Below are 72,089 nucleotides of genomic sequence, written 5' to 3' on the forward strand. Positions count from 1 at the left end.
GAATGGTATACGCGCTATGAAAAAGCCATTAAGCTCATCCATATTGGAAAGTTTTGTGGTTTCCCGCTTGCACGAAAGCCAGATGTTCGCAATACCTTTCCTAAATTAAGACACGAAGGAACGTCAAGGAACAAATGTTTTCGTCATGAGCTCTCCGGTCCTTCAATTATTATGAGCATTTTATTGAATTTGGGGGACGGTTTTGGCAGGTGTCCGATTGCGGGCTAGCCTACGTGGCCTCGCTAGACTGGAGAAGGGTGGCTTCATGTTTAATATAGGCCAACCCACAAATTTATTTGTACATTTGCCTTTAGGGCTGAAGGAATTCCAGATGCAAGTGGGATAAAAAATACAATTTTAACGCAGGAATAGACTCGGCAGCCTAAGCGCGAAATTGTGTATTGTTTTGAACAACGCTTTCATGTTTTGGTATCCTTTGCATGCTTATATTCAGTCTGGCGGTATATTATAATGTTTTTAATTACATATTTTAATTTGTTCTTGAAATAAAAAAGGCTTGTTTGATTTCAATCACAGTAACGCGAAACAATATTTATATATCACATTTGTGAATGTTTATTAAACATGACTGGTTCATTAATAAAATCAGACAACTATTGAAAGATGTGCAAAATTAAGTTTTGATGTAAATTGAAATTTTAGAGCACAGTGTGTCGATTTCTGCTGATGTAAATACCGCCATATCACACCAAAAGCAGTTGATTTTTTGCCATTGAAAAAGCATTGTTTGCAATTTCCTTCACATTCTGAGTTATTTTGAATAGCCCCTTAATTTTTTGTTTTTTTCTTTTCAGTTGAAGGTTGATTTTTATTGCAAGTCGAAGGTAGAAAAAAACTACGCTCTGATCTGCACAGAAAAGCCCCACTTTTTCCTCATTATCAGTATCCAATATGTCTTTCTCAATTGATAATTCTTTGACATAAATAGAAAACAAACAGATGTAACACATTAAATGAAAAACAAATCGTAAATAAACACTGTTCTGGGGATTATTTTTGCGGGGAAGGTTTGACTTAGATCATTTTAGTGAACGAGGTGTAGTTTAAATCCCGGTTAAATTTATCTTTGATATTTATTCTCCACATTGCTTAAATTTCATTATTTATGTAACAATAATAACCGTGCTCCGCTGGCAGGGTTATGTAGTAGCTTAGAATTTGCTCTTTTTATTGTATGTTGGAATAAGTGCCGAAAGCTTGAGGAAGACAAAGTGTGACTGAAGCACTGTGCTAAAGGGCTGGAGCGAGACTTCCACTGTGGCAATCAACAATACACTTCTACATAATCACCATATTCCAGTGATACGGCCTGTAAAAGCTGTGGTAACGCTTCTGGTTTGCGGTACAAATGTCGCCCCTGTGCGTGTGCCACGTCATTCGAAATGGCCGATTCATCCTCAGTGTGTAAGTTCAGAAGGCGATATGCATTTCTCAAAACATAACGCACAATAGAAAGAAACGTGTAAGGTTTAATATTTTCAGAGATATGCCACTATTCATTCAAAGTTTCTAGACATGTAATGCACGCGAATCGCGTGAATGAATAGATAAATGACGCATGTGGTTCTGTACTTACGTTTCGTTAGTAATGAATACACTCAGAGATTTTCAATATTTATTAAAAAAGCGCTTTGCATAGGATGTTGAAGTGTCGTAAGACAGTTCTACATTATCACGCCGAAATGGCATTTTAACACCATTAGAAAATCCACCAGACCGGGTCTGGAGTGTGTCCGACGTTTACACCAAAGGGGAAATTCCAACACGTGTCGGGTGTGTTCTGGTGTATTGGCGTGTTCTGGTGTCTTGGCATGAACCTACCAAGTGTGTTCTGATGTGACCCGGTCGGTTCAAAGGCTTGGTTGTTCATCCTGTCATGACACAAAACTGCAAAGACAAGCAGAATGAAACTTACCATTTTATTTTCTTCCCAGCATGCACCAGTCGCGCACATTTGCTTGCACACATGGCTGTCCATGGCTCTTTTCTTCCATGCCATTATTGTCAGCACACCCGGATAGCTAAGATGACCGCTCGGGCCAGCTGGTATTGCATGATAAAACCTACAGCGCATAAAAAAAATCAAATACATAAACAGCTATTCATAAAAAAGCCTTAAATAATAAAATCACAACTACAACAGCAAGCAAGGAAGTTATCTCGTGTCCAGCCTGTTAATCAGAGTCAATTTATTCTTTGGCCGCCTACCCGTGTTCAATCTGCTTTCTCCGACCTGTAGGCAAATAATACAGACAAATGCGATTATACCGAAATCGCAAAAAGCGGCTACCATTTTGATATAGCGGGTAATTCTATATAAATGTTTTAATAAATCAGACAACGGACAAGCACACCACATTTGTAAAAATAGCTTACTATCGAAGGGGTGTCTGTACGTCATGAGGGACACTCACCGCAGCTGTTCATTGGCTGCTTCATCGTTTTTTAGGGTCTCACCGGCTCATCATCTTCCCTCTCCTTCCGCAAAAAAAAAATAAATTGGCGGTTGACGCGGTTGTTTGCAAGCTGGCTTTCCCCTAGTGGTTTCTGCAAGTAGAGGGAAAGCTAGCTTGCAGAGCCACACTCTGCTCTTTGCAGATCGATCTATCGGGGACGCTGCTATTTTCGTTCTTTGTAACCGCACCTTTCGCTATGCATTTTTATTGCAGCCACTAGTCCGTTCACAAATAGTTCGAATTTACCGGGTTCCATATTATCGGGGTTGAATGTGGATCGAATCTCGTGGCCTCGCTTCCAGTGTTCAGAGGAAGCGCTGCACCCCACGCCGATTTTCTCCTGGTCTGCACGCATTCACCTTGTTTCACTTCAGAGTGCCTCTGACTCTACATGTGTGCTGCCATTGCAAAATCGACAATAGGTTCATACAAGTATCTCAAATCGTGATAACTTATAACTCACACTACACTTCTTATGCGCAGAGCTAAGCACAGCACAGCCACAAGAGATCTTGTGCCCTTCCAGATTAATCAGAAATACCCACCTGACAGGGCGTCAATTTTTTCGTGTGTTAGGGGCTTCTTCCCCACTGCACCCTCCTAGAGGAGACGCCGGCAGGCTTGCCCTGGCATACTCCTATCGAAGAGTATGCCAGGCTCCCATAGTGATATACTCCTATAGTGGCATACTCCTATCGAAGAGTATGCCAGGCTCCCATAGTGATCGGCTAGCGATTCTGAGAAAGCGGCCAAGGGTGGCAGCATTTTCCACGGCGTGTGTAAATGCTGCCTCTCGCATGTTTATGCCATGTCCAAGATAAATCTGCAGTGAGTAACATTGTTAGGCAAGTGCATAAAAGTAGAGAAATACAGGCAACACAAATGGGCTCTCCACATTCGTCTGCAATCATATTCCTCGTTTGTTTTAATCAAATGCTGAATTGTACTTATATAAAAATAAAAATATTGATAAGTTAAAGGGGCACTTCGTAGTATTGCAAATAGCCTATTTATGATCATCACTCAACCTACGTGCTCTAAGCACCCCAAAGCTCTAAAGCTTACAATAATGTGCGGCTTATTTCACTACGTAAATGTAATCAAAGATAGCGAATATGGTTGAACCGAATCAAGGCTAATAGGGTGGAACGCCAAAAAACACTCGTCAGTGAATTGCGAGTGAGTGCTTCCCGTGCAGACGAGCGGGACTGGTCGGCTGCTTGTCCGCACGTGAAGCTATCCCACGTTATTGTCTGATGAGCCCCGTTCGGCAGCCGAGCGATGCGAAAAACAAAAACAAAAAACCCTTTGGATACACTCCTTGAGAAGACGTGAAAAAGAAAACACGAATGAGCGTGTCATCACGAAAGCTCACTACCTTCATTTTTGTGTTCAGAATAGGCATCATTATGTCTCACGCCTACCTTCTTTGCTAGTCTATACAAGCGAAGCGGGCTAGCAGACTAACCCCTCGATATGCATTATTGGCACTGTTAAACTGTAGTTTGTGGAACATGGCTATCAGAAAGCATTGTTGTCACTCCCATCCGCATGTTCACTTTTTCGAAGATAGTTCAGCTTCTTGTCCTATTTCAGGACGAGAAGGTGAACTATCTTTATTTATATTGCTTTCTATTTTTAGTAGGGAAATAGGTGTCGCACGAGCATAATTGTTTTAATATTTAGTATGCTTAGAGCCGGGCTATTGTGTTATTGCCAAGAAAGGACGGTCTCACAAACGTCTTTAGTTCACCTTGAAGCCAGTACTTGTGTTTGTCTCGTTGTGTGCCTTCCCTATTGAAAATCGCTCTGAGGGGACTTCAGGAATTCTTTAAGGGGTGTGAAGGGGACTTCAGGAATTCTTTTGATGTTTGAAAGGTGCACCGATATTTCCTGGTGGGTTCGTTGGCCCCGTCAGAGGCTCTCCTGAAATGTCTGAAGTCCCCTTTACAATGCCTTGAAATGTCTGAAAGCCTGGCAAGAACTATTCTAATGGGGTCCGGAAAACCTTCAGGCTTCTTGAGATGTCTGTGGGGCCACGGCCTAGGCGGAGAAAATACATGTCGCAGAATTAGAACATAGCTACGTATTGTTCACAAAGGGAAAACAAATAATTATTTGGAGGATGTCGATCGTATGTGCGTACGGTCAGTTTTTTTATAACTGCTCTTCTATCAAACACAACTGGGCTCCTCGACCCGTCTGTCACTGGCCGGGTGTTCGGTCGCCAACGGGGCTTCGGGTTCGATCGCCCCATGTGGAGAATTGACAAGGGCGGGCCGAGTGTTGTTGGGCGAGCGGCGTTTTGAGGGGAACAAGCTTTAATTGTTGCACTAATAATAATAAAAAAGGGCAAGCTGAGAGCAGCGCGTTGCCCAAATTCAGGGACGCTGGGGAGGTTCCGAGGGAGAAGCGGCAGCGACTCGTGCCGGGAACTGGTTTCCCCGCGGGGGACGGTCCCCAAAAAGGAAAAAGAAAAAATAAACAAAACCATTTTGCTTTTCACCAGAGTCGGAAGTCCTCTTTTTTTCGTCGTCGCCAAAAACACGAACAGGACATTTGAAATCCCCCCCCCCCTTTTTACAATGCCTACACACACACACACTGTGCTTCTCTCCACCCGGCAATGGGGAGAGGGTGCAATACCGCCAGTTCCGGACAGCACGCGTCTCCAATGGTCGGCGGGAGAGAGTGGTGTGAGGAAGCCGAAGAAGTCAGGAGGCCGCTATAGCTATTTTCTTTCCGCTCGTGGGCGGTTTGTTTCTCACCGCCATGGAGATCTGGAACGGACCGGTTTCCTACATCCAGAAAGGTAAACACTGCTTCGAGGACTCGCCCCTTGGTCTGTTTTAATCCGTGCCGTTTCTCCCTTGGTTCCGCAGGTGAACCCAGTTCGGCGTTGGCCGCCTTCAGCACCGCTCGAGCGCCATCGTGTTCAGCGCATTCAGGGACATGGTGGCCGGCGTCGGCCTACTCGCAGCAAGCCTGGCAGTCGGGATCAGCGTCAAACCGCATGTAGTGCCTGCGCACCGGGATCATAGCACTGTGGGTCCTGGGACGGTGGATGACGGCCGCTGTCCTGCATTGTTCCTTGCGCCTCTTCGTCCGACCAACCTCAGAAGCATCCAGCGAGCGAAAAATACGCCGAAGACGTAGCCCCGACGACATCGTGCACGAAACCGTGACTGTGCTCGGAATTTCTGAACGGTGACGGGATCTGCTTGCGAGTTCGTGGTTTTCGCTAAACGGTGCCTACTGAGACTGTGTATGTGTACGTGAGGTGCACCTGCTCCGTTTTATTAGCTGAACTACTGCGTACATCAGGAATTTACCCCACGGCATTGTGAGTATTTGAAAGATATTTTTCGTTGTGATAAAGAAGTCAGTTGTTCCTATTTGATATGATTTCTTTCGACGACAGCTGCTTGCGCCCGGGTTTGAACAAGCGTTGGTTTTTATTGTCTTTTTTCAGTTTTAATACGCATGTAAAACTCAAGGTCCGCAATAAATTTTCAATAACCTTTTGAAGTGAATTTTTGTCTATGGTTCACAGTCATTTGGGCGTCTAAAGGGTTGATGGGCTAAGGGGTTTAGGTTGAAGGGCTGTGGGGCTGGAGGGTGTTTTCTGAGGGGTATACCTGAAGGGTATTTTTGAAGGGTTTTGAAGGCCTGTGAGGTCCCATAATTCTTCAAGGCTGATGGGCCCTTTAGAATTATTTTCAATAGGGTTCCTGTTTGTGTTCTTGATTTGTGCCGTTAGTCTGTTATCTAGAATAAACCAATGAAGCGAAAACAATAGAGCAAATGCCTTGTAGGCCCAGTTACGTACCTCACCATCCCTGACAGCAAAGATGGCTGGCCAAGAGGAGGCCTCAGCCTCTCCAGGTGGAGCAGCCGCAGCAACACCTAGCAGAGCAAATTCAAGGTTAGAGAGACGAGTAACGTCTAGATCTTGATCTGCTTATGCCTTTAGGACATAGTGTAGTTTTAATAAAGAAAAAGTTAGCCACACCACATAATACAAAACGACGTGCAATGCAGAATAAATAAAGCACAATACTCTTTAACAACATAACTCTAGCGCTATGCTAAGGTGCTATGTTGGTCAAATAATTCAACCCCCTTTCTTTGTTGTAAACGTAGGAAGCATGCATATGCCCAAACAAAAGTTACGGTACAGTTGCTAATAGGGTGAGATTTAAGTAATTCATGTCCTCAAAAAGTTTCGCATTCTCACCCCACCAGCAAATTGCTTGTAATTGTTTGAGGATTTTCACACCATCAGCCAATTGCTTTCACTTGTTTTATGTTTTGTGACGACGCAAAATTGTGGAGGTAGTGTCAGTTAGTGGAGGAGGTAGTGTCGAACGGAAGGGTAAAAAACACTTACCCGGGAGTAGGATCAAATAAATTTTCAAATGTCGCCATATTCTGATGCCGATTATAAGCCGTCAGCGTCCATCATACCCCCCCCCCCCCCCAGTGTAATTCGCGCTGGGATTCACAAAGCAGAGTGCACGTGCCGAGATCCGCATATTGTTTGGATTCGGGAATTTCCGTCATTGAAGCGATTGAACGCGAATCATTACCCGAATGTCCGCCGAAGCTTTGATTGTCACAAATATAAATCAAGTGCTCACGCAGTTTTCGGGTACGATTTGTGGGAGCATTTTGTTATTGGCATAATTTCAAATTCACCACATGGTTATCAACAATGTGACCCCCATGTATGCACGCAAAAGGTAACCTTGCAGGGGCTTATACAGGAGATGATCCCAAGGAAAAAATATTAATTGTAATAGTAATGTTTATATTGGTTCTTTTTAATTATTGGTCTTTTGGCAGTTAGGAGAATTCTGGGCGGTCTTGGACCCCTGCCAATATTGAAGGGTGGTTTGAGACGCCCCTATACGAAGCTCTGGTGTTTGTGAAAACACTATCATAAGTGATCCATCTTGTAATCAGAAATGTTGGGATTTCTCCGATTCAAGATTTCTCGAGTTTTTAACTTCAGCGATAATAAAACTATATTGTGAGTAGCCATGTCGATTTCGTGGGGAATAAAGTAGCGGAAATTTCAGAAACACTATTAAGTGTTGACGAGAATAATATTCGAAATCTAAATCGTTGGTCGCTTTTTTTACTCGAGAAACATGCCGGGTTTCGGACATATTTTAATTGAGTCACTTTCGTATGTCTCTAATGTGCCCCCCCCCCCTTTCCCGTGTATTCTTTCCACAGTTTGTAAGACTCCTCGTAACTTACGGGACACTTTAGGCGCCGTATATTCGTATCCCGTACGATATTACGACATACGCAGTTTTTCGACCGGAATTAATGATTTACAGCGTTTCACGGAGAGCAAGCGAGGGAGGGTGCAGAGCGATCATGGACAAGGAAGCTGGGGATGTTTAATACTTTTTCGCTCCACAGTTCACAATCATTCGTTTGGAAACAAATAAAAAATATATATATAAAAAAAAATACAAAACTGTTCTGAACAATGCTGGCCATCTTTCATATACCTTTGGCAACTTATAAAGTTTTGCTGATTATCTCTCAGAATATTTTAATATATATATATATATATATATATATATATATATATATATATATATATATATATATATATATATATATATATATATATAAAAATTGTGCGTGTAAAAAATATCCGTTTGAATACATTTGGCCTTTTTCCAGTACGTCTTTTGATCGATTTTTTTTTAATTTTTACGCTGAATGCTGGTCTCAATATTAGTATATCAACATTAAATAAAATAATATGTAAAGAACATAATGTTTACATACTGTTGCCAAAATGAGTACTTCTTTTGGTAGTTCTTTCTAGTTCTGTTGATTATCACTCGCCATAATATTTCACCAGGAACAAACAAAATATGTGTAAAAATAATCCTGCTAATACTATGGGACATATTTCAGTACCTCGTGTAGCGCCGTTAGTATTTTTTGTTGAGTATCGCTCGTTATAGCACAATAAAAAAATATATGTAAAAGGCAAACTTCTTAGTACTGCTGGCCATCTTTCGGTGTGCCTTTTGAAGCCGCTTGTAACTCTTCGTTTGTCCTCGCTCGCAATAATATTACATCAACAACGTATAAAAATGGGCATAACAATGTTAAGTTTTTGAGTACTCAGGGCCATCTATCAGTACGTCTTTCGGTAGCTTTGACCATTTTTGCTGATTATCGCTGGCAATATTATTACCAATACATAAAATAACAAAATATATTAGTAAAAATAACCATCTGAATGCATTTCGAAATTTTTCAGTGCGTCTTTTGTTAGCTTTGACCATTTTTTGAAATTATAAGTCGTAATATGTTACATCAAGAACGAATAAAAATTGTTGTGTAAAAAATAATCTCAATACGGTTTCACATCTTTGCTTATGCATTTCGGCAGCTTCGATAATGTTTCACCAATTTCTCAATAATATTACATCAGTAACGAACAAGGCAAATATATGTACAAAATAGTCTGTGGGTGATGTCGCCCATCTTTCAGTACGTCTTTTGGTTGCTTTGATTATTTTTATCTGATTATCACTCGTAATAAAATTACATTACCGATGAAAAGAAATATGTGTATAGGCAATAAACTTCTGAACGTAATCGCCATCTTTTCAGGACGTTTTGGTATCTTTCACAATTCGTTGCTTATTATCGCCCAGACTATTATTCCACCAGCAAGGAATAAAACTCGCGTAAAATAAATATAACCTTTTAAGTACTGTTGGCTTCCCTTTCGGTGGCTTTTGGTAGCGTCATTTAAATTTTCACTGATTATCGCTCGCAATGATATTACATGGGCAAAGAATAAGACTGTAAAAAAAATCTAACTTTCGTAGTACTGTTTGCCTTGTTCTCGGAACGTCCTACCTTTAATACTATTTCGCCGATTATCGCTCGCATTGTTATTCATATTGAAAACAAATAACCTTTTCTTCAAAGATCACTCTTCGCAAGAATAAACATTGAAGCTCATAAAAAGCTAAAAAGTTGACATTGATTCTAGTTTACTATCTTATTCGTGATCCATATGTAATTCATTTGTTATTTTCATGGAAAAAACAAAGCCGAGCTTCTAGATAAAGTGAAAGTTAGTGACATCTATTTTCGGCTTTATTTTTAATATTAGCATAATATATTGTTTTTATTTTGCAATGAAAACATTTACAATAATATACATAAAACTTATAAACTAACTTTTTGCATAGATTAGAAAGAGTTCTTGCGAGGAAGGCTTCCTTTGCAAAAGCGTCTTCAAGTGCGCTACCTGGTCTATTCGAAAATTAATTCAATTGAATTCAACCAAAATATAATTTATTTTGGAGGATGTTTCCTTTTTTGATAAGAAGTTAAGTACCTTTACACAAATTTGAAGATAAAGTTATCACTAAAGAATATACAGTAAGGTCGTTTTCCGGATACCGATGACATTAATTTTTATAGGGGCGCGGATGCAGGTGGCATGGATCGTACATTTTGTGCCTGTCACTTGAAAATATAATTGGCCATAAACTAGCATCATTATATACTGAATATCAACGAAATATCAAAAAATATTTAGCGGATGCGACTGACCGTTGCACGATCGTTATACGAATGGCCCTGGTACGACTGACCGCTACACAGCTGACATTTCAGGCAAATATTTCTTTCATAGAGAAATTCGCAGATCGAATATAATAATTCTAACACAAATCTATTTCTCATCGAGATATTATGAAAGAAGAGCACATATAAGTTTCGTTACACACCTGACACATTAAAAAGGTACGCAGTTATATCTATTATATCCATAAGCAAATAATATTTTGGTTTTGAGCCAGTTGAGTGGCCCTTGCAAAACTTTACTAAATGCGCTAACAGTCTGAGTGCTTACCAATTGAATATGGTTACAAGAAGGTCTTAAATAAACTTGTATATCTCGTTTTTTTATGACATTCAGGTCGGTAAGACTTGTTTCTTTTTAAAATTCATAAAATATAAAAAAAAACTCTTCTAATTTGAGATTTTATCGTAAGTTGTAGCTGTCAACTGTGTACGATTTTTGGAATCAAAATTATAAAAGTTTACTGCGCTAAAACAAAGGTTCACGCCATCGAATACTCTAGGGCAATTCGCACATAAAAAAAATGTTGAAATTACAGATATTAAGGAATCGAAGCCATTTTTTCTGAAATAGTCTTTAATTATGAGATATTGCACATCTTTGGTTTTGGGACACCCTAACGCTATGCGATACAAACAATATTTTAGGAACGATGGGAGGAAGGCATTTGAAAGTTTCTTGACACTTATAATAATGTTTAATTTTTTTGTAAAGCGATCCCAAAAACAATGATAACCTTCGAAGTACTGTTAGACATCTTTTTGATATGCCTTTTGGTGTATTTTATATTTTCGCCGGTTATCTCTCGGAAGATTTATAACATAAGAACAAATAAGATATTTTTTGCAAAAAGAATAACCTTCTCAATACTAGTAATTTTTTGGTACGTGATCGAATTGTCAAAAGAGAGGTCGCGACGATCTTTTTGTTTTTCAAACCTTGGATTTGAAAATTGAACTAAAACAGTTGAAAGACACTACATATATTTAAACTTTTTGACTTCCGAGAGAAGCATCCCTATTGTTTTAAAGACGTTTTCCAATAGCGCTTAATAATTCATCGCTAACAGTTCCTTTAAGATCAACAAGACAATACCTATATTTCCAACTTGGCCCTGTGGTTCTAAGGACGAACAGACGAATAATTTCACTGAATTGAATTTGAGTGGTATACGCGCTGTGAAAAAGCGATTAAGCTTGTTTGCATCGGAAAGTTTCGTGGCTCCTCGCTTGCCAGAAATTTAGATGTTAGGAGTTTTAAGACACAGAGCAATATCTAGGAACCATTGTTTTCCGTTGTCAGCATTCCGGTCATTCAATTCTACTGAGTATTTTCATGACATTGGGCAGGGATTTGGCAGGCGTCAGATTGCGGGCTAGCCTATGTGGCGTCGCTGTACTGGAGAAGGGTGGCTTGATGTTTAATTTATGCTAACCCACAAATTTGTTTGAATACTTGCATTTAAGGTCGGAGGAAGTCCAGGTGGAAATGAGGAAAAATTAAAAGTTATGAATAGACTTGACAGCCTAAGAGCAAAATTGTTTACCCTTTTTGAAAAATGGTTTCATGTTTTTTTTATTCTTTACATGCTTACATTCGGGCCGGCAATATATCATATTTTTAATTAAAAACTTCAAATTTGTGTGAATTAAACAAGGCGCGCTTGATTTAAATCACTATAGCTAGGAAAATTTATTCTATATTACACCTATATATGTTCGGTAAACATGGCCGATTTATTAATATATTCGTCCGATTGTTGAAAGCAATGCGACATAAAGTTTTAATGTAAATTAAGCTTTAGCGTACAGTGTATCAATTCTTGATGATATAAATCCCGTTATATCACATCAAAAGCAGCTTGGTAGTGAAAGAATGTAATTTATTTTTCTCTAACGTTGTGATTGGATTCTAAAATCCCTTATTTATATTGTTTTTCTTTAGTTCAAGTTCTCATTTGATTGCAATATGATATTAGGTACCTGACGAATGAAGTCGAAGGTAAAAAGAAAGCTCAACGATCTGATTTGTAGAGAAGACCACCTCCTCTAGTTTGTGATAAGTATTCTATGTATTCCTTATTTGATAAATTTTAATGTAAATACAAAAACAGCAGATGGAAAACATTAAATGAAAAACGAACCGCAAATAGGAACTATTTTGGCGATTATTTTTGTGGGAAAGGTTTGACTTAGATCATTATAGTAAGGTTTGATTTAAATCACAGTTTAAATCACCTTTGATTTTTATTCTCCTCCCTGCTTTTATTTCACTAATTAGGTGAGACTAAAAACCGCGCTCCGCCTCCAGGGTAAACGTAATAGAAACTTGAAATTCGTTTTTTGTTATTGGATTGTTGAGTAGGAGCCGAATTTATGAGGCAGACTGCGTGTAACCAAAAACATGAGAAACAGAGCTCGAGGTAGATTTCCACTGCGGCGGTCAAGACTGCACATCTACATGATCACAATTAACCAACGCTCATACCGCTTGTAGTTATTCTAAAGCTCCTGTTTGCGGGGCAAATGTCGCGTGTGTGCGCGTGTCACGTATTTCGTTATTTCGGAAATAAATGCCGATTTTATCGTCAGCATATTAGTGCGATATGTGACATGTCTTTCTAAAACTTAGCGCAATATAAAACAAATGAGCAAGATTTGATATTTTAAAAGATATGCTTCTACTTATTCCAAGATTCTAGACATGTAATGTTCTTATTTTTTTTAATGAATAGATGAAGGACTCGTGTGGTCCTGTATTTACGTTTCTTCCTTCATTAGTACACACAGATTTTTTTTTAACATTTATTCAAATAGCGCCCTGTTTATACAATTTTGAAGTGTCGTAACTCAGTTTCATATCATAACGTCAAAACGAAATTTAAGATCAGGCTCCTCGTAAACATATGAACCCGGTATAAAAAGGTTAGAAGTATAATATAATAACATGATATAATTACAAAGAATCCCTTCACGCGCTATTGCTTTGATCAGATAGCTTTGTAGTGCGTTTTAATCCTTTATATTCATAGTAGATTTAAATTTGGCATTGCCAACAAGAATATTTCTGCACCTTCGTTATCACTGAGCGTAAGAGATATCAAATTTCGGACACCAGATATCACTAGATTACTGATACCTTGTCGTGACGCCAGTTCTTCTTAAACCTTTATATACAAATCAAATTTATCTTTCCTTCAACAAAGTTCTCCTCTCCTTCTTCGAAAACGTTAAAACTTTTGGGTTGGAGTTTCATATTTTGTGTCATTTTATGTTGTTTCTAAATGAAAGAAGTCCTCTTTCCGTCCCATCCTCAATACTTTAATATTTCGTGTATCCGTAGATAATCGACCCTATGGCTTCTACAAACTTACCTTGAGCATGAATTTGCTGCCCTGCAATTTTTTTTTTCCATTTGATACAGCTCTTACTAATGTAACAGTAGAAACGAATAAAATAACTTACTACGAAGATGAGTTATTATACATAACGGGTTGACTGAACAACTTCATGGTTCAGTTGGTTCCACCCGTCATAAAAAAAAAACGAAATTCTCGTAAACCAAAGACGACCTTCTGAATACTGTCGGCCATCTTTAGGTGTAGGTATTTTGCTAATAGTGATAAATTTGCTAGTTTGTACATCGTTCTTTTTGATAAAAGTACCTCAAGACAAGACGTAAAGTAAGATACACTACAGAAGTGCAACATCTGCAGTGTATCCTACTTTACGTTCTTGAACCGAGTCGGGCTTTTCAATCAGGGATTACACCTCTTAATCTCTTAAATGACCACTTTGGCGATTTTGCATCTGTCACCTCCTTGCATTCTGATGTTGAATGACTCATACAATTCTCTAAAAATCTTGTTTCTTAACTTCCAAAGAATTTTCGTGTTTTTCAAGTTCAGGGGTACATGGGCGTCTATTACATGGAATAGCCGAATTGCCCAAAGGGGAATTCCTTACTGACAGCGATTGCTCTCGTGCCCCGTCATTGACGCACCTGCCCGTTTGACTTGCGTACGCCTAACTGCATGTCATGTGATTTTTATACTCGACCTACGAGGCACAATCTGGAAACTGTTCCGACTGAGCTTTTTCTTCTACATGTCTGCCACATATTTTCTGTTATTTTGCTGCAGAGACCAGATAGCTTCCCTGGTGCCGAAAACACTACACGCATATCAAAATGCGACGCCACTCTTTTTAGGTTGTGTTAAACCTTGCGTATATAAAGTATGACGACGGGTCTCACTTTTTCACTGGACATGCGGGACATCCTGGACATGATGGACAAGGCAGCTGAGGATATTTTATACTTTTTCGCTGCACTGTTCGCAATTATATGACAAAAACAAATAAAAAATATGCAGGAAAGATTACAAAGTAACATTCGGAACACTATTGTCTATCTTTCATATATCTTCGCCTTCTGCGCATAAGAAAGGAAGTAGCGGTGACTTCAGAACGCCGAACCCTGATTCGCTGATCGCGAACCCCTATCTGAGCGTCGTCTGCTCCTTTGCAACGTCGTCTGCTCACAACGTCGGCTGCGTCTGTCGTACCTTTCTTGCGACTTTCGGAAGTGCAGGTTTTTACGAGCGAGCTCGACTTCGCCTTTTAGAGAGGGCAGACGAAATAACTCGAGCGGTACGTTGTTTTTGTCTAACAACTAGCAGACGCGCCTCTAGGAGGGAAGTCAAAGGACTCACTGGCAAGGTGTCCCGAGGCGCCGAGGTTCGTTTGCTCAGAACGGAGAGTGAGCGTCCGCAAGTTCCCTCCCAAATACTTTTTCCCTTCTTTCGTGTGCGGCGAGACTCCTCACTCTTTAACGGCGTCGGCGGTTTGGCGCAGTTAACGTCGTCTGCTTTACGTCTGCTAGTCAAAGTGATGGCTGCTTTACCTTTCCAGCGTCTGTCGGAGACTTACCACTTTTTCACCGGCGAGAGTCACCGCTGCCTCGAATAACATGGAGATGACAAGGGGAAGAAATTGACCTTTTAATCTAAAATTGAGGTCAGCGATCAAAGTATAGTACGGGAAGGGTTCGCAAGGGTAACGCGGGCATATTCCGTTCAACACGCCAGCCGGTCGTGGGCAGACGGTATTGGCCCAGGACCGTCGGAGCACCACTGCGCCGAGTCGGAGAGCCCGCTAGGCCTACCTGCCGAGCTCGCTTGGTCGGGGTCAGTGGAATCGTGGCCGTTGGAGAATTTCTCGGGTGTTTGTGGATCAAGCGTTCTTGTTCGTTGTAATTTATTTCAAGTACTTTTTAATTTTTTTTTGTTGCTTGTAGTCGGAACGCGTGGGAAGAGCACGTACAAAAATAAACGTCCGTTGGTCGTCGGGACCAAGTAACTGAGCGACGCTGTCGGCCATGCTTATTTGATCGTAAGAAGGATGTAAGACAGCTTCGGAGCTGTCGTAGGATTCCGTCGTAACCTGCGCAAAACTTACGATAATTTCATTTCGTGAATACGAATTTGTTCTCATGTTTTGCCGTACGCACATTTTTGGCGTAAGATCGTTTTGTGAATCTGGGCTCTGCACTTTCGCAAGTCGCAGGAAAGGTAAGACAGGTGCAGACGACGTTGCGAGCAGACGATGTTGCAAAGGACGCAGACGACGCTCAGATAGGGGGTCGCTATCAGCCAATCAGGGCTCGGCGTTCTGACGTCACCGCCACTCCCTGCGCAAGAAGCAGACGAACTTGCCCTCCGCATAATGTGTCGCTGATTATCTCCAATATTACTTTACATGTTTATATATATATATATATATATATATATATATATATATATATATATATATAAGTTTTTCATATACAAATATCCGTTTCAGTACTTATGGCCATTCTTCAGTGCGTCTTTTGATATTTTTTTATAATTTTTATGCGTATATCGCTCTCAATAAGAGTGTATCAACACAAATAAAAAATAGGCAATCAAACATTTTTCAAATAATAATGCTCTTTTTTACCAAGTAGCACATTTCCTAGGTCCAGGCTTGAGCAAGATTGGCCCAAGACGAGGAAACTGGCCCAAGTAAGAGCCGGGAAAGGGTGCTGCTAGGATTCAGTATGCATTTTTGTAGTTTTGTTCAGTTTTGTTCATTATCACTAGCTATATATTACATCAGAAACAGTTTAAAACTACGAGTAAAGAATAATCATGTGAATAATATTGGCCATATATAGGAAGTGCCATTTAAACATTTTATATTTCTTGTTTATCATTGCTTTTAAAAATAGTACTTCAACAACGCATAAAAATGTGTAAAACAAAAATCACCTGCCGAGTACGCTTGGCCATGTATCAGTACGTGTTTCGGTAGCTTTGATCATTTTTGCTAATTATCACTCGCAATACTAATATTACATGAAATAACAAGATATATGTAAAATAAAATCACCATCTGAATGTTATTGGAAATCTTTCGGTTCAGCTTTTGGTAGCTTTGACCATTTTTTGCTAATTATCAGTCGTAATAAAGGTACGGTGGCCCATCTTTGTAATAATATCAAGCGAGCGTCGACTTCCGGGACGGCCAGAGCTGTGCCCCGGAGAAATGCGGCCGTCATGGGAGAGATTAGGCGCGTGCGCACAAAGCTCTTTTCCTTGCGAGCGTCGCCTTCTATGCTATTTATTCCGTTGACCGCACACAGCCCCTGTTCATTATCTGCTGGCATAGCTAACGCCTTTAAGCAAAGATCAGAACAGCGCTTACTGTTATTTTCTCTTTTTGTTTCGATACTGCTCAGACGTGACATAAACCGCGCGTCATCTCGTGTTTAAGTTACTTTTTTTATTTCATGTTTGCATTTACTTTTGTAAACGCCGACAAAAATGAAAAATACGGTGCCGCCACAAACTGAATGCAACGATGCATTACACTATATACCGGCATTAAACCAATAAAGTGCTTTCATCCTGCCGCGTGACATGGTGCTTTCACGTGCAGTTGTACCAAACGGGAAGGCCACGTGACACACGTTTAGCGACGGACTGGCCAAGGTGGCTCGTAGCGTCGGCTGCAGTACGATGCAAATTAAAGCAGAGTATTGACAGGGTTTCTGCTTGTTGTTTTTAATTATCAACTACGTTCTTGCTGTCATCATCTAGCCTATGTAGCCGGCAACTTTCTTTAACCAGCGGACGCGCGCAATTTTTATGCCTCGTCAAGTGCCTACAGAAACACGGGAACGTGTTGTGAGAATTTCGATGGGTGGCATGACGCAACAACAGTCGGGGTTAAACTGGCTACCGTCAATAGGATTCTGAACGCATTCCAAGAGGAGGGGCGCATCGGCGATGCACTTCGACACTGCAAGCGCCTTGCCCTCCTTTGCTACGGAGCAGGGGCTCTGTGCGTTCAACGTAATAGCCTAGCAGACGACGCTCCCACCAGAAAGGGCTTTGTGCGCCCGCGCTTAATCTCTCCCGTTTCGCCGCACGCCTCCGCGGCACGGCGCTGGCCGTCCCAGCGGTCGACGCTCGCTTGATATTATTAAAAAAATTGGGCCACGGTACGTCATAAAATAATAAAAAACTGTGTAAAAATAATCATAATGCTCTTTGACATCTTTACTTGCGTCGTTTGGTAGCTTTTAACATTTTTCGCTGATTATCGCTCGCAATAAGATTGCATTAGAGACGAGAAAAAATATGTGCAAAGGCAATGAACTTCTGAATATATTTCACCATCCTTTTGGGACGGTTTGGTAGCTTTTATCATTGTTTGCTTATTATCACTCACAATATTATCCCATCAGCAACAAATCAAATATATGGAAAACCAAGATAATCTTCTGAGCACCGTTGGCATTCTTTTTGGTATTTTCTGGTAGCTTCGTTGCAATTTTCGCCGATTATCGCTCGCAATAATATGATATCGACAAGGAATAAAATAAATGTATAAAAGGCCAGTTTCCCATATATTAAACAGTGAGGTTCATGAAAGGGCAAATTTTCGACATTGACTTTAGTTTACTATCCTATGTGAATCAAAGGGTGATTAATTTGTTATTTTCGCAAAAAACACACCCGAGGTCCCAGATATTTATTTATATTGTTAACATTAATTACTATAGAACGCGTTCCAGATACAGTTAGAAATAGCTATATTACGAATTTATTTTTTGTGCTTATCATAATTACTTTTTTTTCTTTGCACAAAGAATATTTACAGTAACATACATAAAACGTTTACACTCCAGCTTTTGCATAGATGAGGAAGTATTCTTGCGAGGGCTGCTTCGTTTGCAGAAGCTGCTCCAACTGCGGCAGTTTGTCTATTCGAAGAGTAATTAAACTGATTTTAAAGCAAGACATAATTTATTTGGGAGCATGTTCACTTTTTGATAAAGAGCTTCGTATCTTTACACAAATCGAAAAATAAATTTATTACCCAAACTATATACAGTAAAAATGGGTTTCGCATTCCGATAGCATTCTTTCATTCGTTTCTGTTCATTCAAAAGCCTAATTGGCCTTGGAGTACCACGATAATATACTAAATATCAATGAAAGATTACGAGTTTTTTTGTGGATTCCACTGACCCGTTCTGCGACTTATCGCGGCACAATTTATTGTTACGCGCACTGAAAAATACACGGCCGTTATACGAATGACCGTTGTACGACTGTCCGTTACACGACTCACGATTCATGCAAACTAATCCTTTATAAATAAATTCACAAATTTAATATTTCTAACATCAAGATATTCCTCATTGAGATATTATGAAGAAAGAGCATATAAAAGTTTTGTTACAAAACTGATACATAAAAAAGGTATGCAGCTATGTCTGTTAAATTCATAGGCTAATAACATCTTAGGTTTCGTCCTAAGATGAATGGCTCTTGCAAGATTTTTTTTTTGAAAACGTCTTAAACAATTTGCATGCTTACAAATTAAAGATGATTAGCGGAAGGTTTTAAATAAATGTGTACGTCTCATTATTCTTTGGACATTCAGATCGGTAAGACTTGTTTTTTAAATTTGCTCTTTTATTCATTCACGTCTTAATTTAGGAAAGCTACTCCGAACTTCGGGCTTTCTTGCAAGCGAGAAGCCACAAATCTTTCCGATACAGATTAGCTTAATCGCTTTTTCACAGGGCGTATACCACTGGACGCTGAGATCATTTTTAAATTGAAGCTGACGTCGGGGTGCAATTTTTAAAATCGAACCTATCAAAATTTACTTCGCTAAAACAAATGTTCACGCCTTCGAATCTTGTGTGGTAGCTAGCAAATAAAAACCGAATGCTGAAATACACATATGACGCGATCTAAATTAATTCTTTTCTAAAATTTCCATAATCATGAGAACTTGCAGATATCTCATTTTAGGACGTACAATCTATATATATACTACGAATGATGGGAGGAGGCTTTGAAAGTTACTGACACTTATATTAATGTGTAATTATTTGGAAGATTGAATCTAAAACAAAAATAACATTTCTAGTACTAATATACATCTTTTGGGTATGTCGTTTCGTAGATTTTTTGTTTTTGTTTGTTAGCTGATTATCTCTTGCTATAATATAACATAAACAACATGTCAGATATCTATGTACAAAGAATAACCTTCTAAATACTGTTTATTTTCTGTTACGTGTTGAATTTTAAAAACAGAAGTTTGCGATGTTCTTTTTTTTCAAACCTGGGTTTACCAAATTAAACAAGAACAATTGAGAGACACAAAATGTATTCTATGCTTTTCTGTTTCTGAGAGAAGCATCTTTATTGTTTAAACAAAACATTTTCCAATAGCGCTTAATAATTAATCGGTAACGGTTCCTTCCGGATCAATGAGACAATGCCCATGCCTTCAGCTTGGCATTGGGGTTGTAAGGGCCAACGGAAGAACAAGTTCGTGAAATTGAGTTTGAATGGTATACGCGCTATAAAAAAACATTAAGCTCATCCACATAGGAAATTTTCGTGGCTTCTCGTTTGCACGAAAGCCAGATGTTCGCAATACCTTTCCTAAATCTAAACACGAAGGAACGTCTAGGAACCACTGTTTTCGTCATAAGCTTTCTGATCCTTTAATTATTATCAGTATTTTAATGAAATTGGGGGACGGTTTTGGCAGGTGTCCGATTGCGGGCTAGCCTCCGTGGCCTCTCTGGACTGGAGAAGGGTGGCTTCATGTTTCATTTAGGCCAACCCGCAAATTTATTTGTACATTTGGCTTTAAGGCTGAAGGAATTCCAGATGCAATTGAGATAGGAAATAAAATTTCAACGTATGAAGAGACTCGGCAGCCTAAGCGCGAAATGGACCTTTTGTAGAAAGATCGATTCGAGAGTAAATGATTCCAGTACCCTCTCTCTCTTCCTTCTGGCCGAGCAGAGAGGGAAGATGGTTTCGTTGTGTTGACTTCAAGGCGGACGATTACGTGCGATGGGGACAAAGGCGAGTTTTGGGGAGCCGTATCTAGGTCACAACGCCTCAATGGGTGAACAGGATGCAGCTGACGTTTTGGGTGTGGAACGGGTGGGAGAGACCTTGCGCGTGCGTGGCTTTCTCGCCACTTAGCCTCGAACCCGTTCGCGTGTCTAGATAGTAGCACATATTACCCAAGAGGCCCAGTCTGTATTGTTTTGAACAACACTTTCATGTTTTGGTATCCTTTGCATGCTTACATTCGGACTGGCAGTATATCATGTTTTTAATTACTTGTTTAATTTTTTTAATTAAATAAGGGTTGTTTGATTTAAACCACTGTAACTAGAAACAATGATTCTATATCACATTGGTGTATGTTTTTTAAGCATGGCCGATTCATTCATAAAATCGTCCGACTATTGAAAGCAATCCTAAATAAAAGTTTGATGTAAATTGAAACTTTTACAGCACAGTGTATCAATTTCGACTAACGTAAATCCGCCATATCACACCAAAAGCAGCTTGATTTTTTGCCAGTGAAAACGCTTTGTTTGCATATTCTTTCACGTCCTGATTTGTTTTCAATATCCCAGTAAATTTTTGTTTTCTTCTTTTTGTTGAAGTTTGATTTTTATTGCAATCTGACATTAGGTATCTCGTGAATGAAGTCGAAGGCAGAAAAAAGCTCAACGCTCTGAGTTGCACAAAAAAGCACCGCCTTTTTTTCATTATGAGTACCCAATACGTCTTTCTTAATTGTTATTTATTTGATATAAATAGACAACAAACAGATGTAACACATTAAATGAAAAACGAACAGTAAATAAAAACACTTCTGGGGATTATTCTTGCGGGAAAGGTTTGACGTAGATCATTATAGTAAACAGCGCATAATTTAAATCGCGATTTAATTTATCTTTGATATTTATTCTCCGACCTGGTTAGGTTTCATTATTTATGTAACAATAAAAACGTGCTCCACTAACGGGGTGAATGTAATATTTTGGAACTCGCTCTTTTTATTAGATGTTGGAGTAAGTGCCAAAAGCAGGAGGAAGACAAAGAATGACCGAAGGACTATGCTAAAGGGCTGGAGCGAGAATTCCACTGTGGCGGTCAACAATTCACTTCTAATAATCACCGTTTTCCAATGATGAGGACTGTGGTGGCTGTGTTAGCGTTTCTGTTTCGCGGTACAAATGTCGCGCCTGTGCGTGTTCCATGTCATTCGAAATGGCCGATTCATCGTCACTGTGTTTGTTCAGAAGGCGATATGCATTTCTCAAAACATAACGCACAATCGAAAGAGACGTGTAAGAGTTAACATTTTCAAAGATATGCTTCTATTCATTCGAAGTTTCTAGGCATGTAATGCACGCGAGTCGCGTTCTTATTTTTTTAATGAATAGATAAATAACTGATGTGGTTCTGTGCTTACATTTTGTTAGTAATGAGTACACTCAGACATTTTTAATTTTTATTCAAAAGCACTTTGTATACGATGTTGAAGTGCCGTAAGTCAATTTTATATTATTATACAGAAATGACATTTTAACACCATTAGATAATCCACCAGACCGCGTCTGGAGTGTTTCTGACGTTTACACCTGAGGGGAAATTCCAACACGTGTCGGGTGTGTTCTGGTGTCTTGGCATGAATTTACCAAGTGTGTTCTGATGTGACCCGGTTGGTCCAGTGTCTTCTGGGGTGACCTGGTCATACATGCACGGTATAATTTAGATGCAGAAGTGGCTGCTGATGACCACAACTCGCAAGCTCTGCAAAAAGGGCGCCAATTTTTCAAAGGTTTAGTTTAGTTGTTCATTCTGTCATGAAACAAAACTACAAAAACAAGCAGAATTAAACTTACTATTTTATTTTCTTCCCAACGTGCACTACTCGCAGATTTTCTCGCACACAAGGCTGTTCATGGCTCTTTTCTTCCATGCCATTATTGCCAGCGCACCTGGATTCCTAAGGTGATGGCTTGGAAGAGTTGGTCTTGTATAATAAAACCTACAGTGCATAAAATAAAACATATGCATGAGCAGCTATTTATAAAAAACCTTTAAAATAATACATTCACAACTACAACAGCAAGCAAGGAAGTTATCTCGTGTCCAGCCTGATAATCAGACTCAATTTACCCCTCGACCGCCTACCCGTTTTCAATCTGCTTTCCCCTACCTGTGGCAGGTAATACAGAAAAACCCGATTATATCGAACTCGCCAAAACCGTCTACCAGTTCGATATAGCGGGTGATTTTATATAAATATGTTAATGAATCTGACAACGAACAAGCACACCACATTTGGACAAGTAGTTTATTCTCGAGGGGGTTTCTGCACGTCATGAGGGACGCTCACCGCAGCTATTCAACGGCCGCTTCATCGTTTTTAAGGTCTCACCGGCTCACGTTCTTCCCGCTCCCCCCGAATGTTTTTTTTTTTTTTTGCAAAGAAAGCCAGCTTTTTTTTGCAAGCCCACTTTCCCTTTCTGTATTCAGAAATAGGCATCATTATGACTCACATCTGCCTTATTTGCTAGTATACTAGAGAAGCGAGTTAGCTGACTAACCTCTGGATATATATTATTTTCTCTGTTAAACTGTAATTTGTGGAACACGGCTATCGACAGCATTGTTGTCACACTCATCTGCATGTTCACCTTTTCGAATATAGTTCACCTTTTCGTCCTATGCCAGTACTAGAAGGTGAACACACTTTTTTTATTTATATTGTTTTCTATTTCTATTAGGAAAATAGGTGTCGCACGAGCACAGGTCTTGAATATTTGGGATGCTCAGAACCGGGCTAATGCGTTATCGCAAAGAAAAGAGGGTCTCAGAAACCTCGTTAGTTCACCTTGAATTCAGTAAATGTGTTTGTCTCGTTGTGTGCCTGCCTCTTTGTGTTCTTGTTTTTGTGCCGTTAGTCTGTTATCCAGAATAAGCCAATGGAGTGAAAACCATAAAAAAAATGCCTTGTAGGCCCAGGTACGTACCTCAGTATCCCGGACAGCAAAGATGGGTGGCCAAGAGGAGGCCATAGCCTCTCCAGGTGGAGCAGCCACAGCAACACCTAGCAGAGCAAATTCAAGGTTAGAGAGAGGAGTAACGTCTAGATCTTGATCTGCTTATGCCTTTAGGACATAATGTAGTTTTAATAAAGAAAAAGTTAGCCACACCACATAGTCCAAAATGACGTGCAATGCAGTATAAATGAAGCACAATATTCTTTCACAACATAGCGCTATGCTAAGGACCTATGTTAAACAAATCATTCAACCCCCTTTCTTTGTTGTAAATGTAGGAAGCATGCATATGCCGGGGAGAGCGCCTTTAGAGCGCCCGACACTAGACCGCCGACATTAGAGCGCGCGACACGAGAGCGCACCCAATTGAGCGAACTCTGCAAAATGTGGGATGTACAGAGCGCGACACTGTTAGCGCGAACAAGCGATCGCCGGTTTTTCCAGTTTTACTCTTTAAAACCAAGGGATGTCATCCAAGTTATTATTGCAACGGAAAGAGCTCATTTAGTTTTATAATGTAAGCGATAAAATTTCGTGCTCGCTAATATTATTTAGAAGTAAAATGCGAAAATGCGCCGATGTCGTGTTCGCGCTAACAGTGTCGCGATGAGTACCTGTGGCTCCACAGACAGAACCAAATTGTGCGACTCATCGGATCGGAGCATTGATGATTTTTCATTGATTAAATATGCCTTTAATAAAAAATAAAAATAAAACGTGGACGACTCTTTCTAACCAATTTTTTACCGACATCGGAGAGAAAGGGGACAGGGGAGTAGGGTGGGGCATATAGGTACCGGGAATCTCTGCAGTTGGGTGGAGCAACGAATCTAAGGTTTCTTCACGGTGCTGTGGTGCGCCTCTCGGATATACTATAAATTGTTTGCTTTTTGCTATCTATTATTGACAGGCATTTGGGCTCCGATATGTTTGTGGCCATTTAGACGTCCATCACGTGACTTTAAATAGTATTGTAACGTCCATGACCGTAATGTAGGAAGCTTACCGCTAAAAAAAATATCATAAAAAAAACTCATCGAAGCAAAGCTCAGCGCGAATTGGCGGATGCAGAGCTTTCCAGCCTTTTGACGGATACAGAAAAACCTCCCGTGCAAATCTGTAGATATATTTGAGAATTTTTTCCATAATTCTCATTCGTTGACGCGTCAGGTGTGGTGACGACGTCACCTTTTGTTGCTGATAGAACACAACCTAAAGGCAATCCCTTTCTGCATGCCTCAGAAAAGAACCTAAAAAAAAAGACTTGTCCATCGCTTAGTCCGTTCTTTGCATTCTACAAAAGTGTAGCTTCTCCCCCTCTCTTATTAAAAAGTAGTCTAATCTTCTAGGGCCGACCGAGAGGCTTTAAATCAGAAATATACAACTACCAAAGATTTCAGAAATATATGGATATCGAAGAGAAATCCGCAGTACAAGCAGATACAAAAGTTTTTGCAGAAACGTTTTAGACATCAATAGAGACCGAACTCCTACACAAAGATAGTGCCACAGGTGGTAAATTTAAAGGATTGATTGTAGGATTCGTAGGTCAGCTTTTTTCCGACAAAACTTTCAGCTTTTCCGACAGAACCAATGAGTCAAGGCCAGATTCCAAGAGGCGCATGGAAATGGTATCTGGCGCACTGGATGCTCTCGGTCTCGTCCCGGCGCTCTATCCCCCTGCTACGCTGACATCAACGCATATTTCATTTTCATTGTAGGCACATGTTCCCGGATTAAACGTTTAGTGCAATTGTGATTTGTGACAATATGAATTGTTGGCGAATGATACTTGGCACGAGAGCTCCTTTCCCGAAATTGATCTTGAAAACCCCCGAATAAGGTTTAGCATGTTACATGTTGCTTCTTGCCTTTTGAACGTAATAAAAAAATTTAAAATAAAAATTTGTCAGGGCGGTGGTGAACTTTCTTAATTAGAATCAAAAAACTAATGAAGCTAGGTCAGCTGAGATGTCTTTTTTTACTGCGGAAGTGAATGCTAATGATATTATTTTTCGTTTCTGCTGTCAGATTTTGTATTACCTCTTGGCTTGTCACACGCAAACATTTCGCTGACTCATTCGTCATTTCCTTGCTGAATTCCGCGGCATAAATCTCCACCTTTTTCACATAAAGCACGCGATGTCGGAACAAGTGGTCGGTCGGGTCGGGCCACTCGCACTGGACTGGTTGTGAACTCTCGTGGCGGGTGCTTCAATTTCACACGCGCTAATGTCGCTGCGCTCTCGTGTCGCGCGCGCTAACGTCGTGGCGCTCTACTGTCAGCGCTCTAATGTCGGCGCTCTTGTGTCGTCCGCTCTAGTGTTATACAGCCCCGCCGAACATGTCGCTCTTCACGCCTCTTATGAGAAAGCGCAGCTTACTCTCCTCGGTGCGGGGATCGTTACCCCGCACATTCATTATCAATCTAACGAAAGAAGGCGACGAGATGATGAACAGTGAACTAATGAGTAAAGGTTTAATCGGCGAACTTGAGCCATACAAAATAAATAACGAGCGTTGAGACAGCAGGAAAGGCGGGTGGCAATTTGGTGGCGCAACAGCAAGCGAGAGCGAGACTGACTCGGCAAGGTCACCGGCAGTTTCTTATCTAGTGTGCGTCGACATGGCGAAAATTTGGCCCAAAAGATTCGAGCACGGAGCGTTCGGGGTGAGAATGAGCAGCCACTTTCGAGAAAAAGACACGTGGCAAAAATGATAAAAGTTACGCCCCGAGTAAGAAGAAACTCGAGTTCTCTAACATTCATTATCCGAGCGCTGCTCGTTCGGCCCTGAGCATGGAAGTATGATGACGCTTGATGACAACATGCTGATTGCGCCTGATGACGTATTTTTATGGTCATCTTTTTGTCACAATGCCGACGGACGCCGCTTCTTTTTTACGTACTTTGAAAAGTGAGGTCGTCATAGAGGAATAGGACCACTTCTAGAACGACCCTAAGGACGAGGGTCGGCTTTGAGCGTATGATTTAGCACCGCGGGCCACTCAATAGCATCTTTATGAACGTTTACTCCGATTTGTCACCCAATGGGAGAAGCAAGCTTTGACTTTAAAAATATGCGGAACGCAAGACGATTTTCAATGACCGGATTGCCAATAGGAACGCTGGCGGTCACAATTCTTGTGCTTCAAGCAATGAAACAGGTTAGTAAGCAGGTAAGCTTAATTTATACAGATAAAAAACTCATCTGAAAATAATAAAAGAAATGCTGTTAAGAATACAACATTCGCAACCAACAGTCCACTTGTAGTCAGCCGAGTGGACTGTTCGAGTCAGCATATAAGCCGTCGCGTGTCACGGAATCCCTGGGTTTCGGAGCTGGCAGGAACGAGGCCGTGCGATCACACAAACCTTTCATGTTGCAGGTGAGTGATTTTCCATCTGGCCCTTTTCGTTCTGTTGCTAGTTTCCAGTCAGCTGCACCCAATCACCTAGCTTTGATAGCGAGCACTAGGAATAAGGACTTTCATGACATAGTGGGCAATAGACGTAATTGAAACTGCAGGAAAAAATTGCTAATTGTGTTCTTGTTGTTGTTGTTGAGTGGCGACATAAGATATAATCGTGGGCCTGCATCTTAGGAACAAATGGAACCCCTACAATATGTATCCACTGAACTGTAACACGGTCAAAGAAGTATCTTCGCAAAGTTAAATGGTACTGAAAGCAAACAAACGGAATTTCAAAACAGATGTCTTCAACATCTCAGATGTTTAAGATAAGAAACGAAAGCTGGAAGCAAGACTAGACAACATTGAAAATCGGAGCCGCAGTGAAACAGGGTGTTTTTTTGGCATACCGGACGAACCATTGCAAGAGTCATGGGAGGAGTCAGAAACTCTTGTTAGATGCATATGTTAAGGTAATCTACGGATTTGTGTCATAGAGTAATATACACAAGGTAAAGAGCGGACACTGCCATAGGCCCCAGCGGCCCAGATAGAGCAGCGACAACTAGCGCTCTTAGCGGACGGTATGAAACACAATCTGGTTCCGGTTCCGGTCAAGTTAGTTTCGGTTTCGGTTTGGGCATTTTTGTTTCGGTTTTTTGGTACCCTTCTCCTTCTCTTTTTCTCTCTTTCTTTCCTTCTCGCCTCCCTCCTCGCTAGGCTCTCGGGAGCTCCTTGGCTCCGGAGCCGATGATTCTTTTTTTTGTTGTTTTTATGTTATAAGTTTTGCAATATACGATATAAGTTTTGCAAAATGTGTAATGTGTCGAATAAAAGTTCAACTTATTGAACACATTGAAGTACATAATCGCCACATTGACTCCTGGCTGGTGGAGCATTTTGGGAGGTTTTGGGGTCAACAACAGTGAGTGGTTTGAAAACATTTTATTGGACCACATTCATATGTACATTATTTACTTCAGAAGCTCTGTATGTTTTATAAGAAATAGATAATCACAAAAATAAATGAGTATGAAGGAGTTCGGCATATCGTACACTTCGTAATAGATTTTTAGCGGAGTCAAGTTTACAAAAGCTTTCCACAGGGAACATGCTGAATGATCCATTCACCTTCACGCCGACTCGGGCACGGTAAGTAAGTGCAGAAATAAACAAGACATCGCTATCATTACCAGGCGAAGCAGACACCGGATAGTACAAATTCCAAATTACCGGCTAATATAAAACACACGAAATGGCATAGCCTGAAACTCGCTGCGGGTGAGCCATTACAAAAAAAAAACAAAAAAAAACAATGAGAATTCTATTTGGAATCTGACAAGATTCAACTATAGATATTCAACCATGATTCAACGTCCCTAAACATTCCCCGAAATACATTTGTTCAGGACAGGAGTATTACTTCAGAAAAAAAAAAACGTCCAAAAAATATAGACGGGTACAGAAGTGGACACATTTTCTTCCAAACATCTATGCCTCTATAAACTATTTTCTATAGAAATTCTGCAGAAAGTGGATAAATATTTGTGTAAGGGGGCCGTGATACACATTTCCTGGAAATAAAGAAAACACATGTTTGGAGTGCAAGCTACACTGCCCAATTAATAAGCAATTTCTGTTTTTGATTTGGCAACCGCCTCTGTTAATACGCTATTAAGCTATTAACAGTTAAACTTATCAAGTTGCTTACTAGCAACCGAAGAGTGTAACCGAACTTTGTCCAAGTTCCGGTTAAGGAACCGAACATGCCAACACAAGCGTATTCGGCAAAACATTTTTAAAAACCTTTTGTGACACTCCTCTGAGCAAAGGCTGAAACCACCCAGCTCTGAGAGTGTGTGATACAAGGCAGCACACACTCCTCGAACATGCGCTACACTCTCTATTACGGCAAGAAAGTGATTTTCTAAATTCTGAATAAAGTTAAAGGCAGCCTGTGATGGTACTACTAGGTTTCCGAAGAGTTTCCCAGGCACGTGGTATGCTTTAAGCATAAGAAAATACTGGTGAGGCCTGGTCAAGTTGTCAGACTCATCCTTTAGCAGCTTAGAACAGCCACAGCTGGGGGTTGTCTGTTCAAGGAAAAGTTTGATCAAATAGCCTCCAACGTAGTAAGTGCACGAGTCGTCAATTATATTAGACCTGATGTCTGATGCCAGCTCAGAAATATCTTCTAGTGGCGGGAAGTTATCAACTGGAAAACATTCCACATTGTCTGCAATGGAACTTCCATGGTGCGAAAATATTGGCAACTCCTTGAACAGGTCAGCCTTTTCATCCTCTACATTTCCATTGTTAGAGAGTCTGAACAGTTTTTTTATCCCGATGTGTTTCAGTCCCGAGGTGAACTGATTCACATTTGGGTTTGTATTGCAGCCCAGCATTTGTCTTATTGCCCCAAAAATGTTCTCCAGTGGGTCTTGCTGCAGGCGTCGAGTAAGTAAGAATTTAAAGTCATAGCTGTTTGAAAGCTCATCCCAGAGCATGAGGACACTCCTTATTGTAACTTGCCACCCTACGGTGGTTTGTGGCTGCCTCCTACTTTGGAACTTCCATGTTGAAATCCATGCGAGTTGTTGGTGAAGGAAATCGAGTATCTCAGATTCTCCTTTCAAAATTGCATGACGCAACTTCTGCCCCGTCTTCTTGAATTGCGAGCTATTTAAACAATCAAAAAGTCTGTCCATTCTATCACAAAAATAGGCTGTAGCCATGGCTGCCTCAGGAAGCTCCTTGGCATAAACAAGGGATAGAATGGCAAGACAGACTGAGGCACTCAGGACCTGTGTGGCACGCTTTATATTCATGTTACTGAAAGGTTTTTGAAAAATGTGCCTCTCAGTAAGTTTTGGAGCCAATTGCAACCTCATCTCATGAGTAGAACGATAAAGTTCAACAATATGGGACCATTCAATGACCTCATCCCCAATGCAAAGTTTGTGGGCTTGGAGATTGTTTCTTGTTGTTTTGATGAGGTGCGGAACATCAAAGATAAAGTAAACACGTTCGTTGTCGACTTCAAAAAATGGCTTATCAGCAGATACACCAAGTTGGTTGGCTAAGCTTACGTTTGAAGCCCCCTGATCACAGACCACGGCCTTCACAGTGAAGTCAACAGTCTTAAGCTCTCGAATGAGAGAAATCAGGAGGCTCCGGATAACAGAAGACGGTGTTGAAGTGTGCCCAACAGCGTATGCGAGGGGCTGAACCCACCTCCTGGAAATTCCAGAGAGCACAACAACCAGGGCTCTATCTGCAATGGTCGAGGTTCGTTCAACACCGTCATCTGTAAATCCATGGATAATGTCGTGTGCAGGGTCGTATGTCAAGTTCTTCTTCAAAACAATATCATCAAAAATCAAGGTGCAGACACGATCACGTGCATTCCAAGACCGCGTTTGAGATTCGATGGAGGACATGACACCAGGTATAATACCAGGAGTCATTTTTACGTTCGACAGCCACCTACGCAGTGAACGCTGAGTGGGAAGCGTTAAATGTAACGATAGAAAACGGTATGCCTGTGGGCCATGAAAGTTCAGATGCAAAGCAAACTTCTTGAGCCACAGTGGAAACCGTTTTCCTCGTCCCTTGCGCCCTAATTTTACATGTGACGAGATAAGTCCGAAAACCTCGTCTGTCACAAACGGACGCACCATTTCAAGTGCTTCGGCAGCTGTTTGAGGCATTTGCTTCTGTTGCTTGCGCAGTCTTGATATTGTCTTTCTGTAACTGGAAACCTTTGCTTGTAGGCGTTTTATGACGTCCCTGGGCCTCCTTGAGAGCTTGGCGGAAGCAGGTGTTGAACGACCAGAGCCTGCCAAAACAATACCGAAAGCACATAAGTCAGGCTGCACAAAAATGATAAAAGTAGAACCCGACAGAAACGATACCGCCAAATACCGACCACTTACCCATGCTGCAATATGTGCCCCCTTCCCGCCCCCCCCCCCCCCCCCACCACTTTCGAAACGTTTGCGAAATAAACAAAGCACGTATCAATGTCCAACTCCAGACTTAAAAACCCACCCACCTAACATAAATGCTCATCCGCTTCAGCTGCTTCTCCAAGCACACCAATGTAAAAGGTGAAGCTCGACACGTGCACGGGCCTCCAAAGTGGTGACCCCCCTTCCCCCCAACCTTTGGCTGTTCTGCAATTTTGCTTTCGGGCATAAGAGGCATACATCTCTGCGTTTTTCATGATTATCTCCAAATTGTGAGTGGGCATTTGCTCCGCATGTTCTGTTACCACTGTTTATACACAAATGGCTGCTATCAGAAAAAAAAAATTAAACTAGCTTTTAGTCTTTCAGCTGCAATAATTTCACCACAAAAACTGTATTAACATAAATTGATGAATCTTTCAAATATTGAATAATCGCGTAGTCAATCACTACATTCAACAGGGTCATCCAAAATGAGAACTGTATGTAACAGGATTGGCAAATTACTACAGTAAGCACAGATTACTAGGAAACCACCCCTTTTCAGAGCATTTCACGGTGCCACACTTCAAAGCTTATGTTCCTCGTCACCTAGAGCCCTGTAGTGATGTTCCAAGTTATTAAGGCCAGCACAAAAATGAAGTGACAAATAATGTCACCTAATTTGAAGCAATGTGCATACTAAACGCAGAGGTACTTAACACAATTTTGCAGTGCTTAAATCTGTAGAGAAGTCAATTTATACTCACAGGTTCCAGATGATTCAGAATAGCCAACAGACGAAGATGGAGTGCTGTGGTCCAAAAGCTGGCCAGGAGAGCTGGCCATCCCCATTTGCTCTGGAAAATGTGTCACTGTTAAATACGAATGTTTGCATAAACCCAATTTGTGTAGGAGATTTATTTTACCACAGGCCGCTATGGAATGTGACGCGCTGGTACCCTCCAGTGAAATACCACAGGGGCTTGTCGCCATCGGTTGTTCTGAAAAACGGTTGCTTGTCAGATATGAGCAGCTGTTCTAAAAGAAATGCTCTCACCATGAGCAGCTGCCGAAGGTGACGTTCCACTGCCTTCCATTCGAACATCCCCGGGGCTTGGTTCCGCCATCGGCTTTTCTAAAAAGGGCTTCCTTGTCAGATATGAGCCGCTCATTTAAAATAAATAATCTCACCAGAAGCTGCTGTGGGATGCGACGTTCTGCTTCCCTCCAATGGAACGTCACAGGGACATGTCGCCACCGGTTCTTCTGACAAATGTTTGGTTGTCAGCTATGAGCAGCTGTTTTAAAAGAAATGATCTCACCATGAACAGCTGCCAAAGGTGACGTTCCGCTGCTTTCCATTGGAACATTCCCTGGGCTTGGTGCCGCCATCGGCCCTTCTGAACGACATTTGCTTGTCAGGTATGAGCCCCTGTTTTAAAAATAAATGATCTCACCACGAGCAGCTGTTGAAGGTGACATTCCACTGCCCTCCAAGGGAACATTACCGGGGCTTGGTGCCGCCAGCGGTTGTTCTGAAAAACGGTTGCTTGTCAGATATGAGCAGCTGTTTTAAAAGAAATGATCTCACCATGAGCAGCTGCCAAAGTTGACGTTCCACTGCCCTCCAATCGAACATCCCTGGGGCTTGGTTCCGCCATCGGCTTTTCTGAAAAGGGCTTCCTTGTCAGATATGAGCCGCTCATTTAAAATAAATAATCTCACCAGAAGCTGCTGTGGGATGCGACGTTCTGCTTCCCTCCAATGGAACGTCACAGGGACATGTCGCCACCGGTTCTTCTGACAAATGTTTGGTTGTCAGCTATGAGCAGCTGTTTTAAAAGAAATGATCTCACCATGAACAGCTGCCAAGGGTGACGTTCCACTGCTTTCCATTGGAACATTCCCTGGGCTTGGTGCCGCCATCGGCGCTTCTGAACGACATTTGCTTGTCAGGTATGAGCCCCTGTTTTAAAATAAATGATCTCACCACGAGCAGCTGTTGAAGGTGACATTCCACTGCCCTCCAAGGGAACACTACCGGGGCTTGGTGCCGCCAGCGGTTGTTCTGAAAAACGGTTGCTTGTCAGATATGAGCAGCAGTTTTAAAAGAAATGATCTCACTATGAGCAGCTGCCAAAGGTGACGTTCCACTACCCTCCAATGGAACATTCCCGGGGCTAGGTGCTACCATCGGTCCTTGTGAAAGATGTTTGCTTGTCAGGTATGAGCCCCTGTTTTAAAATAAATGATCTCACCATGAGCAGCTGTTGAAGGCGACGTTCTGCTGCCCTCCAATCGAACATCCCCGGGGCTTGGTTCCGCTATTGGCTTTTCTGAAAAGGGCTTCCTTGTCAGATATGAGCCGCCAATTAAAAATAAATAATCTCACCATAAACTGCTGTGGGATGCGACATTCTGTTTCCCTCCAATGGAACGTCACAGGGGCATGTTGTTGCCACCGGTTCTTCTGAAAAATTTTGGCTTCTCAGATATGAATACCTGCTTATAAAGCTTCTGATGGAGAATTCCTGCTACAGGCGAATGATAGGTTAGTAGTGTTACCTTTCAAAGGAACAGAAAATATTCAGCACTCTGAAAGGGCATTGAAATCCCTTAGTGATGAAAATTAATGTTGAGCAATATTAATCAATGGCGAAACACAGGATCCGGCGGGTCTTGAAAAGGCACTTAGGAATCTCGGAATATCTTAAATTTTAACGGCCCGGTATGCTAATGTATGAGAACATAACAGCATGGGCAACTAAAGCTAACCTTGTAAACATGAGTGTCAGGAAGATGACTCAGACGGCATGAGTCCTCTTGTCGAATTGGATATGAACAGGGGAACGTTGACCTGCCTTATCTTTCATTTATATCACTATTGTATGCTACAAACCTAGGATGCCCTGTAAGAAGTCATACTGCACTGGCAGAACTGCCCTTCTTGATTGGAGGACACAAATTACTGTATTTCAGTGCAGCTGACCTTGTGCTTTAAAACAATTTTCCAACAAACTGGGACGGATATTGGTTAATGGGCAACAGTATGCGCAGGGACATTACAGGGATAATGTACAAAAATGCTAAATGAATTAGATAAAATATTTAAGCACAAACTAATAATAAAAACTAATTAAATCAGATTAAAACTTTTGAGACTGTCAAGCATCGTTGACAGCATGCTGGCAGCTGGCATCAGTGACGTAGAGTTGGTGCTGCCTAAAAGCAAAATATAACAGAACTCCGTACAGACTGCAAGTAAAGATTATGTTACCTTGGGCTGTTACAGATGGCCTAAGCATTTGCGGCCGAACCGTAGGGATAGCCGTTTTGGTCAGCCTTGTCTTCCCAGGATCCAAAAAGTCCTTGGCTGTGAAATGCTCACTACACAGGCGATACCCCTCATAGAGCTCCTTGGCTGTCTTTCCTAGGAGCTCAGGACGTCTGGCGTACTGTAGCCATGCTTTTGACCTGCAGAACATTGTATATACCACCAAGGTTACACATACTGTAAGGGTCAAATAAAGTCCAAATATATGAGCCTCAATTGTTTTTAATGTTTCACTGCCGTTTGGTATGGCACCTCTCAGCAAAGTGTTCACGTTCTGAAGAGTTTGTTTTTCTTCTTCATGCTACTGTACAGTGCAATACAGCTAAACAAACAGATTGCATACCCACCAGGGTATGCAATCAATTTAGGCCCGAGGCAAGATAACCTTAAAATGCTGAAAGATATTGGTGTCCATAAACCAAAGTGACATGGAAGAAATCGTTTTTGCTATAGTTTGTTGCAACCTAAGACCGAAGGGTGAGGGTAAGACGGGCCGGGCAGGAGGGAGCAGACGGAACGCTGGTGAAGAAAGGGGAAACCTCCTTCTCTCCTTAGCGTTTCGTGTTCCGTCTGCTTCCTCCTCCCCGGCCCGTCTTACCCTCGCCCTTCGTTCTTAGGTTGCAACGGACCATAGTTCTCATTTCAAAATGTTATGCTTCGATCAAATGTTGTAAGGACTGCCTTAGAATCTATACGTACCTTGGGTCACGTGGAATTCGAAAAAACTTGACATGTGGCTTCTTTGTTTTCCCATTGTTGGCACACCAGACCACGCAGCAGTAACTTCCGTAGGACATAATCTGGGCCAGCGGGGGAGGGAGAGTTTAACATCTACTGAAGCCTAGCCAATGGCGCGTTCCTTTAGTTCAACGGAAGGTAGCACAATAGCGGCTGGTGAAAAAATAAACTGATGGAGATTTAAACAATGTCACAAGATATTGCCATGACGCAATGTTACAATAAACCCATGACACGTATTAACACAGACGGGTGAAAGAAATATTGTGAAGTTTGTGAAGTTTACGCAATCTTCATGCATCATAATCGAACGCAGTGTCTAGAGTGCCATGCCACAGCACTCCAACCAAGTGTTCAAGTGACGTCTGACTGGTTTTACCCAACGTTCGAATGTCATCCTTAAGAGTAAAACAGGAATTTAAGCATAGTACAGCAGTACGGCCAAAATAAGTAAGACTAATCTACCTCTACTGTTTCTGGTAAATTGGCCGTCAATATTTTGAATTTTGCTTTCTTACATAGAAAATAATGTCAGCGAACCATAGACCTAAATTTCGAGCTCCATTTGGTGATGTAGCGATGTAGTGGGAACCATGTTTGAATAGTCCTCCGTACATTCTCAGAGTGTCCGAAAGTTCCATGGATGTCCTATCCTGGATGTCCCGTGGACGTCCATAGGATATATATGCTGCTTGGGAACTTTATTAAATATCTAAATTTGATACTGCGTCTCGCAGATTTTTCCCCCGAAATTCTATGCATGTGTTTGTCGTCGTAACTGCAGCATACTGCAGCTCGTATGGCGGTACACACAAGTCATGTAGCTCGCTTGAGCGACGTTCGCTGGTTCGCTTCTTTTGCACGTACTTTATGTGATAAATCAAAGCAGCGACGCGCCATTGAAAGAATGCATGTCAAAATATCAATATGACTCAATGGACACCTTGCCCCGAATTCGTCGCACTGCGAACGACTGTCGACCCAGCTTTAGTCAGTGAATTAACTTCAATCTATGACGGCATAAGTCCTCTCAACAGCAATCCACAGATGTCTGATGGCACTTGAACACGCATGAACAAAGCTCTGCCCGAGGGGCGTCGGACGGCAACCCAGACTCAGCAAATTCAAAAGCCAGCTTTACAACACAGTCGAGAGACAAATGAGCAAAACGACTTACCTTTTGTTTAAAAATCTAGGTCCAGGCAGCCCGACGGAAACACGAGAAGCTCAAGCCATATCAAGCCGCTCAGCTCTACAAACTCACGCCGAGCATGAGAGCACGCGGCGGTCATTCGTCACTTTGTTTCAAGCAAAGTCGACCGAACACGCTGTAGCATAAAACGGAGAAGAACGGCACGGACGGCACGGACGGTACGGCACGGACGGTACGGCACGGACGAATGAAGCACGGACTGCACGGACGAGCAGAGGTGACGGCGTGCAAGCAGACAGGCCATGGCAGGCGCCATTCATCACGTGGTTTTTGTGACGTATTTGATTAACACTATTTAGTCGTTTTAAGTACTTTAAAAAACTCTAAAGCATAAAAATTTAGAAAAAAAATACTTTTCAGAGAGAAAGCTGTAATTAATATTAACCAAATTACGGAAAAGCGCCACGTAGCGGAGGGTATGAATCCTACTATCTGGGCCGCGAATCGGCTTTAGTGTCCTCTCTTTACGTTTACTATATTACTCTATGTTTGTGTCACCTCGACACAAGGGCCCACAGTTTAGGTACTTTCAAAGAACATAGTTTACGGCCGATTATAGGAAGCTTTCAAAAAATGAAAGAACGTAACAGCATCATACGCAACGCCTTTAAATAAAAAACAGACTGCTTACAGCGTTTCCAAGGATTTCAGTACACTTGTCAGAGAAAAACGGATTAAGCTATGGGACTATTCTAAAGAAAAAGAAAACAAGATAAGAAAAACAAAGTATATCTTACCTACGACAAGCTTGTTATCAACGGAGACACGTACGTCTGGGATTTCGAACAAAGCATGCCTGTACTCGTTCGTAAAAAGGCTACACTGATTCAGCAAGATTGATGCAGTGCGAGAAATACCTATCAAAATGCAGGTCTCTAAGATTAGACGCTGTGTTATTACTCGTGAACTTTCGGGGCATAACAAATAAAGAGGACGAGATCTTACCTCTAGTCGAAAGTATCAAACCCAATGTTATTAGGGAACAAAGACAGGGCTATATGACGTCCTTGGTTTCTAATTCCATTAGTTTTTCCCCTTGATTATACTATATATATACCGCAAAGTCAAAAACGGACATGGAGTTGGTGTGTGTTTGCTAAGTTCATCGGACTGGAGTAGCAGTGAACCAGTTTTTTCCGAAAACAACCCTGAGTCTGTCTGATGTCGTGCACTTTTACCTAAGGGGACCTCTTTAGTTTTTGGTACATTTGAACGCCCCCAGATAGTGATGCCTACTTGATAGACATACTAGGTGACTTGTTGACAACAATTTAAGATAGCGTATTCTTGGCAGGAGGCTTAAATGAGCCAGGATTCAATTGGTCTGATAAAGTTCTTGCTGCAGATGGGCCCCGCGCTTACTGAATGTTTGCAGACATGATTGGTGTATTTGCATTCGAACAATATGTTAAACATCCGACGCGAGGGAATTCTTTCTAGCATTTGATTCTATGCAATTTCCCTGCTGTTGTATTCGAGGTCACTATACTTCCCGGCATACGTGATCACTGCGCGGTTGTCGCCTAACTCTCGGAGCCCGGAACGCGAAAGCAAGTGGAGTGTTCACGGCAAGTATTTTTCTACGACAAATGATATTACGACGTGATCGCTGCAGAGTTTGAATCCTATTTTTATACATTTAGTCGTCCATCAGAGAATGGTTACGTCGAAACTATATGGCATGCTTTTAGAAATAAAGTACTAGATTTTGCAGAGGTGTATATTCTCTCGAATAAAATAAGGAAGCGTAAATAAATAAACCTTGGTTTAATGTAGAAATTCGCAGATTTATAGGTAAAGCGAGACTTGCGTACAAAACGCTTCCCGGAAGTTGGTGAGTTCGAACTGAGCAAAAATGCAAAGTAATCAATAAGCTTCTCAAATGACAAATGAAACTAAGAAGAAAAGTGTTCTTTGACAAGTTTAACGAAAATCTAAAAATAACCCCAAAAGAATTCTGGAAGTTTGTTAACGCGAACAGAAAGGAAGACACTTTTATTCCTGCGTTGACAGTTGATGGTGGTATAGTGCTGCCTGATAACGCAAAGGTTGAACTTTTAACTTGTATTTTATGTCGGTATTTTTGGAAGAATCTCCGCATCTGCTATATCCAGTGGCTCACCAAACACAGTAAAGCGTAATGCCTACATTACAATTGACCTGAACGGTATCGTGAAGTTGTTGCGCGGAATTGATGCGATTAAGGCCGTTGCACCTGATTACATTTCCCCTGTTAATTTTCTTAAGGGCAGTGAATGTGTAGTGCGTTATCCTTTTGTTATATTCAGTGAATCGTTAAAAGGATTGCCCGGTCGAAGCCAGAAGTAGTTAAGATTTTGCGCTCGTTACGTCAAGGGAGAGTTCATGTAGAAAAACGATATTTTTAGTTTAAGAGATGATCTCCCGTTAATAATGAAAGCTTTCATGAGCGCATGTTCGAAACTGCACCCCGAATTTCGCCAGTGTTAGTGGCTAACCTCCGTAGCTGCTGCGTGACGTCACAAAAAGCAAAATATTTGTCGGATGGTCATGATAGCCAGCGTTGGTCGATGGATGTCTTGTATTTTGTTTCGAATTATATAGTCTCTTAGGCCAGTGGTTGTCAAATGGGGGTCCGCAGACCCTTCGTGGTCCGCGAAGGCTTTCTAGGGGTCTGCGAAGCCCTGCTTAACCCCGGCAATAAACGTTATCGTTTCTTTTTGAGGTCGAAAAGAATTGTTTTAGTTTTCGGGCGAGCTTTTCCGAGTGAAAGTCAATAAGAGAGGTCTACTCTACACAAGCCCTTAGTTATATCCATTTATTAAATCAATATTATATTTAACCTATACCTTTCCTCTCCCCTCACCACGAACGGGGTCCTCCATCATCTCCGCCGATCCACAAAGGGTCCGCGAAACATCAATGGTTGTCCTAGGCTGTACCCTATTGAAATACGGTTCTCGGTTCTTTTAATGCAGTTCCCAAGCGTGCGGAAAAAAAGTCACGCCTTTTAGCAGGATATTACTCGAAAACAGCCATAAGCTTCGAAAAACGTATGCCGTTTCGCGCAAACACAACCGCGACGGCCACCGATCGAATTAGGAGCGCTTGCAAAGAAAAGGGTGCAGATTTCGCCCCTGAAGCGGCAATTATAGGTACACGAAGCGGCATCTGTGCACACATTTCGGCAGATCCACTGGAACAGTGATGAGGCTGCGGGTCTTTTCCTCAGATGCGATGACCGCGGGTCGAAGGCAACTGGCGAATCGTTCAGATGCATGTCGTCACTTAACTTGGACGAGCTGGGTGAATCGTAGGCACGCTCTATTTTCATATGCGGGTCAAACAGAATTTGGCTGCACGCGAGCTTCTCCTCCCCCTCCCTTCCTTTCCGCAGTGGTCAAATTTAGTTATTATTCAGTCTGTTAAGTTATTGTTTTGCTCCCGCAGGTGGTGGTGGGCTGACAGGCGCTCCGCGTAAGGGTTCTCACCTATCTGTTCAGCCCCTCACACCACCGCCTGGGCCCTTGGAAGTGCAAATAAAATATTATTATTATTATTAATATTATTATTATATTAATATTATTATTATTATTAAATACAATTTCTGGAATTGTTTTCAGGTGGTCTAGCTGTTGGTTTCGGTTTTGCTGCATAAACAAATTGAGTGATCCGGTTTGGGCGAGGAGTGAATGGACGTAGTTTAATAGCGCTGGCGCAGCATCACACCTCAGCTTACGAGCCTTCTGTCCGCTTAGAGATGATCGTAGCTCTCTTCGGAGAGATGATTGCTGCATAAGCGGGATCTCGATCTTGACGGTAACCCAGACCCCACGCACGGCGACGATCCATTTTGCTCGTCACTGCACGTCTCTCGGAAAAGTGTGGAACGATATGTTTTGGCTCCCATGTGCTGCGTGGTTGTTGTGGCGCCCATCCGCGCAACAAAAATCTCACCTAACCACGAAACAAGTCGAGCACAGCAACAAAAACGAAGCACGCTCAGACGTTCACTCGCGGGTAAACGACGAGACAGAAATGCTCGCTTTGTGTTGTGTGACGTCAGAGATCCCATGTTGCCACCGACAACAGCGATTACGCTAGAGTGCGATTGGAGCAGTATAATATCGATTACTCATGCTGAGGGGTATATAAAATTCAGATATTGCACGTACGATTCCTCTCGGGGCAATAACAATTATGTTCAATTGTTTTCTCGAATACAAAATTTGACCGGACAATCCCTTTAAAGAAGGCGATGGTTTCAATGAATTGGGAGATGGCAAACGTCACACCAGTTTTTAAATCGAAATCTAAAGCTAGTGTTGAAAATTATCGCCCTATTTAATTAACATACATATCGTCCTTTACTCGTTCCTGGATTCAGCACATTTCTTTTCCCCCTCACAGCTTGATTCTTGAAGCGGCTACTCTTGCAACACAGAATTGGTAGAATTTTATCATCATATATCCAGATCACTAGACAGCAGAAAATATGTCGACTGGGCGTTGTTGGCCTTTGAAAGGCATTTGACACGGTCCCACATAAGCTAATGTTGTATTAATTGGCTGTGATAAACATAGATCCAAACGTCCTGAAGTGTATACAAAATTATTTATAAGGTCGAGAGCAGCGTGTCGCGCTCAACGGTACTATATCCATATCAACTCCAACTACGTCGGGTGTGCCACAAGGAAGTGTTTAGCGCCTCTACTTTTCCTTATATACATAAATGACATCACCGAAAATATGCAGTCTCATATTCAACTTTTCGTCGATGAGTGCGTATTATACCGGGAAACAAACACGTCACACCACCTTGCCATATTACAAACCGACATAAACATTTTATCTTCTTGGTGCAATAAATGAAATATGAGCCTAGACATAACTAAATGCAAACATATTCGTTTTTCGAGAAGTTAGCTGCACTATTTTCAAAGCAGCCGAATCAACGGGACCTTTTTATGTACTGTGTTCGATTATGTTTACTTAGGAGTGCTATTTGTGGATTCCCTAAAATGAAACAGCCATTTAGAACTTAAAATCAGTAGGTGTAGTAAAATTATTTATTTATTTTATTATTTTATTTTATTCTCGATCTGCTTCACAAAACTTTAAATAAACACTTTATCTTTTTTTGATAAGAACGATCCTCGATTACGCGTGCGTTGTGTGGGACCCCTATGACGACTTCCTGATCAATAAACTAGAAAAAATTTTAAATCAAGCCGCCCGTTTTGTACTGAACAACTACAACCCTTATGGTAGTGCTACAGATATGAAAGCTATGCTGAGACGGGAAAAATTTGAATGTAGAAGAAAAAAACTAAGACTAAAATTTTCCCAACGTATCTTTCACAACAAAGCAGGAACAGCTAATGCCACCTATCTTATGGAGCCATATCCCACGTCTCTTCTCGTTGTGATCATTCCAAGCAGGTTGCTGCTCCCACTTACAGGACTGACAGTTTTGTTAATTCATTCTTTGTCGAAAAAGCGAGAGAGTGGAACGTTGCTCCCGGAAGATATTGTGTCTACTGATGAAAAAAGACGTTTTCTTTTCCCCCTTGTTGTTATGTTTCTAAACCTCCGTATAATAATACCCACAGGGCGATCTAAGTAAAATGTGAATAAATAATAAATAGACAGGCCGGCGATTCTCGGCAAGTACCTCGAAGTTTTCTACTAGGAAAAATGGTGAAACGCACTAGAAATTTTGGCCCGCTTTACTGCCACGAGTTTGTTCGCACTTACTGGACGAATCATGTACTTGAGGAGTTTCAAACTTATTGATAAAAATAGGTTACTGAAACACAAATGGCTTGCTAAACAAAATTAATTTCGCATTATCTTTTAGGGCGAAAGCCTTGCGTGTCCAATTGAGCAAAAAAGCGTCGATAAACGCGATAAAAACACGATTACATGGCACTTCCTCTCAATATGCGACCCTACTTGTCCCATTACCTTGGTGTCGTCCTTGCGGTTGTCCTAGAAGTCGTCCTAGACCTCTTGAACGACCTCAATTGTCACATTCTGTGAAAAACAAGCGGCGTCGACGGCGCTGTTGTGGTCCTCGAAAGATAACCTAAAAATATGTCATCAAGCGTCATCATACGTCATCAGCGTGATGCCACCGCAAGAGCGCACCGTGCAGAAGGTGCGCTTAGAATTTTATATCTGCTGGTTGTGTGCTTTGTGCGATGGACTGTGAGGCGACTGGGCCTCGACATCGGCAGCAACGTCTACATCTATGGAGGCTTCCGCAGGCAAACGTGGCCGCCCACGCAAATACGCCACAGCCTCCTTATTTGTCCTCCTCTAGGCGTCGTTCTCGACGTCGTCCTAGAAGTGGTTCTTGACGTCCTAGAGGTTGTCCTAGAAGTCGTCATGGACGTCGTTCTTAACGCCGTACTCTAGGTCATCGTAGACGTCGTTCTCCACTTCCTCCTGGATATCGTCCTCTAGGTGTTGTTTTCTAAGTCATCCTAAACGTCTAAGACGACGTTGTCGTTAAATGGCTTCCACATTTCTACACGTAAGCTGTCTTAAGTGCACTTACGTAATTTTTATCTTTGTGGTCACGTCAAATTTATATTTGTTTCATTAAATTCATAAACATCCCTTACAAAAACGTTTAAAGGATTTTATTTGAACGTTGATTTAGTATACTCATTGCATCTTTTCGAGTTTCAGTAGAAATGCAATTGAGTTTTGTAAAGTATCCGTAAAGAGTTTATGAAAGCTATTGGTCACCGCGTTTATTTGAAGTTTTGACGTGCTACCGCATCAAGTTTCTAATATATATCATGAATATATGCTGAAAGTATATTCGGACTACTCAATATATCATTTCGAGTCTGTGTTGAAAAACAATAATTTTTTGTAACGAGCCCCCAAGGAGTTTGCGGAAACTATTGGCCACGGTGTTTCACTTAAGGTTTTGACGTTCCAGCTCAAAAGAATTTCAATTATATTTCAACAAAAGTTTATTCAAAGTCTAGATACACTGCTTTGAGTCTTCTGACAATATTTTTTTTTCTAGCGCGTTGTAAGTGAGGTTTTGACATGCCATCTCATTAGGTATATTCCGACGAGTCGGAATATATCGAATGAGATGGCATATCAATACCTCAATTGCAACGCAGTAGAAAAAAAATATTTGAGTTTCAACAGAGGCTCGAAGCAGTGTATCTAGAGTTCGAATCAAATTTCTTTGAAATTGATTAGAAATATATTAGAATATATTACGTGCCACTTTGCTCCAAACATGCTATGAATTTCCGCATATGTGACCGCTTTCTCCTGGAAGCCTATCGTGACCTGTCACTCACTTTTGGCAAAAAAACAGTGAAAATATCAGATGTGAAAAGAACCAGAACAAGCATTGAAAGCTACCACGACGGAGATCATAGCATTAGCCACCCATCGTGGGGACACTAGCACAGAATTTCTGTTACTCACCGTTTATAAGACCAAAGTTGATTTTTCCAGTTTCATATTGAAAACAAAGTTTTATCCGGTTAATTACGTAGCAAAAGCCCTATGTTTTCTTGTTCGTGAAGTCATATGCTTATATGCTTGCTACAAATTATATGATGCCGAGTTTTTCCCGTAAAAATGCGTAGGTGCCCGCTAGGACCCTTCGAACCGCTTGAATTTACCGAGGTCGCACTATGCTCTGTTCCACTTCTAGAATGACAGAAGACCCTCCCTCAAAGCCCTTCATTTTTTCCATTAAGCAAACACTAGAGAGGATGAGAGTTGAGCGGACACCGCCAATCATGGCGAGCAGAGGGAATTGTGGAAGGGGCTTCGGCTATTTTATAGTTGGAACGGAATACGAGAAAAGTTCACAGTACCATAAAAACAAAAAGACGAAGCGTCCAGAGAAATCCGCAGGACTTAATAGTAGCAAGGACAGAAAAAAAAAATTTACAGCTGCAATATTTACCCTTTAAATTTCCCTCCACAGCAGAGCAGAGAAGACAGGTTTCTCGTCAGCGCCAGAAGGGCCACCCCCTTGTACGGGGAGCACACGACGTCTGGAACAAATTTTAAACGTAAAATAAATGGGTGATTTCGCTTATTCGGTCCCTAGAAAGAAAGCAAGCATGCACACCTTTGTCCAACCATGCCAACCGCTAGCCGAAACTTTGTATCGCCACCATGAAAATATTGCTCGCGCTATAAAAACACGATTGCACACTACCCAGCTGACACGGTGAAAGTTCAAACGTTGAAGAGACTAGCTCCTAAAACTTCAATGTAAGATCTACATCTTGTGGACACAAAAAAAAAGTGTGTTCGTTCTAAACCTTGGTTCACTGCAAGGCTGCTTTACCTCATCCAGTTCGGAACATCCTTTGCACACGTGATTGCGTCCCTCCAATAAAAATCTAGCAGCACAGACAAAACAAACATACAATACACTGGCTCCATCACCCAGTTACTCAAAGTAAGGTGTGTTGTTTCCAGAATCCTCTCATGGATATTTAGTTTGTAGATGGGCGCTGCAGCACATGTGCAGTTATTACTTGTTTGAACGTTTAAATGCGGTTTGAACTTTTAGATAAAATTCAGTCTATATACTATTCCCCTGTTATCACAGCACGTAAATTAGAGCACCCTATTTTAGAATGAGACATTTGTTAAGAACTGGGTTGAACACAGTGAAACCAAACAGCACATAGTAAGGATTGCTTGGAGCCTCACAGGATCCATCGCCTCCTTGGCTGATGAATCCTTATGAGCATTGGATTTCGTTCCGCGGAGGCTTCTGCCTTTTGGCTCTTCAGTTGGAAAGACGACCTGCAGCCGGCTCCTTGCATATTTCGCGGCCGATACGTTTGCTACAGAGAGGCGGGCAAGTATGTTCTGGTCGACAAAAACAGAGTCTCCGATGGCAACCTTAAACAGAAACAGAAGAATTAGCATTTAGAAAGTCAGAACTGTCAGTTAGTGGTGACGAAACTGAACACGACCCCAATCTTCATTGCACTCGCAGAAAGGAGGAAACCGCTTCTTTCTGGGGAGAATAGCTCCCGAAGCCGCTCTTCCTCGTAAGTGTGCCCTTTGTAAGTCGGGCTTTAAGACCATGACCAAGTACTAACTTCTCATAGGAGATACAAGCAGCTCAGTAAATGTTAATTTTTCTCACAAAGTTAAGCGTGCATTTGCTATGCGGTGCTGATTTACAGCACCGCATTGTCATTTCTTCATCCATTTTTTGTTCGTGCTGTTTCTTCACTATGAGTGATTAAATTATGACTGAGCATCCAACCAAATAAAAAAGAAAGCAATAAATGAAACACAACACTCCAAAGCAAGAATATAACACGTTGCACCTCTCAGCTACAAACACGATGTCTTTCCCCTGACGAATTCTGCAAAAGTTTAAATTTTGTCAGCCACAATTTTTAGCATAAAGGGCACAGTACACATTCTCAATCAGCAAATTGAGCAATATCCGAATGCCACAATTGAGGGCTGTAATTGTGCCCTTCAATTCATAGAATGGAAAAAAAAATTAAAAGAAAAGCGGTGGTAGACACCAGAGCCTCGCGAAATTGAGTTTTACAGTACTTGACAGAAGTAGCTCCAGTCTGCTGTGGTTTTTACGTTATTTGCATTTACTACTATCTTTCTCACCACCAACTTTGGATGCCAACCATAAACTATGTTGACACAAAGCCTTAGTTAATGCATAAAAAGAATACCTTAGGGTTGGCCACCGCTGCTTCGCTTGGTTTTCGCTGGAGTTCTAGGAGGGGCCAAGGCTTTTTTCGAGCTTCTTGGACATCTTGGCAGAGCCTGAAATGTTTACATTGGGCCGAGTATAAGATTGTAAACGAAGTCGTCAAAAGATATTTGAATAGCTAAGTGTAATAATTTTAAAAATATTATGCCTAAAAATGATGTGACCAATTAATCGTGTAAAAATTTTATCGGCACATGGCCAAAATATTTAAGAAGTCTGTCAATTTTCAACCTACTATAATTATTTTCGGAATCTTGAAGGCATTGCTTCAGGGACTTGTTTTCATTTCGGAGAGCCTCCACCTCACCTTCGCAGCTGTGGCTATACTGAATTGTTTGCAACTATTTAGGCAGAGTAATTAAAAGACGGCAGTTTCTCTGGGACGTCGCTGTCACACAAATTTAGTCTTTTTCGTCATTTTCTTCTGTTTAAGGGTGGCTCGGAGGGGGGGGGGGGGGGGGCGGTAGTTCAACTGCCATCCTCATGCACGATTACCCGAGTGCCAAAGACACGAGTTCGGATGACATTATTTCCGGTCAAGCTCCGAACCAACGTGAAGAGGAAGACATGAAGAGGGAAGTGGGACTTGGAGCGATTAGGGTTGACAAACCCCGAACCTGTGACAACCGCATAGGTCATTCAACACATGTCCCATACTTCTCAAACAGTGTGCTGAACTGCATTTTGAACGCAGTCCCGCTTGCAACGCTGTATAACCAGGGACATTCATCTCGAGGCATGCCTTGAAATGACTCAAAGTTACGAGAGCCGGGAACAGACTGCTGCTACTTCGTTTTGGAATAACAGCGGCCCTTTGCTTGGTTACATCACAGTTGCAAAAAGAAAATGAAGAAAAAAAAAATGAAGCGAGAAGGAACAACTGTCCCAGCAGAAATTCTGATAGAGAAAAACGATAGCCTATCGGTTGATTGACCAATAGATCTATCGGCCAAGTGGTGTAGTGACCAATGGATGTATCGGCCAATAGGTGTATCGGCCTGTTGGTGTCTCGGCCAAAAGATGTATCGGCCTATTGGTGTTTCGGCCTATTGGTGTATTGGCCTATTTGTGTATCGGCCTATTGCTGTATTTATCTATTGGCATATAGGCGATCTGCATGAGCAGATGGGGTATGGTGGTGCTTTTATACATTTTATGATGCAAATAGGGTCTTGGGGTATATTTGCTCTTTTTATGAAGGCGTCTGGATGATGTACCTGTCACAATTTGATTCTTGAATCTTCTAGGGCAGAGTGGCATACTTCTTGCTTGAAACCCTGAAATGGGCAGCAGACCAGAGAGGAGTTAATTCATGGCTTGACAAAGATGGAAGATTATGTCACCACAGAAATTTATTAAAACTAATAACAGTAGATACACGACTGGAGCATTTTGGAAATTTAACACAGAGGAAAATAAAATTAAGATGCTGGATTTCTCTTGTCTTCGGTCTTCATCTTGAGCCTAACTGCCTTCAAAACTTATCCAGCAAATGTCAACCTCCCGGAGAACCCATATCAACTTTACGTTTGTGGGATAACTAACAAGGCTTGATTTAGTTAGGTCAACAAATGCGTAGGTATGTAAACCCTGATCAATTCTGGAAGGTCAGGGAGCGACGTTTGCCGTAAGAGTACCATCCAGTCCACATATGTTACTTCAGAACAAACGAAGGCTATACTCTTGAACCATTTTGATTGCAAAGGCCTTCGCTGCATGAACGGAATTCCATGGAAGTCTAACTTCTTAAATGAAATGAAGTATGATCAATAAAATCATTTTCACACACTTGCGTTTGACTACAACCAAGTGAAAAAAGACCGGATTTCAAGGTTCTGTTTACGGCTTAGGACCGGTTCCGCAGCTGCGCATTCGATCGTAAGTAGTCGCAACACGCTTAAACGCCGGTATTGTCTCAGTAGTCCATGGTAGGTAGCAAGCGCCTTAACGGGTGTTAAGCGTCTCCGATCCAAGAATTCACAAATGTGTTAACGGGCGTTTACAATACTGGCTTGGGGTTGGCATTGACCAAATGAATCATTTCCATAAATCGCTGATTCAGGGGGTTTTGGTATGAAAATACGCGTGGCCGTGGCTAAATCGCGTGCGGTTATGCCTTCGAGAAAGATGCTAGATCCTGTACACATTATTCCGCTGCGGATATCTTGATTGAGCTCTAATATTTGATATTTTGCTCCCACCTGGATGATTGCTTCTAACTTCATACAAAAATACTATTCCCTCTCTCTCCAAGTTCCGCTCATCGTTTCATACCAGGAAATCGTCGAACCGATTTTTCCAAAAGATAACATCTTTTTGTATGTTCTGGAAACAGCAAGATGTAACATAACAAATGCAGTGGTAAAATAAAATGCACTGCCTATTGCTTTTCGGTCCTAATGCACGCATAAACGTGGCGCGAGCTTTGTTCCTCGACGGCGCGAGCATTATCGTGCACAGCGTCTGTAAAAAAAAAAAAAAAAAACTTTGTCAAAGCTCGCGTTTTAGTAGGTGTGTAACGCCTAGAGCGTCAATTGCACGTGGCCCAGCACCGCAGGCTCAACCATTCAATTTCTCGTCTCCCGGCTTTCTTCTGGAGCACATACTCCACCTCCTTCAAGGCGGCATCTGCAGTATAGCGGTGAATTGTGCTGGCGGATTTCGGAGTCCGCCAAACGCGTTCCTTTTTTTGCGCTTATCTGTCTCTTACTCCACGGCCTCAAGTAGGTCATACTCTCTCTGTACAGAGGAATGTGGCAGCGTGATCCCGTAAAGAGCTCTTAACTTGTTCATTTTACTAAGACCGTTGTTAGTTTTGTTTTTTGCATTGCATGTGTGCCGCCGGTGTTTCTTGCACAATAAATCTAGCGAAGAAAAGCTGGCTATTAATTTGTTGCTGCATGTCTTTGTTCATTCAAGTTTCCACTGGAGTATGGGCTAACATGTGGCAAACGCTGTGTGTGGGTCGTTTATGGCGCGTTTACACTTGCGGATTTGCAGGCGGATCCGCGCAGGCGGAAAGTTGATTTTGGAGCCGGGAGGGGAAATAGGCTCGATGCTGGCGGAAAGTCTGGATATCAGTCCCGAACTACTTCAAATTTTCCGCCAGTCACGAGTCGATTCCACTACCCGGCTCCAGAATGCACTTTCCACCTGCTCACAGCCAAAAAGGAAAATCTATACGTTAAATTTATCGTGCAAAAAGATTTATTTACTATTGTCACATACAAAGAAACAAAGTTAATATTAGTACTTCGTTGTTCACTTTGAATGTAGCAAATATGAAGAGCGATTGTAATTGTTTAATATTATTTTTGCAAGGAGCAGCGCCATACAAAGTCATAAATGAAAGAAACGAAATTGTAAAACGTTAGTACAGAATTTTCAGGCTAGAAACGGGTCCAGTCTCGGCAAGCCACCTGGTCACAGAAAGTGTAAACGCGCCACTAGGCGGCAGAAACTTGTATAGGGTACGGAACCTGGGTCAGGTGTTTTAATTTCCTTTTTGTCTCTGCCACCGCAAAATAAAATAGGAAATAAATGCAAATAAAAATAAAAAGTGATGGCATGTGGCGGACCTTGGTTTGTAGTGTACACGTATAACACGCCCGACGGTTGTCCAAGGTTGGTCCTGCTGCAAGATAGAAGCAGTGCTGATTGGTGATAGTCGTCAAAAAACTAAAGCAGCTAATCAATACGAGTTCAGTCTAGTTGTGGTCTGAGCTGGCCCAGGCTAGTCCTAGCCGGAAGGGGTAAAATATTGTGCCTCCGGCATGCAATGTTATAAAATTGTTTGCCACATTGAAGAAATACATATATAACAAGTCATTTTAATAATTTTGTTTACAGCTTGACGTTTTTGGTACGTGTGTTCCTCCACGGACTTGAACTATGCAGGGCCAGCTCATTTTGTTGTGCCCTGTAAAGTTCAGGCATCGGCCATTTTGAACGACAATTCGCGCAAGGCTTAAGGGAAAAGTGTTTTTTCGTCTCCGATAACTTGCACCAAAACTGCGAAAGTACCTTACTCTGATCAATCTGGAGTGCGTTCTATGGAATACGTTTCCCACCTTCTTGTGGGTTTGAAAACAAATTCAGATCTACCACGAGATACACCAATAAACGCGAAAAATATAAATCACAGTGAAATTTTTTCCTTCTTGTAAACGGTTTTTCTTTTTTTTTTTCTTTTTTTTTTAGGAGGTGTTTGCAAAATATGTGAGTAACGCACAGGTAACTAGAAGGAAGATCCTTCTAAGTTCAGAAGTCCTCATCAAGAAGTAGAATATGTAATTTCCCAGATGCAATGTGGTAAAAAAAATTATAAGGGAGTCGAGTTTTGTTTGGTCGCCACGTCTGTGGCTTTGTGTCCGGCAGAGGAATGAAATATTGATTTAAAGTGCCTTTATTTAGTTATCCTCAGTTGCCAATGCAGCAACGCGTGCATTGTGATTTACGTGTCACTGTCCTTCCAATTATGTGTAGCTAGTAAGTCACCAGGAATTAAAGGGCAACTCCGCTCAATTCCGAAGATTTCGGGATAATGATTGATTTCGAATTAAAAAGCCCTAGTAAAACACACTACGTCGTTTGCTTCGCGATAAATGGGATATATATTTTTAATCTAATTTTAAACACGAGCGGAAATCGAAACCGAAACTTCGGCTCCGCCCGGCAACATTGGCCTCGGGTCACCAATACATGGCCATCACGTGGTACGAGATGTCACGTGATCCTCGGCCCAACGACGGGCGGGATTGTAGCGGGCGTGAGGCGGGCGTGAGGCAGGCGCTAGTGTCGTCTGCACCGCACTCTTCGTCACGTTTTGGTGTCTATGCCATTCGGGACGTGTGCACAACTGTGGCATAAGTCTGCGCACGTGGTGTCCGTAGTGCGGACGAAACTCCGAGAGACAATAATCACAATCGGTGAGAAGACGACGGCGGTTGTGACGCGGAAGACGGCGTTAACGGCGGGACCACGGCGGGCGGCCGGACGGCTCCCAAGAAACGCGCTGCGCAGGCGCGTTACACCAATCACGTGGACACCGCTGAGCGCCGAGAGGCAACGTTGCTGACGTCATGCGCTAGGCTGGCCCGGAGAAGTGAAAACAAGGAAAGGGGGGCCATGATAATGACGTTTAGCTCAATGTTGGCTCCGCCCATGCCGTAGCCTTGACTGCGCTGTTGGTTGCGCCTGAATTCTCCCGCTCAAATCAGCCGATTTCGGCAACTTGGCAAGTTGTAAAGATTGTCGGACCGTTTAAGGAACATTTAGACAGAGCTGCATCGTAACATTTCACGTGTGATTTTCCTAGGCGATACTGAAGAGGACTGTATTGTTTTTTCAAAACCAAAAATGAAGCGGAGTTGCCCTTTAAAGCAACGCCTTACCTCTATAACGCTTCTATTTGTTTTTGCTATTTTTATTGTCTAATGCCTCTCAATGCGCGTGAATAGAAACCAACAAAAAGTTTGTTTTGCTTGATCAAGATAAAATGGTTAGCGAATTACAGAACATAAAACAATTAAACAGCCAAAAAAGAAAATCTGCACTTTGAACCTTTCGTCCAAAGTGTTTTAATTTCTATTTTTACATACAAAGAAGCAAAGTTAATTATAGTACTTCGCTGTTCACTTTTCATGTCAATAATATGAAGAATATTAGTAATGTTTTAATATAAATTTTGCAAGAAGCCGCTCCGTACCAAGTCATAAATATTAAAAAAACTGTTTGTGAAACGTGAGTACAGAATTTTCAAGCTAGAGATGGGTCCAGTCACGGCAACCCATTTTGTCACAAAAATAGCAAATTTTTGCAGTGTCCGTAGACCAACATGTAAATCAGTTCTCAAACAAGCACGTGTAAACGCATAGTTAATGTCGCTCAGGCAAAGAAGCCGTCGTTATTACACCACAAACAAAATACTGACGCTCCAATCCACGCTGTGAAGCTGGTTGAACAGCGAAGCTGTAAACGACACCAAGAGCAATTACCCATTGTGACGTCACTTCAAAAATCGCACATATGGCTACACAAAGAGTGAAACCAGAGACAAGTGAAATGTAGGTAACCACACCCTTTTTTATATGAAAAAGTGGTGACGTGCCTAAGTGATTTCGATGCTGTTGAATATTTTTTTCACTCGGAGTAGCTTACGCAAACGTAATTTTCACCGGGAAACACACGCGGTGAAAAGGAAAGTGCTTCGCATTGTTCGCAGGTGACGTTACCATTCATTATGCGGTTTGCAGTTCACACGAGGGCTTCCAATGACGCCAACCCCTTTCGAAGCAGCTGCAGAGCTAATCTTTACCGAAACGCGTGGGAGGGAGTTCATATTGTTTACACGCGCCTTATCGCCCATCATGTGGTTTTGATGCCTTCTTTGTGGTTTTCTTTATTTAAACGGATACTGAGCTGTATGCTGCATGCCTGATTTCAAAGGAGATACACTGCTTTGTCTTCAACTGTTCACGGGAAGCTTTTTGCTTACAACGCCAACGACACGTAAATTTCCTTGGCTGGTAGAGGTATACAGCTTCGGCTGTAGAATTGGCGGTCCTGATTTTGTCAACTTCCTGCTTCGCCAGCTTAACTTTAGCAAAGGTTTCCTTTTTACTGCAGCCGCAGCAATTTGAGTCGCTTTAAACCACAAGTCAAACGGCCAATCTGTGCACGTTCACTAAATTACCAATGTGCCGAAGCCGTTCGTCTTATAACACCTTACAAATTTGTGCACCCGAATGCACCAATTCATTTTTTTTTTCAAAGTGGCAACTAAATATAACATTTGTCACCTCAAGGTGACGACGGTTATATTTAGTTTTGTTTCAGAAATCCAGGGTTCCCCCCAGGATCTTGACGTACCCTTCAAGATTTTTTAAAGGGTGTAATGGAATCGTCATAGCTTTTTCAAGAATCCTGTAGGGTCTTTCTCAACCTATTCTGTTAAAGCACCACTCCCATGAAAATAGATTTAGCGGGTCTGTTTGAGAGATCAGGAAATATACGTCAGGCTGTGGTATGTTTTTTTTTTAATATTTCGGTTGCCAGCTTTTTGCGAAAGTTCTTATCTTTAAGTATGCTTGAATTTAGCCCTGGCGTGGCAATGATGCGTTTGAACTAGTTGGCTACGAAAGTCGTCACACAGGCTTGTTGATATATTTCATTGTGGCCCTATTTGGTGTTGGAAAAAACGCGTTTCTCTACGTTTGGCGTCCGATCCACTCGTCGTCATGATGTTTCATGTGACAGCGCAGCCGAAAAAATATCCGTCAGTCGAAAAACACGAACACGCAACCGAAATAAAAACAGTCGCTCAGCGCCAACTGGAAGCTCTTGGTTTGAAACGTCCCGTCAGCGGCATATGTCGGCTTCCGATGTGTTCTTTATTGCTGCTCGTAGGTGCATACGCCGTATCATAAGATCAAAATCACCTCAGCATAAATTACGTCGCCCAGAAGACAGCGCGAGGGACGTTAACAAAACGCGCCGCGCTGCCGCACGCGTACATTAGCAGGTGGCGCAAGACACCGCTCAATATGTCGCGCACAGCGCATGCGTCCTTTGCACCGTCCCACTGGCTGCTCAAGCAGCTCGAATCACTTGAGACGGGCGGCGCGGCAACAAGGACTCGTCACTCTTTGCGTTTCAAGTTGGTCAATGGACGTGCCTGGAGGTTTGGCTGAGTCCTTCAAATCTGTGCTTCTGGTTTTGATCGAATGCGTACGATTACATTTTGAAAAATAGTTAATAGACCGATCTCACTAAGCGTTCGGCGCTTGCGTGACACCGCCATAACTTTAGTTATCAGGAGACAGACGGCCACACGCGCAGTGCTCCAGCGAGGTTATTGTCACACGTGAAAAAGACTAAAGTTCCCTCGATGCCTTGCGGCAGCGGTGGCGTAATCAAACTGGCTGGTGAGATCGGTCTATAGACAATTGCAAGCATGGCGCCACAAGTGGTGCCCCATGCGTGCAAGCCCGCGCAACGCGCGGGTGAACGTACCTTTGGCAAGCTCGTAATCGCACGGGCGTGCCTGCTGGAGCAGAGACATGGCGGCGGCCAGTCGCCCAGCTTGCAATCGTCTATAGCCTTGGATGTGTCTTTCGTTGACGTCACGAGATTTTATCCTTCCTATTTATCGAGAGTACGAGCTACAAGTTTGATGGTGTGTTTTAAAAGCTAAGTGGAGCCGACAGCCATAGCATTCTCAAAGTAACACCACCTAAGTTCACAGTCTGGCAGTACTCATATGTCCGTGGACTGGCCAATCGCGGAAAGCCGAAGTCTGCGACGTTTGTCGTCGCGGACGTCAGTAATAACGGGTATTAACTTGCGTCAAGCCTCTCCAGTTATTTCGCAAAGTCCGTTCCTCGCCATCAAGTTTGCGGCTCTTGACTGCCCATAAATATTGTGACGAATGACAAATGATGAGGCGGCGAAGAACTGAAGAAGCTAAACGTTTATTAGGGGTGACCAAAACGAAACAGAAAAAGGCTAGCATCACAGGGTTCTGGAATAATCGGTGTAGAAGCTTCGATGCGTGGAACATTGGAACCTACAATAAACAACAATGTTCTCGAATTAACCAGAACGCGACCTTTACAGGAATCAAAAAATAAACGCCTTCGCTCCCAGGCATCGAGCCATGAACACTTTACTTAGAAGCCAAGGACAATAACCATTCGGCCACGGGCGAGGTGGCTTGCCAGATGCGCGTGGCACTGCTCCCCCCTTTGAAAACAGCATCCTCTCGATGCAACGTGCAAGAGAACAAAACCCAGCAAGAGAAACAACAAAACGGGAAAATACGTTGGCTGGTGAAAACAGTCCTATCAAGCGTGGTACGGCTTCAGGCGCATGACGTGGACGACCTCAGGTCGCGGTGGGCGGCGTGATGATGGTCTTATTCCGTCGGGCATCACCTCGTAGTTCAGATCTCCAAGTCGGCGAAGAACCTTGTAGGGTCCGTATTAGAGTCTCAGGAGTTTCTCGCTGAGACCACGGTGGCGAATCGGTGTCCACAGCCACAGCGTCTCCGGGCTAGAAGTGGACATCCCAACGACGAATGTAGTAGCGGCCAGTGTCGACACGTTGTTGGGCTTTAATCCGTAGTCTGGCGAGCTGACGGACTTCTGCCCGCTGGGCAACCACCTGAGAGTCATCGCTTCCGTCGACAGCCGGTTCATATGATAATATCCCGTCCAGCATTGGCGTTACTGTGCAACCATGGACCAGTTAAAAGGGTATCACCGCGGTGGTCTCTTGCACGGCCGTGTTCAAATCAAAAGTCAAATTGGACGTTTGAGTGATTTATACAGCGTAAGGTTGGTCTGCCAGTAGGGGCGACACTGGTTTACACTGTAGATGAGCAATTTAGCCAGTGCGGTACAACCGCTAGCCTGGGGTCTTTAACGTGCACCACGCAGTAGTGATACACGACCGCACGCCGGTACGATGCTCATCCAGATCGAAACGGGCAGGGGTGGGGCTCGAGCCCAGGATCCCTGGGTTCTGCAGCGCGAGCTTTCGCTCCACGCGCGTCGAGCTGGGTGTGCGCTTCAGCCCACTCGGCCACCGATCCCCCCCCCCCACGGCCGTGTTGTAGGCAAATGCGTTCTATGGCATCTCCCCGTACCATGCCTTGAGCTCCAAGTCTACGTTACAGTGGCCCAATTTTTTAACAAAATCAAGGGAGCGTCGACCGCCGAGATGGTCAGCACTGTGCCGCGAAAAAATGCGGCGTCACGGGAGAGATTAAGCGCCTGCGCACAAAGCGCTTTCTGGTGGGAGCGTCGTTTGCTAGGCTATTCTGTTGACCGCACACAGCCCCTTCTCCGTCGCAAAGGAGGGCAGGGCTCTTACCATGTCGAAGTGCATCTCCGATGCGCCCCTCCTCTTGAAATGCGTTCAAAGTCCTATTGACCTTACTGTGTGTAATCCCGACTGTTGTTTCTATATCCCCTTACGTTGTGCCGCCCATCGACATTCTCACAACGCGTTACCGTGTTTTTTATGGGCCCTCGAGGAGGCATAAAAATGTGCGCGCGCCCGCTAGTCGAAGAAAAATGTGACTACCCGACTACATAGGCTAGATGACGACAGCAACAACGCAGTATATAATACAAAACACCAAGCCCGAGCGGAAACCCTGTTTATACTTCGTTTCACTGTGTGTTGTACCGCAGCCGGCGCTACGAGTTATCTTGGCCAGTCCATTGCTAAAAGTGTGTCACGTGGCTTTCCAGTTGGGTACGACTGCACAAGGAAGCACGATGTCACGTGGCAGGGTGAAAGCACTGGGTTGGTTTTGATGCCTCGTAGCATTGTCTGCGGTATAGGGTATAATGCATCGTTGCATTCAGTTGTCGCGTCAACGTATTTTTCATTTTTGTTGGTGTTCTCAAACGTAAACGCATACATGATATGAACAAACAAAAGTCAAAGCCGTTTACAACTCCCTGTAACGTCGAATTAGAGCGCAGCTCTTGAGGAGGCGGAGGCGGGAAAGGTACTAAGGGGAGGGTATACCCCTCTTCCTCCTCCTTTTCCTCCTCCCCTCATTCTTCAATCTCCTCCGGGGAGTCACCTGACCTCGGGGGGAGGGAGTCAAGTGAGCTCGGAGGGGGGAGGGTCACGTGACCTCGGGGGAGGGGGGGGGTCACGTCACCTTGGGGGGCGGTCACGTGACCTCGGGGGGAGGGGGGTCACGTGACCTCGCGGTTACGCCGACGGCGACACCGATGCTGACGCCGATGCTGCTCAAGCTGGAAACGTTCCCCTAAGAGCTGCGCTATAAAAAGTAAATTAGACACGAGATGACGCGCGGTTTATGCCACGCCTGAGCAGTATCCCGCAAGCAAGCGCTGTTCAGATCTTTCCTTAAAGGCCGTCATATAATGAACAGGGGCTGTGTGGTCCATAGAATAGCCAAGCAGACGACGCTCGCAACAGAAAGAGCTGTGTGCGCACGCGCTTAACCTCTCCCGTGACGCCGCATTTTTCCGCGGCACAGCGCTGGCCATCCCGGCGGTCAACGCTCGCTTGATATTAATAAAAAATTGGGCCACTGTACATGGAGATCATGTCTTTACTGGTCTTGTTCAGTCTCTCCGTCAGCCAGTTTCTCTCCGGTTGGTACGCCGTTGTAGAACGGTGGTTGGTGCGGCTGAGACGTAGAATTTCGTGCGTCAGCTGGGCCATGAACGAGGATCCACGGTCAGCTATAAAAACTTCGGGAGCGCCATGCCGGAGGACGAGGTACTTGATAAAAAACTTGGCGACTTCCAACGCAGTACCTGAAGGAAGAGCTTTCGCTTCGGCGTACCGCGCGAGATAATCTGTGGCAACGATCATCCACCAGTTTCCCGATGTCGACGGGAGAAAAGGGCCGAGTAGTTGCATTGCGATTGCTGCAGGAGACCGGCCGGCCTCGTCGGAGGAGTCTTGCGTCGCTGACAATCGTGGCATGATCGTGTATATAGGTGGACGGTGTTAGGAGCTTGGGCCACTAATACTTTTAACGAATACGAGTCAGCGTCCGGCTGTAACTAAGGTGTCCGGACTTCGGTTCGTCGTGGAAGGCTTAAAAAATCTCCTCTCCCAGGTAGGTCGGGATTACCAGCAGCCATGATGAGTTGCCCCCGAAGCTCTCTTCGTAGAGTACACCTTGTCGCATGACGAAGGTCGGCAGGGTTCGTGCGAAAATGAGTGGCATGTACTCCCGCGCCCTTCCTTGGGCTGTATTAGTGCCTGCAACTCAAAATCGCCTTGTTGATGTTTGTGCCATGTCGTCGCAGTGCTCACTGCGTCTAAAACGCACTCGTCGTCATCGTCGTCGCGGTTGCCGGAAAACGTTTCGAGGGGGCTCCGGCCAGGCAGTCGGCGTCGCTATGCTTGCGGCCTGACCTGTAGACGACAATCGTATTGAACTCTTGAAGTCGTAGACTCCATCGAGCGAGGTGTCCTGACGGGTCCTTGAGGTTCGCAAGCCAGCAGAGCGATTGGTGGTCCGTGACTACGCGGAACGGGCCCCCATAGAAGTTCGGACGAAACTTCTTGGTTGCACAGACCACCGCAAGGTTTCTTTCTCAGTTGTGGAGTAATTTTTATCCACCTTGGACAGTGTCCGACTTGCGTAGGCGATGACTCGCTGGGTGCCTTGTTGCACTTAAGCCAGTACTGCGCAAAGTCCTGCGTTATTTACATCCGTGTGAATGTCAGTTTCCGCATTCTAATCGAAATGCCCAAGATTTTGAGGAGTCTGCAGCCTTTGCTTGAGCTCGGCGAATGCCTGCTGCTGCTTCTCGGCCCAGTTGAGGTTCTCGGCGTCGTTCGCGACGTTTGTGAGCTTTGCGCAAATCCTTGCGAAATGCCGAATGAAGCGTCGATAGTGAGCACGCAGTCCAAGGAACCTTCGCGCGGCCTTCTTGTCTGTTGGCGCTTTAAATGCTGCGACGGCGCGAGTCTTCTCTGGGTCTGGGCGGCGAACGCCTTCGTTACTAACCACGCGACCTCGGAACTTCAGTTCGTCACAGGCGAACTCACACGTTGACCGCCTGAAGGTGAGTTCGGTGGTTCGTATGGCTTGAAGAATAGCTCGGATTCGTCGCAAGTGCTCGTCGAAGCCGCGGGAAAGCACTACGACGACGTGGAGGTAGACGAGACAGGTAGGCCACTTGAGTCCCGCCAGTATGGTGTCCATGACACGCTGGAACGTTGCTGGCGCCATGCATAGTCCAAAGGGCATCACTTTGAACTCGTACAGACCATCCGGCGTGACGAAAGCTCTCTTTTTGCGGTCCCCCGTTGGTCGACTTTGATCTGCCAGTAGCAGCTCTTCAGGCCCATCGATGAAAAGTATCGAGAGTGGCGCAGCCGGTCTAACGTGTCGTCGAGGCGGTAAAGTCGATAGACGTCTTTCTTCGTCACCGCGTTAGCTGCGGGTAGTCCACGCAGAACCTAAGCGCTCCGTCCTTCTTCTTCACCAGTACGACTGGAAAGGCACACAGACTGCTTGAGGGTTGGATTATGTCGTCGTTCAGCATCTCTTGAACTTGCTCCTCAATGGACTCCTTTCTTTTATGGAGACTCTGTACTGCGATCGATGCACAGGGCGCGCGGTCCTCAGTAACGATGCGGTGCTTCGCAACTGCTGTTTGGCGCGCCTTCGAAGGCGTCGCAAAGCAGTCGCGGTATTTGGCGAGGTGTTTATTCAGCCCCCTTCGTTTCGGGCCCGGAAGCAAATGGTTAAATGTCGAGCTACGCTGGCGACGTTTTGTCTTGCCAACGTTGCGAGGATTCATCAGTAATCGCGGCGATTTCGGCGGAGTTCCGGAGTTCCTTGTCATGTCCCAAACTCTTAGGAAAAAGGGTATGGATAGTCCACCCTTAGGGGAGGAACGGTTTTGTAACCTATGTTCCTTTAGAAAGGGAGAAACTTTCGTCCCTGAAGCAGGGGAGGAAAGTTCCTCCGTCACTTGCATCTCAAAATAGCGGCCCCGAATCGAGCAAATCGAGCCCAATAAGGCTTGACGAGGACGCTACGTCTCTTGTACGGGGCTAGAGGAGCAGCAAATAAAAGTGTAAAACGACCTTTCCGAGAACTGTGTTTATTTCCAAAGCCAGATTCCCCCCACAGGTAGAGAAACGTGCGTTTCGAAAGCAGTTACTCAGTCTTTTCGTCGACAGCACTGCGATGTTAAACGGAGACAACCGATACCCAGTTACTTCGCGCACTTTGCGTCTTACCTTTGGTGTTCCGCGAGTCACAATTCCTTCGTCAACCGCACATCATGGAGAAGGGCAAGCTCAATCCGCGAAACCAAAAGCCGCTCTCGAAAAACCAACTCGAAGCCGCTGTTTATCGCGTAGCGTGAAAGAAAGTTAAATCGCTAGCCACCAGATGGCGGGGTAAAGCACAGTAACTGGAAGTAGCTAAGCTAGGTGGCGCTAGGTACCACCCAATTCATGTTCTGCAAAAATAATGTCATTTCCTCAGGCCACTATTGCGCTTGGGGATCCTCCGCTATACACATATTACGTTTATTACAAGCACCAGGTGAACATACATTGAGCACATACACGGCGCACGCAAATTTCAATACAACGCAGTGTTGTCCGGAACGGCGTTCCAAGGAACGGCGTTCCTGGAACGCGTTCCTTCTAGGAGGAACGAAGGAACGCCTCTGTTCCAATTTGAATGAATGGAACTGGAACGGGAACTCGTTAGATTTTTAGTGGAACGGAAAAATTAACGGCGTTCCTTTTTTTCGTCAAGTGGAATAATTTTTGTTTTAGTTCTGAGAGGTAGGGAAATTCTAAAATTATAAAAACCATATCTTAAGGAAGAGCGGGATCTTGTTAACTTTTTGGTTATTTGTATTCAGGTTTATTTTGTGTGGTCCTCGCTTGGTAACAGTCGGGTGCAAGAGAGCTAGAGGACATCGATTTTTTTTTCATTACTCGAGACTGCGGTACAAAAAGCTAAACTTTTAGTCGAAGGAAAAGACACGGAACGAGGGTCGTTTCAAACTCTACTTTCTTTTTTTTCACGAATCCTAGTACCCCTAGAAATCTAGGGCCGACTAAAGCCATCACTGAACATCTACAGAGAAACCTACAGTTACAACAAACGAACAGGTTTCCAGACATAGAACACACCCTTGTATCACGAACGATGGTCACTTGAAGATACACGAAAATTAACCTTTATTCCTTCACCCCTTGTCTCCCACTTTCAATCTGAACAACGAATCCGACCTTCACCAAGAAGGCCTTGCAGTTTTCAAGACTGACCTTCCAAAAGCCCTACCCTCTTCTTCACTTGCTCGTCTTGAGGACACCAACATCGAGACGCAACTGCTGTTAGGTTCGAAACAACGGACTTTGTTAGACTGAAACGTGTGAGGTTGTTGTAAAACCCTCGTGGCATTGTGGGGTGACAGTACATTTGGCTCGTCTGAATCGCCCAAAACAAACATGAATAAGGTTCAAAGCTGAGATTTTAAAGTTTAATATATCGAAAAATAAAACCCTGCTTTCTCTTGTTTTTTTCTCCTGGTACCCTACCATCATTGCATTCAAATTCGTATGTTTACATAAAATAAGATCGATGAAAAAAAAAAAACTTTCCTTGATTTAGCAAATTATGGTAGTCAGCAATATACGAATGTAACGTATATGTAACGATACGTTCCATTTTTTTCAACAGTAACGGGAACGAGTTCCTTTTTCACAGATGGAACTTGTAACGGGAACGCGTTCCAAAAATCAGAAGGAACGATGAACGATCTTTTGTTCCTTTTTTTGAGGAACGTGTACAACACTGAGACTTTTTCTTTTTTTTTTCTTTATTGAATTCAACATTGCAGCACAGAATGCTATTTCATTACAAGGAGCTCACGCCCAGCGACTTGTGGGAGAACTAAAGTTCTCTCATGTTCTTAATTTCACAAGGAACACTTGTTTTTGAACAAGTGTGCCCACTCAGGCGCAGTTTCTGCTGTTCTGCAATACACCGTTTGAACCTCGTTTACAACATCGATTAAATGCTTCTGTACAGACTTAATTTTTGGGTCAGCATGCCGAAATTCCATCTTTGCTTTCCAAATACTAAACAGGGTAAGTATCACAAAAAGTGTCTCTTTCTTCAACAGTGTCACTTTCTTCAACAGGTAAATACCTAATGATCTCCGGGGACAACCTAAAATCTTTTTTTAGGGTCCTTTGAAGTATGTCCCAAAAAAACACAGCATCCCAACAATAAATAAAAACGTGTTCGATGGTTTCTCGTGTTTTACACAGGAGACAATCCACCGACCAAGGAACAAAGATTCCCTTATCTCTTAGCCATGGCTTGACTGGCAATGACTCGCTGTTTAATTTAAAGAAAAATAACTTTACCCCTGGTGGAACACACATCTTTCTCACACGCTGGAGCACATCTTGACCCGGACACTGGCTGTACACCGATCGATACAGTGGCGCAAGGAAAAGGAGCTTAATCAGGTCACGACTGAGCTTCTTTTTAGTGACACTACCCAGGTAGTTCATCGAAAAACGCGCTCGCAAAAACAATACAGCGTCTTTCACTTTTTTTAAATAACCAGAAAAACAAGGGGGTTCAGTACATTCACTAGTCACCAACACTGCCGGCAAAGAGTTCGCCAGTCTCACCTGGATAATTGCACGTGGGAAGGGATGATTCTGGTCGCGTATGAAAAAGAAGCGCGAAACAATCTTACGGACGAAAAGATGCGAGAGGCCAAGGCCTCCCGACTTGACGCTCCGGAAAAGGTTATCTCTTCTCATTCTTTCCCACCCGGACTTCCAGATGATGGTGGCGAACACCCTATGGAACTTTTGGATACTCATTCGTGTACATGCCAAAACTTGCATAATGTACCAGACCTTTGCGATCAAAAAAATATTACACACTGTGGCGCGCGCAAAAATTGACAAGTTCCGACTGACCCAAGTGTCCGCCTTCGTCTTCAAATCTTATGCGAGCTCCGTCCAGTACGGCGTGCTAACTTTGTAGTATTCCAAGGGCAGCCCACGATATGTACATGGCGTCGATTCCCAATTAAAGCCTGCAAAGTAATGCGGTTTTAAAGCCCACCTCCCGTGCCACACCCCACAACATTTCTCCCAGTTCACTGCCGCTCCTGTGGCGTTACAATATTCTTTCGTGAGGACGACAGTTTCCATGACGCTTTCTTCGTCTTTACAAAAAATAGCCACATCGTCAGCGTATGCGGACACTTTAACTTCAATATTATTGTAAAGAAACCCCCGGATATTCTTGCTAGCTATCACGCTCACACAGAAAGGTTCAAGGTACAGAGCAAATAATAAGGGTGAAAGGGGACATCCCTGCCTGACTGACGAAAGCACTGCAATTTTCTTAGAAACATTATTATTTAACACCAGCCTGGTGGTACAACCTTTGTACGTCATATCCACGCCCTTTAGGACAACTTTGCCTACATTAACATGCAATAAAATACTCTTTAGAACATCATGCCTAACTCTATCAAACGCTTTCTCCAAGTCTAATTGTATCATTGCCACTTTATCCCTCCCAACAGCTTCAAAAATGCTTCTCGCTATATAAATATTAGTTTGAATGGACCTTCCTTTAATGCCACATGTCTGGTGACCCCCGATGAGGTCCCGAATGACACACTGGAGCCTACGCGTAATAATCTTAGTGAAAATCTTGTAGTCTATGTTACATAATGTAATCGGCCTATATCCCGTCACGCTGAGCCTTTTCGACAAGTCCTCGACTTCGGTATCGGTTTGGTGTGGGCCTCTAAAATGGAACGTGGTAGACAGTAGTTTTCGAATGACCCATTAAATACGGCCAACAGTACGGGACTTAGGCCATTTTTAAAGGTTTGGTAAAATTCTGCACAAAGCCCATCAGGCCCCGGGGTTTTCTGTCTCGCTAGCGAATCTATTGCTGGTTCAACCTCTTCTAGCGTGATTTCTCCCTCGAGCCACGTTGTAACCTCCTCATCCAACTTGGGCATGAGTGACAAAAAATCTTTAAATTTACGAAATCCTACGGTAGTCGGCTTTTCCCCAAAAGATTTCCCAAAGTATTTAACAAAAGCTTCTTCTATAACATCTTTATCGTTGCTAATTTTCCCTTTATATTCTATTTCTCTTATTTCTCGGGTCAGGGCATACTTCTTTTCCTCAGCCAGAGCTCGCTTAGTCGGCTGTTCTCCCAACAGAAATTTCTCGGAGCGTGCCCGCACAACTGCCCCTTTATACTTTTCATTGTATATTTGATCTAACTCCATCTTGATGTGCCGAATGTCATCGCCGCAAGTTCCAGGGCGTTCACACTCTACTCGACACAATGCGTTAAGGTCTTGCTTCAACTGCCTTTCGCGAGCTCGACTTGGAAAGTGATGTTACTGGCCCTTTCCACCGCGGCCAACTTAACTCACTCTTTGAGTCCTTCCCAGGCCTCCCTGATACAAGTCTTTTTTTCAACCACACCCAACAGCTCAGCGACAGTGGTTGCAAAAAGTTTATCATTCAAAAGTGTTCGGTTTAATTTCCAAAGCTGCCAGTTAAAACGAGACGCTCTGCTTTCTTTCCTGCCAATTTTTACGCTTAGAAGGCAGTGGTCAGTAAAAAACATGGGCTGGACACGGTAGCCGTGCACAGTGCGCAGTACGTCAACTGTAACATAAATACGATCTAAACAAGCGTGTGACGTATTTTGAAAATGCGTATACCTTACGCCACTTCTTATGGTGCATAAGGCACCGACGTCCTCGAGCCCACACACATTTACAATTTCTTTCAAAAGTCTCGAACTGCTGTCACCATTCGTGGCCGCTCCAGTACTATCCCGCTCGTCACAGACAACTAAAATCACCCATGCACACGACCACTTTATCACACTTAAGATAATTACGTAGAAACTGAAAAAAGACTTCTCTATCCTTCGCGTTATTGGGAGCGTAGATACTGTCGTGAGCAAAAGTCTGGATAACACGGGAGCGCCGACCGAATCGCATCGCCGCGCTCCCTGACGGCGCGGCGCCTGGGGCCGAGACCCGCGCAATGCGCACGCGCGTCCTTTCTTATCTGCTGGCCCACTCGTTCGCTCGCTTCAACGCTATGCGCTCCTGAGCGATTAAATGGGCGCTAGGTGCCGCCCCGGGAACCAAGATTCTAGGGTGCCTGCATGTCTGTCTTTCTCAGGGTGAAGACATCCATTGTTGCACTGAATGTGCCAGCTCGTGACGCTCTCGCGCACTCGGTGCATGACTTGGGCGGTAAAATGACGTCTATGCATTAGCCAAAGCTACGCGCTCGAGCTGAGTGACACCGGATTGCGCGCACTTCAAAAGGCATGAAAAACAATTGAGCGGAAAAATGGCTGAGATGTCACCACTCAAGCAAAAGCGCGTGTGTATGAAGGCACTCTACAAGATTCCGAGAGCCTCGCTCACCGCTCGGGACGAGCTCGCGTGCTCCGCGGCACGCGCCGTTCGCGCATATCTTTCCCGCGACTCGGCGACGTGTTAAAAACTGTCGCTTATGTTGAGGCAGCCAGCCGCAATGAATTGTAGAACTTTTATTCGTGTACTCGAGGCAGCCTTGGGCTTCCTTCCGAGTGATCATGCACGGGCGGTAAAGTGGTGAATGACGAGCAAAAAGAAAACGCCAAATAAGAAAGAAATATTTATTCAACCCCCCTCCCAAGAAAAAACAAGAAACAAAGCGGAAGGAAAAAGAGGCGCTGGTTCAGTTTGGGTGGATTGTAATTTTTATATTGTTAACAGCGTCAGAAAGAATCGAAAAAGCATCACCTTCCTGCAAAATGTTGCAATTCTGTTGTGTAATCGCGAAGCAGAAATGGAAATATTTCCCCCTCTGCAGCCGTGCGCGGCGGCCATGGGAAACGCGCCGTGACGGTGACGCGGGGATCGCTGCAGCTCAACGCCTCACGAAGAGCAGTCGAGAGAGAAAGAGTAAACATCCTTGAGGAGAGCGCACGCAAACCGGTGCATCCTCACGTCGACGTCACTGAGCACGTCATTTAGAGAGTTGAAGGGTGCCGGAAACTTGAATCTTTGCTATCGCTTAAAATTATAATTAGGGCACACAGACAAAATCGCTTTTCTGTTCTTTACTTTAGAAGTGTCGGAGAACAACTCCTATAATTATTTGGCCATTGTCCGGAAATCGTTGCATAGCCGCTTTATTTTATGACTTCCGGTACAAGTCATCACAGCTGATGACAAACTGAACAGTTTAAGGTCACTTCGCGAAAACCATGCTGAGAATTTGTGGCCAGTACCATGTTTTTTTTTTTCTCGTTGTTTTCTTGACTTCTTGACCCTTTACAACGCGTGCATAGTAAATTGAGCAGCAGCTGTTTGCATTGTAGCTGGGGCAAATATAGGGCGAAGCTTAAAAATAACGAATGGAGGGAAGCGACAGTTTTTAACGCGTCGCCGAGTCGCGGGAAAGATATGCGCGAACGGCGCGTGCCGCGGAGCACGCGAGCTCGTCCCGAGCGGTGAGCGAGGCTCTCGGAATCTTGGTTCCCGGGGCGGCACCTAGCGCCCATTTAATCGCTCAGGAGCGCATCGCGTTGAAGCGAGCGAACGAGTGGGCCAGCAGATAAGAAAGGACGGGCGTGCGCATTGCGCGGGTCTCGGCACCAGGCGCCGCGCCGTCAGGGAGCGCGGCGATGCAACTCGGTCGGCGCTCCCGTGTTATCCAGACTTTTGCTCACGACAGTACATATCACTCGCCACTGGACATCTGACAGCGTGAAATCACAAGAAATGAACCACCCGCATTCATCAATAACAACTTGCAAGTTTTCATAGTTCACGGACTTCCTTAAAAAAAGAAAACAGCCCCCGACCGACCCGCGGCATGACTAGCGGCAGCTTCATATCACCGGAGATAAGGCTTCAGCGCTCTCTCAGTGTTCTCTTCTGTCTGCAATTTAGTTTCTTGCACCGGAAGAATGCCCGGCTGCTCGTCCTCTACCAGACGCTGCAGTTGGTATTGCTTCCTCGACGAGGCCAACCCACGGACGTTTAAAGTGGCGAAACTAAGAGACATATTACTATCACGGTGCTAAAATAAAGAGAAGGCTAGGCTACGATACAAAAAGCCGCTTAAGTCTAACAGGTAAACACATATAAAAACATAACACTCTTACTTGTACTCGGCCACCTAAGCAATATTACTCAGCCGCAGTACAGTTCCTTCACTATGGAGCCTTCGGCACGTGGTCTTCCGGTGGTCCTGGAGGGGGGGGGGGGGGGGCGTGGCGTCGGCCCCTCTTGGAAGTCACCGTCTGCCACCTCTGGAGCACCCTCTCCTGCAGGCTTTGCGGTTGACCGGGCTCCTGGGTTGATGTCGGTTCCAGGGAACGCTTGGCAGAGCCGCTCACGGCGTCCATCTCGCCGTCCTTCTGGTCGTTCTCCCTTTCAACAGCAGCCAGGGTCGACTCTCGGCGGGCGTGGTCGTGCCCGCGCTCGTCTCCCTAGAGGGCCAAAACGCGTGCGACGTCGTCGCCCACCGGTTTCGGGGTGTCCGTGTTATCTTCGGGAAGCTCGGCCGTGGTGGACGTTTCGTGTGGTGGGACGACCACGGTGGTCTCGGCCCGCCCTGAGGTTGGCTGCCCTCCGAGTTTCTGCCTGCTGCGTCCTCAGCTTCATCCTGGTCCATGAGCAGCTCCGAGGCGTCGTCTTCAGGGCCGCCGTTAGCCACGTCTGCATAGCTTTTCTTGCAGTCGTCGCGTAGGTGTCCGAAACGTCTGCATTTCTCGCAGCGCGGCACTCGGCACTTCCTACGAATGTGGCCCGTTCGACGGCACCTGAGGCAGAGCAGAGCTCTACCTGGGGCCAGCACCAAGGCCGTGCAGCCTGGGAGCCGTAGTTGGTGCGGCAGGTTCTCGAGCGTGACGCCTTCATTTAGGGTCAGCCTCACGACTCGGGTGGTCGACTGCACACCTTCGAGGCCTCCGACACGCCAGGTCTCTCGGGCGACATCCTCAACCTTGCCATACGGCTCCAGAGCCTTCTTCACGGTTTCGTCCGGAAGGTGAAAAGAAATCCAATGAAGCTTCAGCCTCACCTCGGCCTTCTCCGGGTCGACGACGATGCAGCGTCTCCCTTTAGCCTCGAAGGACGCGGCGTCAACCAGCTTCTTCTTGGCCAACGGTGTTTTCAGAGTCACCATCCACACGTGGTTCATCTGAAATAAACCACATGCGGCGATTTCGCCTAGTCCTCCCGCTTTCTCGAGTCCGGCTTTAAAATCTTGAATGCGATAAGGCCGCGCCGTAATGTCGGCGTGCAGAAAGACAAAATTCAGGGCGTGAACGCCCTTCGGCAGGGGAGGCAGTACGATCCTGTATCCTTGGGAGCCTAAATCAGCAGAAATTCCACGGCTATTAGCGGCCGTTACCGCTCCGACGGAGCTCATCGCGATACATCTTGATAGCTCGGAAGCCAGGCGACGAATCAACGAAACACCACACTAACCCGAACACTATACTCGTGCTCTGCGTTTCTGTCTTTTATACTGGTCGTTTTGAACGGGCTGAACTTCTCGGTGACTGATAAGCAATAAAAAATATTCCCAGCATGTTGATTTTTTCCAGCAATGTCATACCTCTGAGAGTATTTTGAATAACTCGGGGGATGAATATCTTATTAAAAAGCTAACGCTCGATCATGCCGTAATTATTTGAAAGCCAATAAATCAAGCCGCTCCAATGCGGTTCGAAGCCATGAGTTTGTTTCCCCGCACGGCACGTCGTAGCCTGTATTTCTATTGTAGTGCTTGTTTTTCTATTTGTGCTGTTCGCGCAAAGCTGTAGTTGCCGTCTTGAATAAATCTCTGTAGAGCGGATATTCACTCAGCTGGAAGTGATGCTTCACGGGGTGAGAAATTTCTTTTCGATCAACTTGAAATGTAGTCAAAGCCGCGACTTGCGGCAGGTGTTAAGAGTACGGAGCTACGCCGTGGCGAGCCCAAAAAATTTTAGCGCTCATACCAGCGCGCCACTTAGAGGGCAGTTTCTATAGCAGGGGTGGCCAGGCTGACCCGGCCTAGGAGCCGCAAACGAAACCACGAAACTTCTAAGAGCCGCGGGGGGGGGGGGGGGGGGGGGCAAATTCAAATTTTGTTCGGAGTCTGACTGTACGTATGAGTGCACAAGGCTGTACGACAGTACGTATGGGGGTACAAGGCTGCCGAACCGCGAGCCGTACTTTATTCTGCCTAAAATCCCTTCTTTTTTTCCTGGGGAAACGCGGAAAGGAGCCGGGGGGGGGGGGGGGGGGGGGGGGGGGGGGCGGGGGTCCACTTATGAGGGATCCGCGAGCCGCACTTGGACCACCAAAGAGCCGCATGCGGCTCGCGAGCCGCGGTTGGCCACCCCTGTTCTATAGGAACCGTTGTATGTTTAAACAGCAAAATAAAGGGTAGCTTTTTTTTCAATTTTACCTACTATTGTTTTTTAATGCTAAAATTCCATAATGTAAATATACGTACTTTCCGTCACGATTTCGTACTGTTGTCCTTGCCCCAGAGCGCAAGCACTCTCGGAAACGACACAACCGACAGTCACATTGGCCACTGTACGATAGCAGCTTATACTGTTGAGACCAGCGTTTCAACATGACTATCCGCACGTTGATCGATTGCACGTAATCCCTCAAGTGGTATTAAACTTCTTAATGTAAAGCGGAATGTCAACCTGCGACACCCCGCCTCCTCCGATCACGGCCCGACCAGCGGCATCAATGCCCGACAGTTTACGATCTCATCTTGTTGTTACACCACTGATACGCGAACACACGGTCACATCGGCGATAATTCCAGTCTTCTGTTTAGAACCCACAAGAATGACATCACGATGTTGCAGCGATGTTGCTGACACGCACAAATGGAGAACCACGTTGAAGGCCGGTTGCACTCGGCATTGGAAAACAGAACCGGACTCAGCACGGAAGGCACCCAGGCAGCCGGCAGCAAAACCTGCCCGTCTTGGACGCAGTTCCTGCGGTTTCCATAACGTGGAAAACGCCAACACAGTTCCGCGCGGTTTCGCTACTGTAGTTCCGTGCCGCGTGAGTCCCGCAATCCGGAGACGGCCATTTTACCCAGTGTACGTGGCGCTGCTGGCACTGCTCCGGAAATTCGCTGTTTCTAGCGGCTTCGTTTGCTCATTAGATAAAATTAGTGATAAAACTGTCAATGCAACTGAAAGGTTGTGCACGTTTAGACTAGAAGACGGAATTACAGGCGGCCTTCGCTGCCGCTGAAGCTCAATCAAATCAACAGCTATTTATTAACCAACGTGCGCGACCAACTCGAAAGACGAAATTGAAAGATGAGTCGGGAGAGCGAGAGCTTTCTCCCGTCTGCCTGGAGAAAGAGAAAAACGTCCGGTTCCTCCCCTTTTCTCGTGTCCGTTTGGGTGTGCGTCAGTAGAAGGGAGGAAGACCCGCCGCTGCTACTTTTTTTTCCATTTTTTCTTAGAGTGCATGGCTGAACCTTACATGAGGTGTTGCGTTTCATTTCGGAAGTTTGCCATGAGGGTCACAGTGCGGCCATCCCGAAGTTCAGCTACTCCTGTTCTGACGCCTATTCCTTTTCCCAGGAGCAATTCTAGGTTTCCTTCCATAACGATTTTGCCTCAGGTTGCTGCATCGGTCACGACGGTCACGAAAACACTTGATCGTGGCAGGAGGTTCACGTGGTCGGCAGCGACTCAGACGGCGGCTGACCCTATATGGGGTTTTTGTGAAGACGGTAGAAGTGCCCGCAGAGTTGATCTGCTCTCTCCAAGGTCGATGACGGCGCCGTATTTACACAGGAAGTCCATGCCGAGAATGACGTCTCTGACAGTCTTGCAGAACGACAAATTCCTCAAGGCACGTCTCACCGTGGATATCGACTTGGGCTGTGCACTTTCCGACGGGTGTAATAAGGTGTTCTTCGGCGTTACGAACATGTGGATCTAGCCAGGGCGCCGTAACTTTTCGCAGGCGGCGAGAGAGAGCCTCCTACTCAAGACTAAATAGTTTTCTCCGGTGTCCACGAGGACCGATGTGTCGTGGCTGTCGATAACAACATTTAGGTTATTGGAAACCGTTGTAGGAGAGTCGTTTTGGGGTGCGTGGCGCCGGGAGAGTGGGAGCGCCCCGGCGTTCTTGGAGGCTCTTTACTTCGGTCGTTTTCGGAAATACCCCATCTAGGCATTGCCGCGCCTAGTTTTTCCGGCGGAATTGGGGAGAGAGGCTCTCATAGCACGACCGACGGAAAGGCGATACGGAACATCGGGGGGAAGGAAAACGGAAACCTGGTGGTGCTGTCGGCGATGGTAACGGGGGAGGGGGGGGGGGGGGGGGGGAGGGGCGACGGAGGTATTCCTCGATGTCGCGAGGGCGTTCGCCATGTCTTGGGCAAGGGTCGCTCGGCGCAAACCCTCATAGGCCCATTTGGCGGCATGAGCACCTCCGGTAGACGTGGTCAGCCTCCCCTCAGTGGTAGCACGCCAGTCGCCCGTCGGGCGTCCGCAAAACGTCCGTCTTTCTTGCGACTGCTGTTCTGGGCCAACGTGTGCCCCATGTTCCTGGCGTCGGGGATACTGCGGCGCTGCAGGTTCATATCGGTGGGGGGGGGGGGGGGGGGGAGGGGGGGAGGGAGGGGTGCCATGTACAGATGCGGGGCCTGTGATGGTTGTCCGTCCGTTTTGGCGTAGCTTAGGGCAGGCTTCTCCTGTGCTGCTGCGGTGACGGTAATCTCGGCATGGAAGGCTTCTTTAATCTCCTCTCGGACAACCTCGGTGAGTGAGAGTGAAAATGTGCCATCTGCAGAAGGTAGGATCTTGCGGAGCTTTTCTGAGGCAATACGCCGGACGATCTCCCGAAGACTGTCGACGCCAGTGGTGCTCAAGCCCAGACGTTTAGCTGCGACGCTTGAAGCCGGCGAGGCCGGCAAGTCGGTGGTAGTAGCTTGCTCGGGCCGTCAGCGCACGCTAGATATTGCTGGCTTCGGTTATAAAACCGTTGACAGTCGTAGAGGCATTGTGTACCAGGAAATTTTACTCTTCACGTCACGCATGGGGGGCGCGAAGTTTCTTCTCGGCGGTTTCCGGATCGGCTCGGGCGCATAGGCGCAGGCCATCTTCAAGAAAGCTTGTCATGCTTTCGTTTGGGCCCTGCAGCCTTGATTGGAGAAATTCCTCTGTTCGCTGAGGACGGTGGTGGTGGGAAAACGTCCTCTTCATTTGAGCGGCGTATGACTCCCAGGAAGAAAAGGAGGCTTCGTGGTTCTCGAACCAGTGCCTCGAGGTGCCCTAAAACAAGACGTAGAGGCTCTGGAGGCACTGCTCAGCCGCCCACCTGTTGTGACGGGCTAAACGTTCATACTGCTGCAGCCAGTCCTCTACGTCCTTGTCAACTTTGCCGTGAGAGGGTTTCGGAGTGCGGGGAGTGGCGGGCAGGATGACGACGGGTGGGGTAGTCATCGCCGCGGCCTTCTTCTTTGGCTTCTGCGGCAGGGGTCCGAACTCCAGGAGTTGGCCTTTGTACGGCGGCTTTCTCAGGCGTCGGACTCTTCTGCGAAGGCTAGC

The 72,089-nt window shown here is 44.2% G+C and overlaps 1 protein-coding gene and 2 long non-coding RNA genes across 5 annotated transcripts; all 3 read right to left on the reverse strand.

The window, feature by feature from the left end:
• Nucleotides 1–18,319: 18,319 nt before the first annotated feature.
• Nucleotides 18,320–32,108, reverse strand: LOC121836941. Its single transcript, XM_042292172.1, has 6 exons — nt 32,104–32,108; nt 31,970–32,047; nt 31,839–31,913; nt 31,680–31,769; nt 30,232–30,800; nt 18,320–18,391 (listed from the first exon to the last, which is right to left on the reverse strand). The coding sequence occupies exons 2-6, from the start codon at nt 32,037–32,039 to the stop codon at nt 18,320–18,322; spliced, it is 876 nt and encodes a 291-aa protein (XP_042148106.1). The 5' UTR covers nt 32,040–32,047; nt 32,104–32,108.
• Nucleotides 32,109–32,131: 23 nt separating this feature from the next.
• On the reverse strand, nt 32,132–33,094 carry LOC121833070. 3 transcript variants are annotated; one of them, XR_006076543.1, is made up of 4 exons: nt 33,037–33,094; nt 32,370–32,447; nt 32,235–32,312; nt 32,132–32,175 (listed from the first exon to the last, which is right to left on the reverse strand). It is a non-coding gene; the product is annotated as an uncharacterized LOC121833070 (long non-coding RNA). The 3 variants fall into 3 exon arrangements; XR_006076542.1 differs by having other exon boundaries at nt 32,140–32,178; XR_006076545.1 differs by lacking the exon at nt 33,037–33,094 and adding an exon at nt 32,504–32,553 and having other exon boundaries at nt 32,140–32,178.
• A 216-nt stretch (nt 33,095–33,310) lies between these two features.
• On the reverse strand, nt 33,311–36,374 carry LOC115327286. The gene is made up of 4 exons (XR_005716272.3): nt 36,162–36,374; nt 34,946–35,046; nt 34,190–34,386; nt 33,311–33,382 (listed from the first exon to the last, which is right to left on the reverse strand). It is a non-coding gene; the product is annotated as an uncharacterized LOC115327286 (long non-coding RNA).
• Nucleotides 36,375–72,089: the final 35,715 nt, after the last annotated feature.

Source organism: Ixodes scapularis, unplaced genomic scaffold (genome assembly GCF_016920785.2).
Source record: "Ixodes scapularis isolate PalLabHiFi unplaced genomic scaffold, ASM1692078v2 PGA_scaffold0__279_contigs__length_252992795, whole genome shotgun sequence".
NCBI lineage: Eukaryota > Metazoa > Arthropoda > Arachnida > Ixodida > Ixodidae > Ixodes > Ixodes scapularis.

What these genes read in the sequence shown, in the direction of transcription:
- LOC121836941 (XM_042292172.1), bottom strand. Translation starts at nt 32,039, where the DNA reads ATGGCGGAACCAAGCCCCGGGGATGTTCGAATGGAAGGCAGTGGAACG. An exon ending in ACATTCCATAGCGGCCTGTG is followed by an intron (nt 31,770 to 31,838) that starts GTAAAATAAATC and finishes CACATTTTCCAG; the next exon opens with AGCAAATGGGGATGGCCAGC. An exon ending in CCTCGACCATTGCAGATAGA is followed by an intron (nt 18,392 to 30,231) that starts GCCCTGGTTGTT and finishes AAACTGCCGCAG; the next exon opens with TTGGAGCAGCTTCTGCAAAC.